Below are 72,089 nucleotides of genomic sequence, written 5' to 3' on the forward strand. Positions count from 1 at the left end.
CCTCTTGGTGGGGGAGGTCATGGGTTTAATGGGCTTGGTTGCTAAGGTTTTTGCAGATAGTACGCAGGTGGTGGATGAGTTTGTGATTAAGTGGACTGACTGACTTTGTTCTGAATGGTATTTAGGCCGGCACGGTAGCACGGTGGTTAGCACTGTTGCTTCACAGCGCCAGGAATCCGGGGTCGATTCCCGGCTTGGGTCACGGTCTGGGTGGAGTCTGCACATTCTCCCCGTGTCTGCGTGGGTTTCCTCCGGGTGCTCCGGTTTCCTCCCACAAGTTCCAAAAGACGTGCTTGTTGGGTGAATTGGACATTCTGAATTCTCCCTCTGTGTACCCGAACAGGCGCCGGAGTGTTGTGACAAGGGGATGTTCACAGTAACCTCACTGCAGTGTTACTGTAAGCCTACTTGCGACAATAATAAAGATTATTATTGTTCTGCGTCAGATTAATTTGGCCCTCTTCTTACATTACAGCTTGAATGCAGCCAAGTGTTTACTTGAAATTTTTCATTAGGTGCTCATTTTTAATCTTGGTGTCAAGACTTTTCGCAGTTTATATTATTTAATAATATTTCTCGAAGTGGAAGATTTTTGCAAATAATCTTTCCATAAAAAGCAATTTCAGATTCAGATACTGTACTTCAATAAATCAAGAGTACATTTATATTGTCAAAAATCAATTGTTCCATCATATAAAATAAAGAGAAAATACAGAGGGATTGAATTTAAGGACCACGCTCCATGCTATGTATCATTATGTATATGTGTTTCCACATAATGTAATTACGGCCCGTGCTGGAATATTGGCAGAATTCTGATGCTCAGGTGTCATGGGCTGCCTTTAAGTTTGTTAAAAATTCTAGTCCAGGCTCTTTCTGCCTCTTTTGAATCTTTCCCCATGTGTATTCCCCCATATCTGATATTGCAGCCCAATATTGATTGATCTGTTGGCTGCTTTCCCTTGGATTGATTCTGACTCACAATGGCAGGAGTTGGGAAACAGATAGAACGGCACGAATGGTTATTAGTAGCAGCTTGGTCAGATGGAATTGAAGAAAATATTCCTAATTAGTTACTGTGAAATAAAGCCAGTCGTCAAAGCAAGAAGAAGTAACAAGATGGGATTTGTCACAGTCAAACCTACCACAGCTCACTTAGTATTCACAGAATCCTGCAGTGTAGAAGAGGCCCTTCGGCCCATTGAGTCTGCACCGACGCAAGAAAAACACCCGACCTGCCTATCTAATCCCACTTGCCAGCACTTAAAAAACAAAGAAAATTACAGCACAGGAACAGGCCCTTCGGCCCTCCCAGCCTGCGCCGATCCAGATCCTTTATCTAAGGATCTTTTCCAAGGATCTACTTCCCTCTGTTCCTCGCCCATTCATATATCTGTCTAGATGCATGTTAAATGATGCTATCGTGCCGGCCTCTACAACCTCCGCTGGCAAAGCGTTCCAGGCACCCACCCACCCTCTGTGTAAAAAACTTTCCTCGCACATCTCCCTTAAACTTTCCCCCTCTCACCTTGAAATCGTGACCCTTTGTAATTGACACCCCCACTCTTGGAAAAAGCTTGTTGCTATCCACCCTGTCCATACCTCTCATAATTTTGTAGACCTCACTCAGGTCCCCCCTCAACCTCCGTCTTTCCAACGAAAACAATCCTCATCTACTCAACCTTTCTTCATAGCTAGCACCCTCCATATCAGGCAACATCCTGGTGAACCTCCTCTGCACTCTCTCTAAAGCATCCCCATCCTTCTGGTAATGTGGCGACCAGAACTGCACGCAGTATTCCAAATGTGGCCTAACCAAAGTCCGATACTGTAACATGACCTGCCGACTCTTGTACTCAATACCCCGTCCGATGAAGGCAAGTATGCTGTATGCCTTCTTGACCACTCTATCGGCCTTGAATGTTAAGACGTGCCAAGTGCTCATCCAGGTACCTTTTAAAGGATGTGAGGCATCCTGCCTCTACCATCCTCCCAGGCAGCGTAGTCCAGGCTGTCACTACCCTCTGGGTGAAAAGGTGTTTCCTCAAATCCCCCCTAAACCTCCCACCCCTCACTTTGAATTTGTGTCCCCTCATAACTGACCCTTCAACTGAGGGGAACAGCCACTCCCTATCCACCCTGTCCATGCCCCTCATAATCCTGTACACCTCGATCAGGTCATCCCTCAGTCTTCCCTGCTCCAGAGAAAACAACCCAAGCCTATTCAACCTCACTTTATAACTTTAGTGTTCCATCCCAGACAACATCCTGATGAATCTCCTCTGCACCCACTCCTGTTCAATCCTTCCGATAATGTGGCGACAGAATTGCACACAGCTGTGGCCTCAGCAAAGTTCTATGCAACTCCATCATGACCTCCCTGTTTTTTTTAATATAAAATTAGAGGATCCAATTCATTTTTTCCAATTAATGGGCATATTAGCGTGGCCAATCCACCTACCCTGCACATCTTTGGGTTGTGAAACCCACGCAAACACGGGGAGAATGTGCAAACTCCACACGGACAGTGACCCAGAACCGGGATCGAACCTGGCACCTCGGCGTCACGGGGCAACGGGCTAACCCACTGCGCCACCGTGCTGCATAATGACCTCCCTGTTTTTGTAATCTATGCCCCAATTGACAAAAGCGAGTGCCCCATAAACCTTTTTCATCACCCTATTAACCTGCCCTTCAGCCATAGAGATCGATGGACAAAGATATTGTTTCCCCCAGTGTCCTTGAGGCCGCTGTTCAAATCGCTGACTTGTGGCACAGGCCTTGGCATTCCTGTTGCACCTTCCCCAATTAATCACTTTTCATATGCATGAGCTAGCAAAATTATTCAGTCATTGGGTTGACCGAATTGTACAATAAAGGTCTGGCATACACAGGGTTAATGTGGGACTGAGTACAGTACCGCCCACACAGTGACGCAAGAAGACACATGACTCAGACCCAGGGGTCAGAGTGGTGAGGAACACAGACGGATAAAGATCGAAGCATGTAGAAAGCTTTGAACCTGCACTCTTTATTATACACGTTCAAATCATTTCACTTGTCAAGAAAGGCTTGCAGTTAAAGCACTGAAGACTCCAAGGACTTCTTTAAGAGACACTGTTCTGTAACCAACAGCATCCCAACACTAATCAAGACCCTTACATCTATATCGCATCTTTTCTTCCCTCTCAGAAGTATCTCAAAACATAGCATGTGAAATGAATTAAGTGCCGTGGCTATTGTGTGAGTCAGTGGCTGTATGTAGCGAAGGCCTCGCCTGTTGTCGTCACGTGCATACTTCTCAGCAGCAATCATCAGATCGCTGGTTACTTTCCCCCCTCTTAGTAGAGATACTGAGGCTAATTTTACATTGCTTCTTGCTACGCAGCCTGAGATATGCTAACTCAACACAGGCCACGGATTCAATTAAAGGTCGTTTGTGTTCCGTGTGGCTCAGTACAATAACACACGATGTATCTGGTCACAAATCCATCAGGGGAACTCAAGCATTCAATTTTTAATCGAATATTGTATCGCTCAACAACTTTGGTACATCCTGTGCTCAGGTATTATGCACTTTTCTCTGGACCAGTAAATTAAGTTATGGATTTATGGAGAAATGAGAATTAAGAATCACAAATATTCCAGCAGTTGAGTTAAATAAGCAATGTAAATTGTAAAAAGTGCTGTCAACCTTTACTTACAAACACATCATAACAAAAGGCACATTGTCTCTTGTTCCTGGTACAAGGAGGCCTGATGGAAAGATATCTGACTCTTTTAGTTTCCGCAGCACTTTTCAACTGAAGACAGAGCTGGATTCTCCGTGCCCCAGTCGCGTGTTTCTCAGCCACGCGCCGTTCGCTGCAAACGGGGTTCTATCTTCCCGCCGATTGTCAATGGGTTTTCCCATTGTAACCACCCCGCGCTGCCGGGAAACCTGCAGCAGGGATGCGCTGCCGGTGGGAAAAGTGAATCACAACGGACAGAGAATTCCGGCAAGTGTTACTTTAAGACTTAAAAAAACAGAGCTACAGAATTGGCAGCCTCTTCAGTAGAAAGACAAGATGCTGGCTGTCGAACTAAATCTGCCTGTTATTAGGAAACAGAGATCGTTTTATCTGAATTATATTTGTTTTTGTGGGTATTAGAAATTAGGTGTAGCTTTAAGTAATCTTTATGCATGATTTAATAGGAAAATTTTGAAGTGTCATTTTGGGCGGGGTGTTTCGATAGCAGCACCAGCGAGGTCATGATAATTATTTAACGGTTTTTGGTACCAGAAATTAGCCCCATAGATTATCACCATTACTAGCTGTCTGAGCGTCTGATTCACCAGACCCGTGCCTTCATAAGACATAGGAGCAAAATTAGGCCATTCGGCCCATCGGGTCTGCTCCGCCACTAACAAGGAGGAACTCCCTCACCACTCACTAAAGTCAACACATGAGCATCGGTGTGCGCAGACCTGCTCCCTGCTTTGGCGATACGACCTCACAATGCTTCTCGCTCTGTAAATGCAAGACAGGACATCCTGTTCCCCCGAGGGGATTGGAGGACCAGCAGCAGGGTCGCCAATACCACCCGGGAGGCAGTGGCAGCGGCTGTCAGTGCGGACCACCATCCAATGCAGGAAGAAGACTAACCACCCCCAACAAGCTGCAAGGGTAAGGTACCACCTCTCTACTGACTTCAGTTTTGCCTGCCCCCCCTCAAAATCCCAAACCCTACCACCTCCATCCAAATCACTAGCTTACACCTCGCACCCTCCCCACATCCAATCTTCGTGCTTGTCCATCAGAATCCCCTGGCACACACCAACACACTCTTCATGTCCAGTTGCGGTGCCCACACATGCCACCTGTTAGAGACATCCCCTCCCCCTGATCCATCAAGCACGCGGCCCATGATAAGCGGGAAAGGGCCAGGACGGGGGCAGAATATCAGAGATCCGAGTTCTCACCCCTATGATGAACAGACCCTGGAGATCACAAGGTTGACCGAGGAGTGAGCAGTCACTGACAGTGAGGGTGGCCTGTGCCACTGCCCCTGTACCCAGGTGACCTGTCTCAAGTGAGTTGTTTAGGTCAGACAAAATGACCCTTCCCTCTCACTGACCACCTGTCCACTCTCTCACAGAATCTCCAACTGAAGGGCTGGCATATTCGGAGTCTTCCCCCCCCCACCTCAGAGGAGATCACTGGCGAGGCGTCACAGCTGTCACCCACACCTCCCACCAGTGCAGGCAATACATCTCGGTGGGAGACATTAGTGGTCTCACAGTCTGGTGAGCACCACACAGTTGCTAATGCACATCAGGTAGAGGCAGGAATATCCAAGGTAGTCAGCAGTCGGAGGTCTGTTAAATCCCAGGCCTCTACTGATTCCCAGTCAGAAGCCGGGCCGTCAGAAAGGGTTTTTCCAGAGCTGATGCAGCTGCTAGGACACGACCGTAAGATTCAGGAGGGGATGTCAGTGACATTCCAATGATTGCATAGTCGATTGGAGGAGTCCCACAGGCTGAGACACAGGAGATGTTGGCAACAATGCGTGGCACCGAGGCCAACACTGCTATGGTGGCAACCACAGTGGAAATCCTGAAGCATCACATCAACTCAGTGGTGCCCACGGCATGGCTCCGTCTGTGATGGCCATGGTTGATGGCCTCGACATCATAACCCAGTCGCTGAGGGATGTCTCCCAGACACAGGTGGACATTGATATGGCTCTGCAGAGCATGGCCCAGTCATTGAGGAGTATTGCTGAGGGCATCAACACCATGGTACAGATAACGAGGAGGCACCAGGCACAGAGTCAGATGTCACAGAGCCCTCTGAAACTCACTCCATCTGCCCCTCCGTCCCACTGAGACCCTAGGGCCCTACGAGCACCATCAGAGAAGAGGAAATGCTGGAGGCCAACCTGGGGCCTGCCATCAAGGTGACAACGGCGGTATTCAGTTCTTTCTAATCACCCTCTCCTGGCACTGACACATCACAAGAGCAGCTGGGAGAACAGGGTGGCATGGTAAGTCGGCCGCTGCCCTCAACTCTAGGTCCTCCAGAGGACGCCCACCAAGCTCACAAGGTGTGAAAAGCAGCAGGCTGCCTCCACCTCTAATGTGCATCCTGGCGACATACCTAGAACTAGCACAAGAGCACGTAAGATCAAGAAGATTGAGGATCACTGCGTGGGCATTGGGGAATGGGAGCATTACAATCTGTAGCTAAGGGGAAAGGAAATGTCCAATGTTCATTATTAAATCATCTTATACCTATTACATTTAAAGCCTCTGTCACATTCATCTTCATAGCAGGCCTCCTGCACCCCCATCCCATATTGCCCTCTGCTCCTCCCACCGCCAGCCCATGGGCACAGTGACCTTTACGGCCACCTCCGCGGAGTGCCAAGTCTGCGAGACAAAGTCTCCTGCACTACATGTTGTCTACCATCTCCTTGAAAGACCAATGATGCCTGTACGCCTTGGGCCATCGCTGCCGTCCCCCTCTGGGTTCCTCCTCAGCCTGATGGACGGCCATGTCTTAAGGGTGTACATAGGGTACAGCCTCCGTCCAGCCTGCGTCGATGCTGCTGCCTTCTTCAGCATCTGGCCACCTGGGCTGCCACCAGCTCTGTGAGAGTATCCTCTGGGGAACCGACACCACCATCCATTTTGGTATCTGTAAGGAATTGGGGAAAGAGATAGACCGACCATCAGTTAGGACTTCCAATCCTGGAGCCCAAATCCCCCAAGCCTCCCCACCCTTACGTGTCCTGCCTTCCCTCAAAGCACCATCCACCGAGCCGGTGGTGCTGGAGTACCTCGCTCTGCACATTCACGCCAACCACAGCTGAAGCCCCTGGACCCCACACCCATGCCGGGAACTTGAGGGAGACCATGCTCAGGTGCCCTTCCCTGATCCACCCACTCACCTTTTGGTCACAAGCATATCCCCAGTGCTGAAGCCGAGCTCTTGTGCGTTTGATTGTTGGCTGCTGCCTGTATGGTGTTGACGCTCCTGGAGTTCAGGCAAAGTGTTCAGGTTTCAAAGTTTGATTGTAATGCGATGCAACAATCATCATCTGGAACATGAAAAATGTACCTATGAGAAGTCACTTGAGAATATTTTGTTTCTTTAGCGGTCAACAGTAACAAAGATTTGAAAATCAACTACGTAACATTCAACATATCACAACCATTAAACAACAGGGAACGTCACCGTTTCATATTGGTACCACGACAAAGCTACCTCAGCTGATTTTCACAGAAACAAACACGGGGGGCGGGATTCTCCATTCCCCGACACCAAATCCGTAATCGGCAATGGGGCGGAGAATTCCGTTTTACGATGGAATCTGGGAGGCGCCTGAGCCTCCTGGTTCCACGGAGGATCCAGAGTTTTTATTTATTGAACCCTATTGAAGAGAATTGATTTCTAAAAAGGTGTAACTTCATTCGAATTTGTCCAAATAAGGGTCGGAGGCTCCACATCAGCCATGAGCTAATTGAACAGCAGGATGGTCTCCAGCAGATGAATGGTCGATCAGAGACCAATGTTCCTGTTTGACTGTATTTATTACAGGGTAGAAACAACTCAAATTAATTTTGCAGCTTCTTTTTTAAAAGTTACATAATTCCACGAACTATCATCCAAAGTTTCTCTTTTAGTAAGGTAGAAAGGTCAATCCTAATTCTCTTCACCTGGAACATCACATTACAAATGTACAGAAATTGTGTATAATGTATTGTTTGTTCAGTGATATTGCATCTGAATGCCATTAATCTGTGCTTAGAATAAAATAACATAGAGAAGAAAACTAATTCTACTGCAACCTGATTTCAGAGTATTTAAATTACACGGTTGACAGGAATAATTACTGCTTCATCCTTGCACGTCCTCTGAATGCTGTCGGGGGCGGAGGGGGGGGAGGTGTTGCCTTGCTTGACAAGCTTTGGGGAAACCAGGTGCTGGCTGTGCACAGAAAAATAAAGCTTAATTACTTTGCCAGATGTGGTCCCCTGCTCCTGTGTCAAGCAAAGCCCTGAAACCAGAGGCATGTTCCCAAGCATGTTCGGGTATCGCACGATAAATGTGCGGGGCCTTTGGTCCACAGCCTCGCTACAGGAGGACTTTAATTTGTTCAAACCGTTGAGGATTAAGCTATCCACTGTCAGGAAGCACTTGTTTATTCAAAGGGCAGTGGAAATCTGGAACTCTCTCCCCCAGAAAATACTGTTGAATCGGGATCAATTGACTATTGAGGCTTGGATCAATAAAAATAGAATTTAGTTGTGGAACAGCTCCAATTATCTCCTCCTGTTCCTATTATTAGCTGTATTTTTGTCCTCCTGAACATGGTTTCGAGGGAGACTAGAGTATTTCTTTCAGACAGTGAGTATACTCTTTAATATGCAGTTCCCAGAGGTAACCAAGGCGTTGGTATCTATACCCTTCAACTGGGGCGAACTCGGTTCAGTACCAGTCTCCACAAATGTGCACCAGACGGACCTACACTTGTAGGGGTCTCCCAGGGGATTAGAGGCCCACAGCTGCATGTCCTCTAGGCAGGGTAGTACGTTGGCACTGCTGGTGCCAGCCATACACACTGGCACCGCCAGCATGGCACCCTGGCACGGCGAGCCCAGTACACTGCAGCGCCATCTGGGGATCAGCCTGGCACTGCGAGGGTGCCAGGCTAGCATTATTTATGCAGCGATGATGAGGCGGGGAATGCTCTGTGCAGGTGTGAGAGGGGTGAAGGGGGTGAGTTGGGGGGGGGGGCTTTGAGGGTCACGACAGGGGCTCGAGAGATCGCCATTTAAAAATGGCATCCGATCTCTTCCCCCTGCACTGAGGAATTTTGGTGGGTGGGGCTCCTCAGTGCAGGAGGCGAGACTAAGTGTGGCCTCGACCGCACATTCCCCGCTGAGGCCTCGTCTCTAACCAGTCACATCAGTTAGCCTCGTCTTTCTCAGTGCTGCGAGTGCTGGGAAGCACACGGCTAAATATGCTCGCTATGTCACATAGTTGCCACTTGGTTGAATCATGCCCATTGTGTTTAGCTTCAGTAAGGTTATGTAGTTAATGGGAGGAGTCGGGGCTGAAGCAGTCAGGTGCTGAGTTTTGGAATTAAGTTTTGATCTGTCTGTGAACAGAAGAGCAGTTTCTTTCAAAGTAGGCTCATTAAAAAGATTTTGCCTGTGAACAGAAAAGCAGTTTCTGAAAAGGCTGGCAGGTTAAAAGGAAGCTTGTTCCTGAAGGATCTATCGTTCACAAAGACATCTCTTTACAGCAAGTACCCCTGGGTTGGCTAACTATATTTAAAAGTGGATTTTGACCTGAGATGCATTTTGCTTCAGTGGAAATAAAATATATCATTTTGGAATTAGTGCTTCACTTCATTGTTAAACAACGACAGTTAAAAGCTATTTTCTTTCTGATGTTAAAGCTAGTTTGCAGACTGTGATATTAATAGAGTTTGTTTTAATACACCATACTCCTGTTTCTTCTTGCAATCACTCCTGGAGCAAAGTACCCTTTCCTCACAGTCCGACAAATTCAATAAAATATTGGCGCTTCTGATCGATATCCGAGCAACAGTTGGGGTCTGTTCCGGGATCATAAGTTAAAATGCAGATTTGCCAAAAAATGATCACGTCCACAATGGGCGGACTTCATATCACGATGTCACGTGGGATCGCGTTAGATCTCACGAGGCGTGGGGAGCTGGGTAGATCCCGGGAGTGGGGTCTCAGTCATTTACCAGCCACATTGCACGCAGTGCGTTTCAGACGCAGCATGGCCGGCAGTTTGCGCCCATTGTCTCTAATTATCTACACCCCAAAGACCTTTATATAAACATTCCATTAGCCCATCTTCAGATAAACGATACATGGTTGGAATGAATGATGATTCATTTTTACGATGATTTAATTGCACCTCTGTTACCAAACTGTCTGTCCTTTTAAGCTGGACTTTAACAAACATTATTGCAGCATTCACATACTGACCCAGCTTTTAACCCATACTGTGCCAACTGCATATAATACAATGGGCTGGATTCTCCGTCGGCACGATCCTTCGTTTCACCGGCAGCACACTCACACACGTGGATTTACCAAGGCGTGGGATTGCCCACAATGGGAAACCCCATTGGCCGGATGCCGGGACGGAGAATCCCACTGCCGGCGAGGTGTGCCACACCCGAAAACGGGTGAGGCGGGATGGATAATCCCACCCAATATATCTGAAATTCCTACATTCATCACAGGCCAAGCCACCCTTTTCAGGGTGCGTATGGAAAAAAAGGAAAGCTTGTAGCTTATTTCATTGTGATAATGACAATGGCAGATTCATCACGATTCACATTCAGAGCAAATTGGACAGGAGACAACAAACACTAAGAGGTATAAATCAGAAAAATTCACATTCAACACAGATTAAAAAATAAAAATAATAAATCTTCTTCGTGTCACAAGTGGACTTCCATTAACACTGTAACAAAGTCACTGAAAATCCCCTAGTCGCCACATTCCGGCACCTGTTCGGGTACACAGAGGGAGAATTCAGAATGTCCAATTCACCGAGTAAGCACGTCTTTCGGGACTTGTGGGACGAAACCGGAGCGCCCGGAGGAAATCCACATAGACACAGGGAGAACGTGCAGACTCCGTATAGACAGTGACTGTTATAACCTGCCTGCTTACCATTGGCTGGGGACTAATGACAATCCCACAATCCTGTGGGAGTATGAGCTTCCCCAATGAGGGGGGCGGAGAAATCATTAGCAGTCTTCCTGTATAAATAAAGCTGGCCAGTTTGGAACTAGCAGGAAGGAGTAAGCAGCAAGTGAGGTTACGGCTGTTATGTATATCAAAACTGGCGACAAGGGCTAAAGTGAATAGCTGCCTACACTGCTGAAGCCACCTCCCTGGATTTTTGGTGGATACAGATTGGAAGTTGTTTTCTATTACACCATGTCTCTGTATGGACGTTTGGATGTTTTTGATGCTGCGCTGGAAAGCTGGAACCAGGAAGCACAACGGATGCGTTACTATTTCCAGGCAAACAATATCACTGAAAACGAGCGCCAGTGGTCATATTGCTCACCGCCTGCGGCCCTCATATGTTTGGGGTGATTAGGAGCCTTACGTACCCAGCTTCGCCGGACACCAAAACGTTTGAGGAACTTGTGAATTTAGTGGGGCAGCATTTTAACCCAGCCCCGTCCACGATAGTCCAACATTACCGGTTTAATACTGCTGAGAGGACCCCAGGAGAATCCCTTGCCGATTTTCTATCCAGGCTACGCAGGATTGCGGAGTACTGTGACTATGGTGAGACCTTGTCAGAAATGTTACGCGACCGTTTGGTTTGCGGTATTAACAATGCGGCCACCCAGAGAAAGCTGTTAGCTCAGCCAACATTGACTTTTCAACAGGCCATTCAAATAGTATTGTCCCGAGAGAGTGCAGAATGAGGAGTGCAGGAGAAACAGGGAATGGAAGTGCATGCCTTGGGGCGCAACCCTTTCCGTCTGAAAATGTTCCCCCGCACTCCTGCTTGGGTGAGACGACGTCCGGATCGACGCCAGTGGTCGTCGGACATTCCTCCCCGAAGGGAGCCTTCTCCAGAACCAATGGATGAGGAGCCATGTCCGTGTCAGACTTGTAGGCGCCGACCCTGTCGCAGACACCAATTCCGACCGAAACTGGGACCAGCCCAGGGGCCATACCTACCATGTGGATGAACCTACGGCAACTACTCCTGAGGACGTGGAGACGGAGGACGACTGCCATGGGCCCAGCCTGTTGGATCGGGACTGGTTGCGCCATTTGCGGTTGCAGTGGCAGCACATCCTCCAAACAGATTCTGGGGGGTTGACTGAGGTGCTAGGACGATACCGAGATGTATTCCAGCCCGGTTTGGGGAAAATAAATCGGGACTGGTTGCGCCATTTGCGGTTGCAGTGGCAGCACATCCTCCAAACAGATTCTGGAGGGTTGACTGAGGTGCTAGGACGATACCGAGATGTATTCCAGCCCGGTTTGGGGAAAATAAAAGGGACCGTAGCCCATATCCAAGTCGAACCAGGAGCCACGCCGCGCTATTTCCGGGCGCGCCCGGTGCCTTATGCCTTGCTCGAGGAGGTAGAAGGGGAGCTCACTCGTTTGGAAACTTTGGGTATTATCAGGCCCGTCCGTTTCGCTGACTGGGCAGCACCAATTGTACCTGTAGTGAAGCCAGATGCCACAGTTCGCTTGTGCTGCGACTATAAACTTACAGTGAATACGGCTTCCCGACTCGACCGATATCCAATGCCTCGCATAGAGGATCTCTACGCAAAGCTTGCAGGTGGACTTTCATTCACAAAATTAGATATGAGTCACGCCTACCTACAGTTGGAGCTGGACCCTGCCTCCCGACCATATGTAACGATTAATACACCGGTACCGGGGCCTGTATGAATATACACGTTTGCCCTTTGGAGTATCCTCTGCCTGCGCTATTTTTCAATGCGTTATGGAGGGCATTTTGAGAGGTTTACCGCATGTCGCTGTCTACTTAGATGACGTTTTGATCACAGGGACGTCGGAGCAGGAACATTTGGAAAATCTGGAGGCTGTCCTTAGACGCTTTTCGGAGGCTGGAGTCCGTTTACATCGCACAAAATGCATCTTTAAGGCGAAGGAAGTAGTCTACCTGGGTTATCGGGTGGACAGTGAAGGTTTGCACCCCGTCGCAGAGAAGGTACGCGCGATTCAACAGGCCCCCGCCCCGACTGACACTTCGCATCTTCGTTCTTTTCTTGGCCTCATAAACTAATACGGGAAATTCCTCCCCAGTCTGGCAACTACACTGGCCCCGTTGCATCTTCTGCTAAAGAAAAATCACACCTGGGTTTGGGGTCAGCCGCAAGAAACCGCTTTCCGGCGGGTAAAACAACAATTGTCGTCGTCTGGGTTACTAACCCACGGTGATCCTGGAAAGCCTTTGCTCGTCACATGTGATGCATCCCCGTATGGTATTGGGGCCGTCCTGTCCCACAAGATGGAGAACGGGGCTGAACGGCCGACAGCTTTCGCCTCCCGCACATTGACTGCAGCGGGAAAAAACGTACGCGCAGATCGAGAAGGAGGGCCCGGCAGTGGTCTTTGCGGTGAAACGTTTCCACCAGTACGTGTATGGCCGCCACTTCACCATCGTGACTGATCATAAGCCTCTGCTGGGACTTTTCAGAGAGGATAAGCCAATACCGCCCATTGCTTCCGCACGGATCCAGCGCTGGGCTTTGTTGCTCGCTGCATACGAGTATTCTCTGGAGCACAACCAGGAACGCAGATAACGAATGCCGACGCACTGAGCCGATTGCCTTTATCGACCGGCCCCATGTCGACCCCCACGACCGGTGAGGTGGCTGCAACCCTAAATTTTATGGATACCTTGTCTGTCACGGCATCACAGATCCGTGAGTGGACCCAGACGGAGCCAGTCCTGTCAAAGGTTCGACACATAGTCCTGTATGGTGGGCAGCATAGACAGCTCTAAGGCGAGTTGCGGGAATTTTTCTCCAAGCTGTCAGAATTCAGCGTGGAAGACGGCATCCTCTTGTGGGGGACGCGTGTGATTGTCCCGGAAAAAGGACAGGAGCTAATACTAAGAGACTTGCACAATGGGCATCCAGGTGTGACCAAAATGAAAATGTTGGCCAGGAGTTATGTTTGGTGGCCAGGCCTCGACGCCAACATTGAGAAGGTGGCCCAAAGCTGCTCCATTTGTCAGGAGCATCAGAAGCTTCCACCGGCCGCGGCCCTACATCACTGGGAATGGCCAGGGCGGCCTTGGGCGCGCTTGCATGTGGATTTCGCCGGCCCTTTTCAAGGATCCATGTTCCTTTTATTAATCGACGCCCAGTCTAAATGGCTAGAGGTGCATAAGATGCTAGGCACAACGTCCTGCGCAACAATTGAGAAGATGCGTTTGTCTTTTAGTACACATGGCCTCCCCGAGGTGCTGGTCACGGATAATGAAATGAAAATCGCTTATTGTCACAAGTAGGCTTCAAATGAAGTTACTGTGAAAAGCCCCAAGTCGCCACATTCCGGCGCCTGTTCGGGGAGGTTGTTACGGGAATTGAACCGTGCTGCTGGCCTGCCTTGGTCTGCTTTCAAAGCCAGCGATTTAGCCCTGTGCTAAACAGCACTCCATTCACCAGTGAGGAGTTTGCGAGGTTCATGAAGAACGGCATACGCCATATCCGCACTGCCCCATACCACCCGGCTTCAAATGGGTTGGCGGAGCGCGCAGTGCAGACATTCAAATGAGGCCTAAAAAAGCAGTCTTCCGGGTCAATGCACACAAGACTGGCTCGCTTTTTATTTTCGTATAGAACCACCCCCATGCAGTGACTGGGGTAGCTCCCGCAGAACTCCTAATGGGCCGGAGACTTCGCACCCGCCTTAGTATGGTTTTCCCAGACATTGGCGCAAAAATATGCCACACACAAGATCGGCAGGGACATGGTTTTTCTCGGCATCGGCCAATTCGGCAGTTTGCACCCGGTGACCCGGTCTTCGTTCGAAATTTTGCTGGGGGTGCCCAGTGGGTCCCTGGCATAATCTTTCGCCAAATGGGCCCTCTATCTTACCAGGTGCAAGCCCAGGGTCGTCTCCAGCGCAAACATGTAGACCACGTTCGGTCCAGAAGGCTATCCCTTCCAAAGATTCCCCGCCCCCAGAGATAATTTCTACAGCCGCAGAGACAATGGCAAGTAGTCCTCACAATCTTCCTCTGGTGCCTCACTCAAAGCCTGCGCAGGTCATTACAGAACCGCGCGGAGATAGAGACGCCAAGATGACAGAGGCAGCAGACTCTGACTCCGAGATGGAGACACATGACGCATCAGAGGGGGAATCCTCGGGCCCATGGGCCGTGGATGTACAACCGTTATGCTGTTCATCACGGAAACGCCGGTCTCCATCTCGTTACACTCCGCCCGATCCAGTGCCTCGTGCAAATGGTGTCCGGCCTGCGGCAAAACGAGTCCGACGCCCTCCTTCGCCATGGTCTTCGGTGGATTCCTTGGACTTCGGGGGGGGGGAGGGATGTTATAACCTGCCTGCTTACCATTGGCTGGGGACTAATGACAATCCCACAATCCTGTGGGATTATGAGCTTCCCCAATGAGGGGGAGGAGAAATCATTAGCAGTCTCCCTGTATAAATAAAGCTGGCCAGTTTAGAACTAGCAGGAAGGAGTAAGCAACAAGTGAGGTTGCTGCTGTTTTGTATATATATATGTTATTGTAAATAAATGTTATTTCTTGTATCCTTGAAACTCGTGCTGGATTCTTCGTGGCCTTCAGAAAAGTGACCCAAGCCAGGAATCGAACCTGGGACCCTGGCAGTCTGAAGCAACAGTGCTAACTACTGTGCTACCATGTGCCCATTAGGCCTTGACTGTACTTTTGGGTGTCTGTTACAATAGGTGAATAGGTGTTAAGAATGTTGGACCCAAGAAAGTCCTATTCACATATCTGCCGGCACCATATCCAATTTACGGTAAAATCTCTGGCGTGCAGCCAGGCATGCACCTGTCTGGAGGTGGGGTGAAAGTCAGTCATCTCTGATGCCGCTGTAAGAGCAAGCTGCTTTCTAACTATCTGCCCATGCTTCCACCTTCACTCTTCACAATAGTCGACACCCCTACCTTCCTTCACTCGACTTGCAGCACATATTATTCCACCTTCTTCCAGACCCACTGACGGTGCACCCCCGCCACGGGTTCCCGACAGAGGAGGGGGAGCATTCAACAGGCCATCTCCTTCAGATATTTATCCAATCTCCTTTTGAAAGTTCATGTTTAATCTGTTTCCACCACCCAGATAGTACATTACAAATCCAAAACATTTGTTGTGTAAAAATGTTTTACTTCCTGAAACATCTGGTCCTTTTGCCAATCACCTCAGTCAGTGTTCTCTGGTTGTTGACAATTCAGTCACTGGAGCCAGTTTCTCTTTCTTCACTCTAAAACTGTGAATAAGCTCTTTGAATAACATGGCCGAGGGGTTTGCTGACCATTTGCAACGTGAATTTCACTGAGAAGCACCCATTTTGAGAAAAGGGTCTGATGAATCATTTGGACTTTTACTTAAATATTTCATTGCAGATTTTGCATATTGGGAGCCGTGGATCAACTGATAGCACTCTCAACCCTGAATCGGAAGGTTTTGGGTTAAATTAAGGCATGCTCCAGGGATCTAAGCATAGAATCTAGGCTGACACCCAACTTCAGTCCTTAAAAATGCTGCACCATTGGTTGCACAATCTTTGAGATAAGGTTTTAAACCAAGGGCTTGGCCCAGATGTACCCGTCTCTGGATCATCAGAGGCTACTGTGCTACCCAGCTACCATGCTACCCATGTGCCACCATAACCATCTCACCCACCTGCCATCTTATCCACTTAGCTCACCCAGTCCCCTGACCCATTCAGTCATTCACCCAATCAGCAGTTCACAAACATCCATCCATCCATTCACTAACATGATGGTGGTCAGGGACACTCCCACAATGCAGCTGGGTCAGGGACTCACCCACAAGTCAGGATAAGGGACACTCCCACAATGCATTGGGGGTAAGGGACACTCTCATAATGCACCAGGGTAAGGGACACCCCCATAATGCACCAGGAACAGGCATACCCCCACAATGCAGCAGGGTCAGGGACACACCAACAATGCTTTGGGGTCTGGGAAAAGCCCCCAATGCAGCGGGGTCAGGGACACTACCACAATGCAGCAGGGTGAAAAAAAATGTTTTAAAAGGGGCAGCACGGTAGCATTGTGGATAGCACAATTGCTTCACAGCTCCAGGGTCCCAGGTTCAATTCCGGCTTGGGTCACTGTCTCTGCGGAGTCTACACATCCTCCCCGTGTGTGCGTGGGTTTTCTCCGGGTGCTTCGGTTTCCTCCCAAAGTCCAAAGATGTGCAGGCTAGTGGATTGGCCATGATAAATTGTCCTTAGTGTCCAAAATTGCCCTTAGTGTTGGGTGGGATTACTGGGTTATGGGGATCGGGTGGAGGTGTTGACCTTGGGTAGGGTGCTCTTTCCAAGAGCCGGTGCAGTCTCGATGGGCCGAATGGCCTCCTGTACTGTAAATTCTATGTAAATTCCATGTAAACATTCAAACTGGACCTTTAAACTTACCTTACTGCAGCTGGAGCTGTAAAACAGAGGCATGTCAAATCCTTCTCCGATGCTGAATTGGCCTTCTTAGCGAGTCGCTGCACTCCACATTTCTGAAGATGCCAAGCTCAGAAGACTAACAAGGAATGCGGAGCAGCGTCGGGCGCAGAAACGTACGAGCAGAGTGGCAATCTGACGATATTGCTACTTTGTAGAAGACCCTGGCCCATATAACTCTCCTCTAGGGTAGATGTAAAAACCTCCTGCGCACCATTTCAAAGAAGAGCTACAGAGTTGACCCTGGTGTATCCCGGTCAATATTTATTTATGAATCAACACCACGAAGAATAGATTATCTGGCCGTTATGAGATTACTGTTTGTGGGCTCTGATGAAGAGTCATCCAGACTCAAAAGGTCAGCAATGTTCTCTTTCCGTAGATGCTGTCAGGCCTGCTGAGATTTTCCAGCATTTTCTGTTTTCCCTGCTGTTGGTGGGAACTTGCTGGGCACAAATTGGCAGCTGCATTTCCGACAATACAACAGTGACCACACATCAAAAGGTACACAATGTCTGTGAGGCTCTTTGGGATGTTCTAAGATTGTGAAAGCTTTGTGCAAATGTAAGTTTTCATTTATAGACCCGCTCTGGCCATGTCGCGACACAGGAGCCTAATTCAATACGCCAGCCAGTTACTTTGGTGTGGGTTAAGTGCGCAAACTACCCACCATATTGGCACAGAGATATCTGTATTACAATGCAAAAGGCTTCTCACGGAATCTCTCAGCCAGCATGTCTGCACCAACATCTGCTGAAGCTTGAAATCCTATGCAGATAGCAATAGTCAATTCACAAACAGTAGTCCCCCATGGCCAGAGTTTACAATGCTAGGAACTAAATCAATAACAACAACTTGCATTTATATTGTGCATTTAATGTCATAAAATATTCCAAGGCATCTCGTAGGGGCATTATCAGACAAGAACGAGATGTTAGGATAGTTGTAAAAATGCACTTTCACATACTTCATTAATGAACACAAAACATATTTCTGAATAAGAATCGTACAGCAGCCTCATGGCCGTTGACATCTCCCAAAATGTCTCTTGGTCTGAGTCCCTCTCTTCATGGGAGTGATCTGACATTGAATCCAATTGGTTACACAGGCTATGTGACCTTTACTCTGCTGTATTGTCCTTAAAGGGACACAATAGGTGACCAAAGAAATCAGTTGCAGCGGTAGGTTTCAAGGCGAGTCTTAAATGAGATGAGAGACAAAGAGTTGGAGAGGTTTAGGGAGAGAATTCCAGAGCTTAGGGACCAGGCATTTAAAAGGGGGTGCTTTTAAATTCATTACTGGAATTTATCAAAAGGAAGATTATAATGACAGAGAGGAGCCTGATGGTAAATGTAAGATAAATTTATTTACAAGCATAACGCAGCATCTCACTCCCAGTGCAAACCTAGCTGGGAGGACTTATCTGACCAGGCGTTAATTTGGGCACGCTTTTTACCTTTGCTCATAGATGGCCCCAGGTGGTCGGTCTCCATCCCCTCCCTGGGGAGCTCATACTCCACAGGTCCTGTGGGGAGATCATTGAAGGCTTCCCCATGGTCCTTTTGGGGGTTGTGACAAAATAAAGCTGAACTGTGTAAAACCAAAGAACGACTTTGCAGATTGACAATCTATTGCGATTATTATTGGGGGGTTTGTTGCGTTGCATGGACACTAATAGGGATCAGCTTTTTTTTAATTGAGCTGTCAGAAATTCTGGTGACTGGGGAATTCCAGTTGGTCGAATGCCGGCTAACGCAAAGTTACAATTAACCGTGAAAAGTCCAGCCATACATGGCCACCCACACATGGCAATGAATGAATGGAGAGGAAATACTGGCACCAGTCACTCACCAGTCACTGAGACTGCTTTGATCACCAGTGAGAGTTCATTGACATTGACCAAGATTAATACGGCAATGCCTGTATTGGGCACTGAGCTCTGTGTACTCCACAGGCTGAATATTCCCAGCTCCTTCAAGGAAGTAACTATCTTATATGGTATTAATGATACACACTCATCTCAGAAGACCTGGCACTATTCCCGTAACAGCCTCCCCGAACAGGCGCCGGAATGTGGCGACTAGGGGCTTTTCACAGTAACTTCATTGAAGCCTACTTGTGACAATAAGCGGTTTTCATTTCATTTCATGACAGTGACTCTGAATTAACCCCTGCTGATTGGTATCAAGTACCCTGTCAGGTTAGGCAACGTGAGCAAAAATGCTGACCTGAAGATTCATGATTGGCTAGTCCAAGCTGCAAAGTATCTGCAATTGAACTTGAATTTGTCCTCGCAGAACTCCACTGTGAATGGAGAGAGAGTCCATCTCCTTTAATCTCAAGTGGGCCATTGGTCTCATTATAACATCAACATTCTCCAGGACCTTCACAGGGCAGATGCTGAGAGGTTGACTCTCCTAACTGGAGAGACGAGGACAAGAGTCACATTATCAGAATAAGCCTTTTTAGCAATGAGGTGGTTGTGACTCTTTGGAATTGATGCTCAATTAAGACAGAAGTCAATAGGTTTTTGGATACCAAGGGAATCAAGCGATGTGAAGATAGTGCAAGAAGATGGAGTTGAGATATGAGATCAGCAATAATCTTATTGGGTGCCGATGCAGGCTCGATGGGTCGAATCACATATTCCGTTTTTTTTTTAATTTTAGAGTACTCAATTATTTTTTTCCAATTAAGGGGCAATTTAGTGTGGCCAATCCACCTAACCTGCACATCTTTTGGGTTGTGGGGGCGAAACCCAGGCAGACACGGGGAGAATGTGAAAACTCCACACGGACAGTGACCCAGGGCCGGGATTCGAACCCGGGTCCTCAGTGCCGTAGCACCAGTGCTAACCACTGTGCCAATGTGCTGCCCGAATGGCATATTCCTGCTGCCCTTTTGCATGCTTTTACTTTCTTATTCTCACTGGAAGTTGTTCTGAGACATTTTAAAAAACTAGTTGTTCCATTCTCTGTGCACAACACTGTGACGACATGGCTACGTGTGGCACACACAGCGCACTGTTTCCTCAGTCCCTATCCTCAGCTATATTCCAATTGATTGCAAAGAAGCCTTATCACACCGAAGGAAGAGGACCCTGCATGATAGGTACTCTATCTTTTTCAAATCAAGCACGAATGTAATAAAATACGACTTAGTTGAGATTCAATCCCTGGACCATTTCTGAAATGTGCTATTTCAACTAGAATAATGAGTATGTGGGCAGGGAGCTAGAATCTTGTACTTTCACAGTGAATGAATATATCTTTTCAAGTATACGCTTCCCTTTTTTTGCTAAGTAGAATTTAGGGGCTCTTGGCCAAGGATGAAATCCTCCCATACTAAGATTTAAATAATATGTGAACGGTTTCCAAAGCCAGCTGAAGCAACCCATCGAAATTAACATAGACATTCCACTTCCCATCAGGAGTTCAGGCTAGTTTCAAAGAATACATTTCGATGCAATGAACCCGGTGCCTGATAGATTCAGAGTTGGAAATGCTGACAGTTCTGGGGAGGAAAAGTTCAGTGTCTATTCTCATGATATCGTTTCTCATGAGCCTTTTTAATTCATGGTCCGTCAAAGCACTGACAGCACAGAAAGAGTCTATTCGGCCCACAAATTCACGCCAGTATTTGTCTCCATAATATGCATCCATCCATTCCTCGTCGCCTATCACATTCAATAGAGGTTTGCTCTCTTCCTCGTGTTTATCTAGCCTTGCCTGAAGTGTATCTATGCTATTCTCTTCAGCTACTCCTTGTTCCACATTTTAATCACGCGGCCTTCAGAAGATTCTTATGAATTCCCTATTGGATTTATGGGTGACTGAATGTCTTGTATTTGTTGCCCTTAGTCCTGTTCTCACCCACAAATTGGGATATCTTCGCCACGTCTAACCAAGGCTTCTATCAGGTCACCACTCAGTCTTATCTTGCTCTAATAGATGCAGACTCTCAGTCTGGTATCATTCAGAAAATATTTTTGCACCCTCTCTCCTGCCTCTCGATCCTTTATATGACATGGCAACCAAAACCTGCCACCATTTTCCAAGTGTGATGAAGCCAATGTTCTATGCTGGCTTGACAGAAAATCTCTTCTTTTTCAACTCAAACCTTCTAGAAATGAACCCTAGTGTTCTTTCTTTACCTCCAGATCTAGCAGTCCCATACCCCGGTTTAGCTGGCAGGTTTCAAAAGGCCCGGTAATTTCATATAATGAACAAAAATGAGGCATGCAAACTCACTGTAGTATTTCAAGTGCCAGCCTGTTTCCTGAGAGCTGGTTGGCTGCCTCTGGTGAGACAGAAGGGGGTTCAGGTGGTGAGTCATCCTGATCACATTTTAACTCCCTCACCACTAGATTTATGAGATTGAAATTTGCCACTAATTTTGAAAGCACTACGTGCTTTCTTTATTCAATTGTGAATGCCAATGCAACAAACACTGTGTGCACTCGCAAGCAAAGTAATTTCAAAAGCTATCCAACAGTAACAACACCACCGTTGTCATATCAGACTGTCTCGGATCTCGAGCCTTTAAATATTTAGGAATTTATGGGGTAATGGGCTATGTAGCAGATGGATTCAGTGTGGGTTGATACATTTTCATTTCAAAATATCACAGCAGTAACTATGTCCTGAATGAAAGTAGGCTTGGTGCTATGTCAGAGCAGAGGGACTTGGGGATACATGTGCACAGGACATTAAAGGCAGGACCTCAAAGTTGATAAGGTTGTAAAGAGAACTAATGGAATTCCAGATTTTATCATGAGCAATAGAATATTAAAATTGGCATAATTATGAGCCTCTATAAAACCCTCATAAGTCCTCAGTGAGAGGACTGTGTACAGTACTGGGCTCCAGACTGCAGGAAAAGATTTACAAAGGATACCAAAAAGAAAATGGAAGAATTGCATTGACATAGCACTTTTCACAGCCTCTGGAAGTGTCAAAGCACTTTAGAGCCACAGAAATACTTGTTTTAGTGTCTGAAACACAGATGCCAATATGCGGACAGCAAACCCGCACAAACGACAATGTGATAAGGACCAGTTAATTTGTTTTTGTGATGTTGGATGAGGTATGAATATTGCCCAGGAGAATTAGGATCGCTCCCCTGCTGGTTTTCAAAATCGTGCCTTGGGATCATTAATATCCAGCTGAACAGTGGGACCTCGGTTTGACATGCGCTTGAAAGATGGCACTTCCAACAGTGCAGCACTCCCTTAGTACTGCACTAGAGTGTCAGCCTTGATTTTTGTGCTCAAGCCATGGAGTGGGACCTCTAGCCATCACTCAGAGGCACCCAACTGAGCATCAGCCGACACTTGGGCCAAGAATTAAACAGAATACTTTTCTGGTTTGAGCCAATGTAAGAACGTTTAAGTTGGGTGTTACAACCCCCACTGAGGTCACGAGGTGTGGACAATCAGGTTCCCTGTGCCCTCTGCTGAGTACGAACTTCCCCGGGAACAAGACGGGGCTTCCCCTTCACGAGCCTGTGCAGTATAAAAACCCTTCGCGGAGTGGAGTAGTCTAGTTTACCTACATTAATAAACCCAGTTTTTTGCATCCTACCTGTTGTTTCCTTGTGGGTCACTGTTCGGAAATCTACATTGGGGCATACTACATTGAAACAATGACAAATATGGTGCAACATGAACGAAGTGCTGAAAATGCTGGACAAAGTAGGTAGAAGCATTCGATTCACATTTTGTGAGGCATCTAAAATGATGGGAAAGGGATGGTCGGTGCTGCAAGGTTAAATCAAAGAGATTTAGAACAGCGAACAAGAAATCTCTTTACACAGAGGGTGATGTAGCTGTGGAATTAATCCAGGCTTGGTGCTTAAGGCAGGAACTATATCATAGTTCAACATAAAAAAATTAATTGGAATGGAGGATGAAGGAAAAGGGGAGATAGGGATATGATGATAAGGTGTAGGAATGTGCTTGTGTGGATGCTAAATGAAAACATGAACTGGAAGGGTCAAATATAAACAACATGAAGCTACATATCGGGCAGGATTCTCCACGATCGGCGCAATGGCCCCACGCCGGCGGCATAAACGGCGCAAACCACTCCGGTGTCGGGCCGACCGGAAGTAGCGGAATTCTCCGCACTTCTGGGGGCTAGGCTGGCGGCGGAGGGGATGGCGGCGTGCTAACCAGCGCCGAAGGGACTGCGCGAGCAGAACCGCCGGCGTGGTTCCACGCATGCGGAGACCAGCCGGCGTATTCTGGCGCATGCGCAGGGGGGTGTGTCTTCTCCGCGCCAGCCATGGCGGAGCCATACAGGGGCCAGCGCGGAAGGAAGAAGTGCCCGCACGGCATAGGCCCGCCCCCGGGGTCGGATCCCTTCGCACCCCCTCGAGGACCACACCAGTCAACATACCTGCCAGGTCCCGCCATTTGGGATCATGTCCAATCCACGCCGGCGGGACAGGCCAAAAACGGGCAGCTGGTCTGCGCATGCGGGGAACCATGCCAGCGGTTCTGCGCATACGCTAACTCGCGCAGTCACTTCGGCGCGGCTGGCACGGCGCCAGCCCCACCGGCGCCGCTCGGCCTATCAGGGCCCGAAGAACTGCCTGGGGGCCCCTGCCAAAGGCCCCCCCCCCCCCGACCGCAATGGCATGAATCCCGTCCCCGACCGAAAACCGTCGGGATTCATCCCGCCCATGATCTTTAACACAGTAAAATGTCCCAAGGCACCTCCACGGGGTAGAAGCAGACAACGTTTGACACCAAGACAAACAAGGAGAAACAGTTGCAAACGTGAACGACAACTCTGTTTTTCTCGGCATTAATACTGCCAAACTTCTGAGTATTTTCAGTGTTTTATATTTTTATTGAGGAAACATTAGGGTGTAACAAAAAACTTGCTCAATGTGGGAGGGTTTAAGAGGGTCTTCAAAGGAAAGGGAAAGATGGAGAAGCTGAAGGAGCCAATTCCAGAGCTTAGAGCTGAGAAGGCTGAAGATACGACCTCTAATGGAGGAGAGGCCAGAGTTGGAGGAATGCAGTGGATTGTCAGACGGCACAGGTACAGAGACTGGGCGAGGCCCTGAAGGGATTTGAACATTAGGGTCACAATTATAAAATGGAGGCACTCAGCAACCAAGAGGACAGGGGCTACAGGAAACTACCAATTCTGCATGTAATTGTTTGGCACCTGGGTGGTACTACCAGGGTGCCCATGTGGCACTGCCAGGCTGGCAGTGCCACGGTGCTCGGGTGGCATCAGCAGTGCCTGGGTGCCAGGGTTCCTCCCTGCCCAAAGGCTGACTACCGGGGTCTCTGATCACCTCCGCCCCCAGTGCTGTTTCTCCCGCTCCACGTTGGAGACCACGCTCCACGTTGGAGATCAGTGCTAAACGGCGCCGGCTTGGGGGTCTCCGAGACAAGGGGATTCGGTCCCGGGCGCTAGGTAGATCTGGTGTCGACATATTTAAGTGAGGCTAATTGCTTACTGGAATATGCAAATCTGGGTGCCGGCAACTGTCTGTGGGATCCAGATTGTAACGTCTCGTGGGATTTAGTGGCTGGACCGAAAGGTTTTGAATGCAGGAAGGACTGGAAAATGCACCCATTGTATTTCGACTCCTACAAATGAATGAAATATTCCCACTCCCTACCAGTTTCTCTTTCCTGTTTACTTATGATTTTAATTAACCATAAATTGCTGTTATGTGAGTGGAATTACTTGCACCTGAGGTATGTAGCTGTCTGTACAGTCGATTCACGTGTATAATCTTGCCACATTTAATAAATGCAAATTAAAAGCTAGATAATGCAGCTACAGTACTTCCATTACTTTATTTTCTACATTTAACAAGACAAATGAGAGCAGCTATATAAAATTAATGAAGTGCTGGATCTAATTAAACATAATAGCTGTTGTATAGGAGTCCAAACTCATAATCAGGAATAATCAATGTCGACCTTTGTCATAAAGAAAGATTTTCATCTCAATAAATGCCCTATTGCATGTCTCAAAAATGTCTCAAAGTGCTTTGCATCCATCAAATTCACCCCCTGATTGTTTTCAATGTGTTTTTGGGACGGTGGGAATCCCAACAGTGAACAAGTGATCTCAGCAAGCCCTTAAAAATTAGATTTAGGAAAATTCACTGCCAATAACTGAACTGGAAGAAGTTACCAGGTTACCCAACTGGTTTATTTGGAATGATTAGCTTTCGGAGCTCAGCTCCTTGATCAGGTGAGTGGAGGGCTAGGTTACACAAACACAGCATCTCAAGACAAAGCCAATGCTGCGAGATAATACTTTGAAACTGAGTCTTTGCAGATAATTAAGTCTTTGAAGGTCCAGACGGTGCAACTGGAGAGAGGGATAATCACAGATTAAAGAGGTAAGAATTGCCTCAAGCAAGAACAGTTGGTAGGATTTTGCAAGCCCAGGCCAGATGGTGGGGTGGTGGATGTAATGAGACATGAATCCAAGGTCCCAGTTGAGGCCGTACTCATGCGTGCAGAACATGGCTATCGGTTTCTGCTCGGCGATTCTGCGTTGCCTTGCATCCTGAAGGCTGCCTTGGAGAATGCTTACCCGAAGATCAGAGGCTGAATGCCCTTGACTGCTGAAGTGTTCCCTGAGTGGAAGTGACCATTCCTGCTTGGGGATTGTCGCGCGATGTCCGTTCATCCGTTGTCGCAGCGTCTGCATGGTCTCGCCAATGCACCACGCCTCAGGACATCCTTTCCTGCAGCGTATGAGGTAGACAATGTTGGCCGAATTGCACGAGTATGTTCCGTGCACCTGGTGGGTGGTGTTCTCACGTGTAATGGTGGTATCCGTGTCGATGATTTGGCATATCTTGCAGAGGTTGCCATGGCAGGGTTGTGTGGTGTCGTGGTCGCTGTTTTCCTGAAGGCGGAGTAATTTTCTGCAAACAATGGTCTGTTTGAGGTTGCGCGATTGTTTGAAGGCAAGTAGTGGGTGTGTGGGGATGGCCTTTGCAAGACGTTTGTCTTCATCGATGACGTGCCGAATGCTCCAAAGAGGATGTGTAGTTTCGCCGCTCCGGGGACGTACTGGATGAAGAGGTTGTCAGTTGTGTCCCGTGTTTGTCTTCCGAGGAGGTCGGTGCAGTTTTCTGCTTTGGCGCGTTAGAACTGTTGATCGATGAGTCGAGCGCCATATCCCGTCTTACGAGGGCATTTTCAGCGTCTGTAGATGTCCGTTATGTTCCTCCTTGTCTGAGCAGATCCTGTGTATGCCGAGGGCTTGTCCATCGGGGATGGCTTCTTTAATGTGTTTTGGGTGGAAGCTGGAGAAGTGGAGCACCGTGAGGTTAAGCAAAGTGCTGAGGTGATCGTCCTTGATGGAGATGTATGCGTCCAAGAATGCAACTGATTCTGGAGAGTAGTCCATGATGAGTCTGATAGTGGGATGAAACTTATTGATGTCATTGTGTAGTTGTTTCCGTGATTCTTCGCCATAGGCCCAAAACACCATGGGCTCTTATCTTACTTATCAGCCTCCTATAAGACACCTTGTCAAAGACCTTCTGGAAATCCAAATAGACCACATCCACTGGATCTCCTTTGTCTGACCTCCTCATTACCTCCTCAAATTCTGACAGATTTGTCAGGCATGACCTCCCCTTGACAAAGCCGTGCTGACTCAGCCCTTTTTTACCATTTACTTCCAAGTACTCTGCAATCTCATTCTTAAATATGGACTCTAGAATATTGCCAATGACCAAAGTCAAGCTAACAGGCCTATATTTTCCTGTCTTCTGCCTTCCTGCCTTCTTAAACAGGGGTGATACATTGGCCATTTTCCAGTCTTATGGGACTGTCCCTGACAACAGTGATTCCTGAAAGATCATCACCAATGCCTCCACAATCTCCTCAGTAATCTCCTTCAGAATTCTGGGGTGTTGTCCATCTGGTCCAGGTTATTTATCCACCTTCTGGGGAACCTTTCAACTTCCCCAGAACCTTCTCCTTAGTGATGGTCATTACACTCACCTCTGCCCCTGGCTCTCTTAAAGTTCTGGTATGCCACTGATGTCTTCCACCGTCAAGACTGGTGGCAAAGTATTTATTCAAACCTCTGCCATTTCTTTATTCTTGTTACTACTTCTCCAGCCTCATTTTTCAGTGGCCCAGTGTCCATTCTTGCCTCACTCTTACCTTTCAAATATAAAAAAATCTCTTATTGCATATGCTGCATGGATTTAGGTACAACACCCTCAGTTCTGCATTGACGGTCCCCCTTTTCATAGTTGTCCCTTTGTCTACGCTGCCTGAAGTTAGATTCCTGCTGCTTTCCATACTCTGTTCTATTACTTGTTCTGGAAACTTTATTGACCACTTCTGAGCCCTCTTATCCCCCTTAACTAGTTTGAACTCCCCATCATTAACCTTCACTTCTTCCTTCTCCTTTAAACTTTGATTTTCTAATTTTCCATACAATTGAACCGTCCCCTTACTATTTAGTTTAAAGTCCTATCTACTGCCCTAGTTATGCGATTTGCCAGGACTCTGGTCCCAGCTTGACTCAGGTGAAGATCATCCCATTGGAACAGCACCCTCCTTCCCCAGTGCGGCTGCCCATGCCCCATGAATTCAAACCCATTTCTCCCACACCAACTTTTGAACCACGCATTTAGCACTTTAATCTTATCGACCCTGTACCAATTAGCTCAGAGCTCAGGTAGTGATCCGGAGATTATTACATTTTTGGTTCTGCTTGAGAAATTGCCCCGAGCTGCTCATATTCCTTCAGTAGAATCTCTGTCTTTGTTCAACCAATGTCGTTTGTACCAACGTGGATCTTGACTACTGGATCTTTACCCTCCCACTCCCAAGTTCCTCTGCATCCCAGATGAGATATCCCGAACCCGAGCACCAGGCAGGAATCACAACCATTGAGACCCCCGTTCCTGGTCACAGAGAGCTGTGTCTATGACCCTAACTACACTATTCCCAATTACAACTACATTTTGTTTCTCTCCCCCACTTGAATGTTTCCTTGTACCAGGGTGCCGTGGTCATTTTGCTGATCCTCCCCACAGTCCCCGCTCTCATCCACACATGGAGCAAGAATCTCAAACCTGTTGGACAAGGGCTGAGGCTCCTCAATGTGTCAACCTACATTTTTGTGGTTAAGACGCTGCAGTAGGATTATGAACTTTCAACCTTCTGATGCAAGCAAGGGCGCTGGCCGCTGAACCAAGGCTCAGTCAGTAAGAGAACAAGAAATGAACCAATGATACTGCTTCTGAAGCGGTGGCCTCTGCTGGAAACGATACATGCATCACGTGAACGGAGGCTGTGATAGCCCCTGCTGTTGAATTGTCTGAAGATGCAAACTCTCGAGGCTCAGGAAGGAGAATTGGATGCGGCTCTGGGGGCTGCCATTGCAAGCAGTACAATCCTCCAGTAGTGCTTTCAGAGGGGAACGTGAGGGGGGTACGGGAGAATTTACATGGAAAAGGTTTGTGCGAGATCATAGGAGAGGTCGCAAGAAAAATGGATGCAGAATTGGAAGCTCTTTGCAAGAATAATTGCAGCAGCAATTTGCTTTTTCTTCTCCAGTCAGAACGAATACTCAGTTTTCTGAATGAAAGCCAAGGTGAATGGTATCTACAAACCTATATCTTACTTTTGCTTTAGAACAAGGTCTTTTGTGATTGCATTGCGTGTCGTTTCAAACAAATGCAGAACAAGGGGGATTGATAGCACTGCTGCTGATGTGATCAAGCAGAGTTCACTGATAAAAACCTTAACTTTCACAATGTGATATTGGTTCACTGAAGATTTACCACTGGATCTGATCTACTTGGGCTATTAATACAACCTGGAAATCAAATAGCTGGAGATGATTTAGCTGAGGGAGCAAAAAAGGAAGCAGAACAAAATAAACAAATGTAATTTCCTTCTTTACTGTATTTTTTGATATGGTTGCTGACTGTAATGTTTAGCAATTGTAATTACATTTTAGACTGACATGTATTATAAAGAGGATAATTTTAAAAATGTCCTTGCTGCCACGTACTCATAGCAGATATTGCATCGGTTCCATTCAACCTAAGTACCAAAAGTAGATATGTGCATTTTATTTACAGAAAGGATCTCTCAGCTAGTTTCCTTCACTCCCTTTATGCTCTGCATTTAATGTTTCAAAAATTACTCTTCCGCAGTACACAAATCCAAAGGAATAGAGGGGAGCGAAGGGTCAGAACTATATTCTCAAGAAAGAACTTCCAAATTGGTTTCCTCAGCTCAAAGTGCAAAAGCACAAATTGCATTAAAAAAAGTATCGCCAGTGAAATTCCTCCCAAAGTAAGGTGAAAAGGGACGGCTGCCTTTTTCTCTCTGTCAATGGGTGTTATTTGCCTGAGCGAATTTGAGCTCATGTCCGAAAGCCCGAAGTGTAAATATCGAGCCGTGCATTGCGTAAAACGTAACTTTTTACAAATCGATGCGTGCTTCAGGAACTGTTTTCTGTGAATCTGTTCATTGTGCAGCATCAGATATCAAAGTTTGGCATGAATAATGGTGAGCGTTGAAACGTCCAGGTGATAAGTTTGAAATCATCCATGAAAGACACTGACGTCGGGGAGATAAAAACGTTTCACAACCATCAGAAACTTACTCCATTGGGGCTGGTTTAGCACGGGCTGGTTTAGCACAGGGCTAAATCGCTGGCTTTGAAAGCCGACCAAGGCAGGCCAACACGTTTCAATTCCCGTACCAGCCTCCCCGAACAGGTGCCGGAATGTGGCGACTAGGGGCTTTTCACAGTAACTTCATTTGAAGTCTACTTGTGACAATAAACAATTTTCTTTGTATTTTAAGTAATACATTGAAGCCTCTGTTATCTGCCATGCCCGATTGTGCTGCAGTGCACATCTTCATCAAAATCGTACCATGGAGCCTTTGCTGTAGGGTCGCTAGCTCCTGCTGTATTCTGAAGATTTTTCAGTCTACATGTGTATATGTTCCACGTACAACTCCCTATTACCTGATGAATATGGCTCAAGACAAGTTGTTGTTAGCAGAAGGGACAACAAATTTGTCTGAGAACTTTGCCTTGTTCCAAAAGATTGCTTTTGTCCCTCGGGACTGCTGTAGCTATTGCAGAAGGGACAGTGCGAGCTCTGCTGAACTGTATGTTGTAAGTGCCAATTGTCTTGAGTATTGGTGTTTTGTCACTTTCCCCTATATTTGTAAATGAAGTAGATTAGTAGTAATTTTAGCCTGTCAGACCAATGGCTCAAATGTGATTTCAGGTGAAATAAAGGTGGACATTGCAACGGAAGGGAAAGACATTTTTCCTGGCTGCTCAACCTGATACCCAGAAAAACCTCATGAGGAGTCATGCAAGGAGTGGCAGCGTTAAAATGAGACAGTTCGGGAGTTGAATCCATTCTGAGGTATGTGTGGAGTGTGCAAATATTGTTTCCACTCCAGTTTACATTTATTGTTAATTGCCTGGTCCCTGTGGATACAATTGGTATTATTTTGAGTATACGGTTGATTGATTTTTTTCCCCCTGGCAATAAGTGTCACGGATCCAAATAACAGTGAAAGTTTTGTGTAACCAGGCTGCTTTGATCACTGCTTACGTCCTTTTATTAGATCTCATGTACTTATTTGGTGATGAATACTAAGCGATCAGACAAGTGTTATGGGTGTGGCATTTTCAGAACTCCAAAATGTATCATGGAGTTCAACCAACCTCTCCCTTTAATGGATTTGTTGCTTTTCCGAGCACGCGGCTTTTCCCTAGGTGTGGGATTACAATTATGGACACGTGGGTTTTTAAACACAAAACACTGTTTATTCCATGAACTCAACTTAACATCTTAAATAAACATTGGATCTCTTAACACCCCTTACTTCAAAGATAACTCAGAAAATATTGCAACAGTAAATACTTCCTTAAAATGTTCCTTCAAACTTCCAAGAGACTTAACACCTTCAAACAGTATCACATCAGGTTAAAGGTTTTACTATTATGAGTTTAAATCACCCAAATGATCCAGAGATGGTCTTTTATGGTAGACATCACAGCTCCCTGCAAAACACAGACACCCCCCCAGCTCTTTTTAAACTGCTCTCAGCAAAACCAAACTGCAAAACTTGCAGCTCTCTGGAAACACACAGACACTGCTATTAAACTGAAACTAAAAACTTGCAAAACACAGACTGCAAAATGGCTGAACTGAGCTGAGCTCCATCCACTCTATGACATCACTGTTTTCTTAAAGGTACATTGCTTAAACATCTTAAAGGCACTCTTGCATGACACAAGGGATATTCATCTGGAATTATTATGCATCACAGTGTTGCTTCATGATAACGTTTTTTTTTTCCAAATACTCTGGTGACCTGATCATTGTTGTGATTTTTTTTCCCACTGAACTCATGGTAAACAGTTGGCTCTTTGAAACAAAAATATAGAGCAAATAAAAATCTTTGGAATTTATATTGGAGACATCAGGAGAAATTGGACTATATGAGGTTTCATCCGCAAGACAAAACACTTTCACCTCTTATTCAGCTCCCCAGTATAGACCCTATTTCTTGCTTTCCCCCTGTGCAATGCAGAACTCAGTTGTTTAAATTTCAAGCTGCACTCCGGGTAATGCAATCTAGTTGCTCTGTTACGGCAGGTCAGAAGTACCTCTCCAAGGACATGAGAGCAGTGATTAAATGTCTTCTCCCCTGGTGATCTAAATTTCCCAACAAATGTTAAATCACTGCGATTCTGTTGCAGATTGAACCAAGGTCCTCTCTGGGTACCAATTGAATGGAGGAGTGATAAGATTTTTTTTGTGTGAGGACACAGATTAAAACGTTGTCAGGATTTGAGGACAAAGGGAAAAAAACACATTGGATGCTCTCGCGTGTAGAACTGTGCGCTTCAAGAGAAGCACAAACAAATCAAGGACCTTGCCTCATCATTTGGGCTGAGGGGTGAGCTCACAGGGTGAACAGCTTTCCCTAGTTTTCAAAGCATAACAGCACTATTGACAATCACTGTATGGAAACAGCCAGCCTGTATGTCTTTGTTGATGTGTGACCAGGCAGGTGATCCGCACTCAATAAGACATCAGAGAACATTTTGGAAAATGTGATGCCATGTCGTCAGTGGGCCCAACTGTGAAAAAAATTGGAGTCAGCTGGGTTTACTCAAAATTAAAGGTAAATTTTCACCATTACAATGTCCTAATATGCTGAACATTGACAATCGGTGGTGGAAGCTCGATGGGTTCCATATCATTTTCACGGAGAAACCTATTGACTATACTTCTTGTTTGTAACCCATGTGCTGAAGGACTCAGTTGTTAAAATTACAAGCTGCACTCCGGTTAATGCAATCTGCTTGCTCTGTCAAGGCAGGTCAGAAGTATCTCTCCAAGGACAGGAGAGTGGTGATTGAATGTCTGCTTAGAAAGAAAGCGTAAGGCACCACAAAGCTTGAAAACAATAAAAAAGAGGTAAAAATCATGAAGTAGTGACATAAGTTTGGATTTTAAAGGCTTTCAGCCCTGAACCTCACTGCTCAAACTCACGAATGGCGAGAATTGTGGAAAACCTTCAAATATCTGAGTATTTACCAGGCTAGTCAGACATCAAGGATCGACCATAGACTCCAACAGCACTTGAAAAAAAATGCTCAGATATGTTGCAAGAAATAATGCATAAAATCACCTGATCGTAGGTTCGTCTGTGACTTCTTCTTTCAACTGCAATGAAGAAGGCTATTTTTGAACATCTTTTACACTTCTTTTTCCAAAATGGACATGGATGTTTATTGGCAAGGAGCTTAGTGACTTCTAAAAATACTGCTCAATCGAAAATATGCAACAATGTGTAGAGTTCTTTGTCCAAATCATGGGGTAAAAGCTCACGTTCAAGTCACATTTTTTGAGTTGCAACAACAGCTCTTTCTCATGTCCCCACTCATCAGTTCTTAAAAATCATCTAAGGGTCTCAAGGCTGGACCTTTACCTTTGTGTTATTGTGTGACAGGTGGCGATGTTCCTGTTCCTGTGAAGAACAGCCAACAGCATTCAACATTGGAGATGGTGACAGATAGCAGTAACGTCACTGGACCAGTCATCCATCGGCTGAGACCCCAAGCTCTGGGGGACATGGATTCAAATCCCACCACGGCAGCTGATGGAATTTCAATTCAACTCCTGAATCTGGAACACAAAGCCAGCCTTAGTGACAGTGATCTCGGAACTCTCATTGATTGTTGTAAAAACCCATTTGGTTCACGAAAGCCCTTTTGGGAAGGAAACTTGCCATCCGAACTGGGTCTGACCAACATGTGACTCCAGGCTCACAGTAATGTGGTTGACTCTGAATTTCCATCTGCAATGATTGAGCAGGCCACTCAGTTCCAAGGGCAAGTATTGATGCATCACCAATGCTGGCCTCACCAGGAACACCTGATGGGTTTAAATGGAAGGCGCCAATGGAATATGGAGGATTACTTCATATCATTTGCCAGGCTATCAATCCTTGTTGATTGACAATGACAAATGCTTGCTGGAGTTCAGTGGTGATTTTATTTTATATTCTTGTGCAAGATTTTAGTTTCAGACACGTGACATCGACAACCTTGATGAAAACATTATGTCCCAGGCCAAGGTTCTGTTAAGACTGAGCAATATCGGCTTGTCAAGTTTTTTCTCAGCTTGCATGTACATACATTTTGATACACCCCCCGCTGCATAGATCAGTCCATCATTCCAGTCATGTGGCACAGTAAAATTAAGAACTTCTTCAAAAATCAGTGCCATTCATGATGCCCCAGAGGCAGCAAAAGCTGACAGTAACTGCACTTTGTAAATGCAAGTCTCCCTTTCTTGTCACGCTTTCATTATGTGAGCTTTAACCATAATCCCAACATTAATTCAGATTTGCTTAATTCAGCTGCTCTGATAATTCATTCCTTATCAGCACGAAATTCCAACTTCGCTGTGTTATTTATGACCCTTATTTCTAATTTTAGACAGCTCAATTTTTTTTAGTCTTATTAGTTTATTAGTCTATTCCTCAAAGAACAGGATCCAGTCCATTCACGTGTGGCACTGGCTATAACTCAGTCATGAATTCATGGGTCCACTCACTTCAGGTAATCACTGACGCTCATTCTATGTATCTGGTACTTTGCAAATTGGTGCTTATTTTAGCCCTTCACCTAAACAACCTCATGTACACAGTTGTGGAATCACTTCCCTTTTCTGTACCTTTTATCGTCTGAATCTTAAAATTATGAAGATGGCCAGAAGGCTTGAAACCTTCAATTAGATGATGAAATCTCCGGTGTCTTAGTTTAATTTAAACACACAATGCAATTTTCACAACAGGCACGCGCTGTACACTTTCTTCTTTCATTATCAGTTCAATGAACATGTAATGAATGTTTATTTATTAGACCGATGGATAGTGTTTAATAGTAAGCCGATCAGGTGTAATCTGCATTATTCTGGACTCAAGCAACAATCCGGCTTTAAGTAGGTTGATTTATACATCGCATTTCAGGCATAATTAGGGTCATGCTGTCCTGAAGGCTTTTCATTTGGCATTCTACCGCCTGTGTATATATCATTTTCATTACATCTTTGCACTGATAGGTATGGTTACACGCCATTAGCTACAAGGGAATCGAAAATATAATTCAGTGGGTTGCATTCACTGCGAATGTACAAGATTAATCTGGAGAATCAATGAATTTATAAGGATGGGATGAGGGAGAAAACCCCCTGACAATATACTAAAAGAAAGAGTGTTCCTCTCATCGCGATTTTACCAGGGCTTCTCATCAGTTTATCTGCAAATAGGTTCATGTCTTAAAATAGCACACAATGGAATAAGAATCTAAGAACATAAGTAATTAGAGCTGGAGTAGGCTATTTGGCATCTCGCGCCTGCTCCGCCTATTCCATATTCTAGTATTACGATCCAGACCAGGCCCCAACAGTGACGAGGATACTGACCGAAACCTCAATATTTTTGTTTATTTGTAACACTGTGGTGAAAGAAAGGTTCACTCCAGGAGTGATTGCATGAACAAATAAGGATTTGGTATTTTTAAAACAAAACTTTATGAATACAATATTAAACTTTTTAACTTCACACCTGAAAAGAACAGCTTACAATTACTCCCTAAATATTACTGCTCAATTTCCCATTAAACAACAAGAAAATAAATATACAGCACCCAATGCATCTTACTGCGGGAGAATTGTGGAATCAGCATCAGGCAGACCTGAATACAACTCTCTCCAAAGCTTTCTTCAAAAACTGCCTCTCTAAAGCTTTTCAAAATGTCTCTCGGCATTCCTTGGCTCCACCCGGCAAGGACCTTTTCTCCCCAAGCTGAAAGCAAATTATCCCTGCAGGCTGCAAAGCACATTAAATCCCCAGGGACCTTTCTAGTCAAACAACAGTCCATTAATCCAGACTGAAAAACATATTCCGTTGTCAATTTCACCCTCTGGCTGCTAAAAGCACCCAGGCCCTGAAAAACAATTATTATTTTTTGAAACTTAACCACTACAGTCAAACACACCCTAATCCCAGGCTTATAACTTAAATACTTAACCCCAATACTCAGAATCCAATATTCCTAAAGTCTTCCAGTCATCACACTATCACTATTACTCTGTCCCTTGATCCCCTTGGTGTCCAAAAATCTACCAATCTCAGTCTTGAATATACTCAGTAACTGAGCCACTACAGCCACGCAGGGTAGAGAATTCCAATGACTCACAACCCTCTGAGTGAAGGAATGTCTCCTCATCTCAGTCCTAATTGGAAAAAAAAACGACCAACCTACTTTGGATAGAAATCAAACCCAGATCAACTGCATGGATGTTCTAGTTGAATTCACCAGGACCCGAACATTTCTCACTGTGTGCCATCACCTCTGTAGACGGGGTGGTTACGTGGACACATGAACTGATGTGTCAGGAGCACAGGTGTTCTTCCCCAGCATGGGCAGACACGCAGCATGTAAGAGTTGCTCAGGCTGTTGAATAAACACATTACCTGTTACTGTCTTGTCACTCTATACAACCCAACAACTGATTTCCGGTGGCGACATGTCGGTGGAGGTCACACGTTGGGTGGTTCCCACTTGAATTCTTGTTTTTTGGCCCTTTTCACTCGGTTTCGAGGGCAACTTTTATATCAGCTGCCTTTAGTAAAATTGTGGGAATTAGAGGATGTCGAAATCCCAATGAAAGAATACGGCACGAAGAGAAACGAGTGCCTATCTGCTTGCAGGTCTGCATTCGCTGCGGAGTTCTGTGGGAGGTAAGATGGCGGGAGCAAGCTCGCCCGGTGGGGCTGCACCTATTACGGTGGACATGCTGGTCGAGGTGATGGTGGTCGAGTTTCAGCGGCAATTTGCCAAACATTTTGAGCGGCATGGGAAGGAGATGATGGGAACGCTCAAACAGATGGTGGTTGATACGCTGGCCCCGATAAAGAAGGCACTTGGAAGATGGGATGGGAGCATGGTGAGGTTTTGAAGGGGGAGGCATTGTCGCAGCTCAGCAACCAGCGCGCCTCGATGGGAAAGAAGGAGGAGGAGAGTAACAAAGGACTAAGAAAAAAAATGGAGGACCCGGAGAACAGGCCACAGTGGCAGAATCTTCGGATTGTGAGACTGCCTGAGGGGCTGGAGGGCCCGGGGCCGACGGAGTACTTGTTGGGGATGTTCGCCAGATTATTTGGGGAGGAGGAGAAGAACACTTCTCTTTTTGAGCTGTATGGGGCCGATGTCAAACGCGAATGATCCACCAAGAGCTGTGATAGTCTGTTTTCACAACCATCAGATGAAGGAGAGGGTCTTGAGCAGAATCGGGAGGTGAGGGGGGAAGGTACTGGTATTCATACATACTAAAATGTCATGGTGGAGCTGGCAAGAAGGCAGGTGGCCTTTAATAGGGCGAAGGCAGCACTTTACATGAATGATGTGCGGTTCGGGGTGGTCGACCTGACGAAGCTGAGAGTTACATATGAGTCCAAGGACCATTTCTTTGAGATGGTGGAGGCGATCATGCGGGCTGAAGGACTGTGACTGAACTGATTTCTTATGTTGTGGATATGAGGGGCTGGCTTGGGGACGGCAGGATAATGGATCGGGTTTTTTTTCCCCTTTGCTTGGTGTTTAGCATGTTTGGTTGTTTAGAAGGTCTGGGGGGCTAAGGCTAAGTGGGAGGAGGACTTGAGGGTGGTGCTGGAGGAGGGTTGTGGTGTGAGGTGAATGTTTCAACCTCGTGTGTCAGGCTAAGGTTAATACGGTTAAATGTGGTGCACAGGGTGCACCTGACGATGTCACAGATGAGCCAGTTGTTTAAGTGGGTAGAGGATACTTGCGAGCGGCGTGGGAGAGGTCTGGCCAACCAGGTACATATGTTCTGGGCCTGCCCAAAGTTGTAAACATTTTGGAGGTCTTTGTACAGCACCATGTCGGTGATTTTGTACTTGGACCTGGAGCCCAGTCCTCAGGGGGCCATATTTGGGATGGAGGACCTGCTGGAGCTGCTAACGGGGTCGGGGGCAGACGTTGCAGCCCTCGCCTCACTGAGGAGCTCTGAGCCTCTCAAAACCCCCCCACTGTGGGGAAAGGTGAAACAGTTGCTACGTTAAACATTGCCCGCAGCAATGCAAAACCCAAAGTCAAGATCAACGGAAGTACAATGTCTTGCCCGAGCAGCTGCTGTGGGACATGGACCCATCTCCTGCACGAGGTCCCAACAGCAAGATTAATCTCATGGCAAACGGCAGAAAATACATCCACGCAGAACGTGTGGCCACTCTCCATTGCACGCAGGGTAACTTCCAGTTTCAATGTGACCGACCAAGTCGTAAAGCTGCTGTTGGGTCTCCAGGACAACATTTCACTGGGGCAAATCCACCTTGGTTTTTATGTTAATGCTTGACGGTTCCTTTCTATTTTTTAGAACCACAGGCGAATCGCCTGGTCCGAGTGGAAAGGATTTGGATTTAACTCCTCAGACTTTCCTTTCCCCGAATGAAGCTGAAGCGACGGTGAAAAGGGAGACCGCAGTCATGTGGTTCAGCAACAGAAACAAAAATCATTGCCTTCACCGAGACCAAGTCTCGGTAAACTGGGAATCTCCATTCTGCCTACCACTGTGCCAGCCCATAAACCAGGGAGTCCCAGCCCTGTCAGTGATGTTTGAGTCCCTGTAAATAAGGATCAGCAGTCAAAGGGATTAAAAGAGAGCTTTGGAAATTCTTAAGGCACCAAAGACTCTTTAAAAATCACATTAAGGAGAAGACTTGGCCTGACATCTTGCGACTGAAACGAGAGCAAGGCAGCAACAAAATGTCAAGTTCAAAGTTGAATCTTTGACCCTTTATGCAGCGAAGAAGTGTTTGGTTTTTGTTTTGCTCTGCAATGTAAGGAATTTATTAATTCTGACCATGAGAAGATGAAGAAATTTTACAGAATGCCGTTCCCTTTCCTGATACACATTCTTGGCAAGTGGCAGGGCCCAGGCACAATTTGTAAGTGCTATTTTATAAAGAGACTCAGTTCCACCAGAAACAATTTATGCGACATAAACATTGAGGTGTAAACTATAATTGGCTCTGACCTTAGCTTGACCTCAGCAACAAAAATTCATGCATGAGAACAACAAATTTTGTGAATGAATGCAACATCACGTGAGCACATATCGGTTTCCAAAGATTTACTCATGAACGCTGGGTCTTTTTTTAAACATCTTCTGAAGAGTTCTTTGTTGTGTTATGTTACTTAAGCTGCTACTTGATGTCGGCTTTGCTGAAGGATGCTCCAGACTCTGAGATAAGTTCAACGTATTTATTGAGTGATTAACAATGCTCCTAAATGAGTTCGACACTCTGCTAATCTGACTCTAGTAACTCAGTCTACTCAGCTAACTGGACAAGCTTGCTCTAGACCCCGTGCTAGGGTGAGATGTTGCTGTTAATCAACCCTGTCTTGCTCTCTAGGTTTCTGCCGGTGGAAGAGGCAGAGCCTGTGTGCCTTGGTCCTTTTTATAGTGGTCATGTGGTGCCCCCTTGTGGTAATGCCACCTCTGGGTGTCCTGATTATCCATTGGTTGTGTCCTGTTCTGATGACCCATTGGTTGTGTGTCTGCACATCATGACATTCTTCATCCACGTAAATGTGCTTGCAAGCCTGTTACCCTTATTTAGAAATAAATGTTGGAAGTGACATTCGAAAAGATGAGGCATTAAAGGAATAAAGAATATAGTGTTGCATCCATGAGCTGAGTGATAAAGTTGACTAGGACACCTGGAGCATTCCCTTGCTGTTCGCTGTTGGGATCTTTCAGTGTCCACCTGAAAAGGCCGGCAGACTTTAGGTTAGCAACTCATCCATGGATTGCAGTACCGCACTGGTGCATTAGCCTGTATGATGTACTCAAATCATGGAGTGCAGCTTTAATCGCAATGACTGTCTTAGAGATTGGAGATCTATCAACTGATTCAAGGTAACAATCATGTTCGTGTGTGTGTGGAATGGGTCTAAAGTGGAAATACAACTGGGCAGGAATACTTGGGAGTGGGAATACTACTGCCACTACATGGAGTTTTGGGTTGTCAATCTTGATGCCTCACACTTCAGTAGTTGTGTTTGTGCTTGGGGACTAGGACTGCTTTAAAAAAAAATCTTTTGTGGATGAGTGGGGAGAGGGGAGCGGAGTCACAGGGGTTGGGGAAATCCCATTGGCAGTCATGGGTGGTGTCAGGGTATTTTCCTGGAGGTCAATGGGTAGGGCAGAGGTCGGTGTGGGTCACAGGGGTTAGTACTATAGTTACCCAGCATTTAGAAGTAGTTTTAATTTTTCTAATTGAAGTTTGTAATTTAATACTGTTAAACAGATGGAACTTCAAAGTTTGTCACTTATCACATACTTTGATGATTGCCATGACAGGACAGTTGACCAAAGGAAATTTGAACGTCCTGGCCAATTGCCATGCAATCCCCACCAGACGACATCCATTGGGGGAATAGGGAGGAGAGGGGTGTGCCAACATATCCTTGGAGCACCGCTCAGTAACGCCACCCCAGAGCTCAGATGTTATGGGCCTTTATCATAAAAAGAAAGTTGTATTTTTTACATTTCTAATAATAATTTAATTCTGAAGAAATGAGATTCTACATTTGTGATATAAAGTTTTCACTGACAGAGAGCTTATTTGGCAACAAGTGTAAACTTGTCAAGCCAGTAAAATTACACTTGAGACAGAACGTACCAATTTTTCTGCTCTGTTTAATTCGCAGCAACTTCTCGCCCTTTCATGAATTTCAATGTCCAGTCTCTCCACAGGCTACTATCGTGGAACAACCTGCATTGGAGGAGGGTAACTGGACAGCAGCTTCTGGGCTTTTTATGTTTAACTGCGTGTGTGCAAACTCCAGGAGTTGCTGTCCAATTTATTCCAGAATAACAGTGAGCGTTCATGTTCTTACCAATTCTTCTAACGTAGGTCTAAGAAGAGCTGATTTTACACCACAAGCTGAAAGTAATTGTTCAAAGGAGAAGAATGGATCCATTTTCTGTTTGCAGTCCTTGGTGTATGTCTTGCACTTTCAATTGACCGCAAATATCTAAGTATGGCTTCAGCTGTACAAAAAAAGCCTCTAGCTGTCATAAATAACAGTCTGTAACATTTCAGGAAGAAAACCCAGTATTCTGCAGCTAGGGAGCCTTTTACACACATTACATAGGCGATTAAATGTCACAGGTTGGTGACACGTGTGAAACACAAACTGCATAAGAAGTGCTTAATTAAGAGTTGAGATTTTGAGAGCGTTAAGCACATTTTCATGGGAGTTGGTTCAGCTTATTAACATGGGAGATCGGCTTCATGGCTGGTGCATGAACCCAACTAGATCTCTGGTAGCAAAATACTTGACATATTAACAAGCCAAGTATAAGCACCATTGAATCATCAATAACCTCTTTGCAAGGTCATTTTTCAACCGTAACAGGGTATTGGTTGATACAACCGAGGGAAAGAAAACATATAGAGCTCAAAGGCTGCAAAATAAGCAAAAGACAGTGTGGGAATTTCAGTTTGGATTTAAAGGGAACGTCTCCCCTGCCTATGTAATCAGATTGGGTAAAGTTCTCTCTTTACAAGGAAGGAATGCAAACAGGTATTGAAAGAAAACCTGATTCCATTAAACCTTGGCAGACTCTCATGTCAGAAAGCTTTGTGCAAAACAAAATTACAAGCGAAGTGAACACTCTCACTTTTTCCACTCAAACTACAAAAAGAAACAAGGAACAGGACATCACTGTGTCTTGTTGAGCTTCAGTTTATGCGGACCATCTCACAGATGCTTTACCTTTCATCAAGATCTCTTTGATATTTCTCTGGAGCATCACTTTTGAGAAATTGACCGTGTATTGCACAGTGCATTTTAAATTCCATTTTTTAGAAAGGTTCAATTCCTTCGCCATGTTGGGGAGAGGGAATTATTACATCACATGAGCAGGGTTATTAAAGGACACATGAAGCTTCTCAATTTTCCCTTATTTTTTTCCAGAGTGTCAGGCTCTGACTGAAACCCAGCTGCACAGCCCAGTTTTTAGTCCAGATCTTGAGCCACTCTGAAAGAGAAATTCAGGGTTACACCATCACTGTGGCGGAGTAAGACGTGATAGAGTTGACGATGCCGGCTCGACAGTGCATTTCACGGGCATATCCCTGTTACCTTCACGCCCCGGAAGGATCCCTTCTGTTGATTCATGTTTTAAAATAGCTGTTGTAAACCTTGCCGACGTTACGGTGACAATATTCAGTGAGAAAGAATCAGGAGGTGTGGTGGATCGGTAAGTATATTAAAATGTACTTAAATGAGGTTCCCACCATTTATGAGGGCAAACCTCACTGCATCAAAGGCCGTGTAAAATCACCCGAGAAAGAGTAGGTGCAGGGGCAGAACTCAGACAGAGCACCTGGTTTTCCGAGGAAGCTCTTCAGAACAAAGAAATAGTCTCTTAAAAAAATTGTGGTTCAAAAGATGAACTGCTCAAAAGTACTCTGAAGTACTTGTGAGTTAATGAAGCCCTGACGAGCTAGAAAATAAGCAACAGATTTCTTTCTTTGAAACTGCGTGGACGTTTCAATCAATTGGCTTTTAAAAGGCAATGGTCCATGAAATTAAATGTAAATGATGGAGTTCAAAGCTTTTACACTTCCAGGCATGCACACAGGCTTGAAAAAGATAATGGGCATGAAATTGACTGTGAAAAAAAGTACTTCCAAGGTTTTTTCCACATTATCAGAAAGATCTCACAGATCTTTCCTTTTATTACGCCTGCAGAGAATTTAAAATCATATAATTAATACAGTGTAGAAGGAGGCCATTTAGCCCATCGAGTCTGCATTGACCCAACCTCGGGTCAGGCCCCACCCTATCCCCGTATCCCATAAACCCCACCTAACCTTTTGGATACTCACTGGCAATTTAACATGTCCAATCCACCTAATCTGCACATCTTTGGACTGTGGGAGGAAACTGGAGCACCCGGAGGAAACCCATGCAGACACGGGGAGAACGTGCAGACTCCACACAGTCACCTGAGGCTGGAATTGAAACCGGGTCCCTGGTGCTGTGATGCAGCAGTGCTAACCACTGTGCTTTAAGGTTGCAGGTTGGAAGACTTACACTTTGTTCTCACACATCTTTGATATTGACATGCTGACAGACAATTTAAAGGGTTCAATGGTAACAGAAAGGAAGACCAGCCAAATGACCCCCGTCCTTGGAAGGACTCCCCCAACCTGAACCCCTTGAGCCCAGCTCAAACCCCCACTAGCTCCACTCCCATGAAGGACCCCCCTCGGCACCCTTGAAGGTGGCCACTCATCCCCTTGCCTCACCTCGGAGTGCAAGCAGCCAGGTTCCCGTATCTCAATTGAGAAACTAATTCACGTCAACGGGACTCGTGCCTGTTGGGGGAAAGGGCGGGAGCATCACAGGAGGCTGTTAAATTGGGCCTCCAACCTGATAATTGCATTCAAATAAATACAGATGAGGACTTTGCATTTTCCTGCTTGGTCTGGGCGGGAATTCCAGTGGGTCCAGCGGGTCAGACCTGGAGACTCGCAACAGGTTTCACGCTTGGCGCTGGAATCTGTTTATTGTCCGACATCCGATTCAACGGGCCATCGCAAATCCCAACGCTAGCTAGCGGACCTGGAGAATCCCCATAAGGAGTGCGCAGAAGGACATAGATAGGCGAAGTAAGTGGACAAAAATTTGACCGATGGAGTTTCATGTGGGAAAATGTGAACTTGTCCACTTTGGCAGGAAGAATAGAAAAGCAGCATATTATTTAAATGGGAAGAGATTGCAGAACTCTGGTATAGTGGGACCTGGATGTCCTGATGCATAGATCGCAAAAACATCATATACAGGTACAGCAATTGATGAGGAAAGCAGGTGCAATGTTGCTGTCTCTTGTCAAGTGTAATGTTGCTGCAGATGTATAGTGAGACCTGAGTGAAACCACATCTGGATTACTGTGTGCAGTTTTCGTCTCCTTACTAAAGAAAGGCTATAACTGCATTAGAATAGAGTGATTCCTGGAATGAAGAGGTTATCTTTTGAGGAAAGGTCAAGCAGGTTGGGCCTATATGCTTTGGAGGCTGCCCGCGGTAAAATTGCTGAACCGGACCCACTGCCAGCAAGTGCAGGGACAGGACCCACTTTTCAGCGTGAGGCCATTGTCCCAGTGATCGTGGTAAAATTCAGGCCATAATATTATTAAAGCAGTTTTTTCAGTGTACATTTCTGTCACTTCTATGTCATTCCTCAAGTAACACACGCAAACCAATAAAATATGCATCAGAAAAAAAGGATTCGCCAAGATCAGAGGCTATTGGATACGGAACTGAACTGACCTCTGCGTGAACACGTCCAGCATGGCACCCTTTGAGAGATACACCCACATTTTGATAAACTATGTTGTGTTTTGTAATTTGTATGCGAAATACACCCTCCAATTTACTGTAAAAAGTGCCACAGGAGATTTGCCAGACTATATAGCTCATATACATCCTCTTTAAGCGTTTAATTATTTTTCTTCTGCACAAATGGAGTTGCTACTTGTTTAAAAATTAATTATGAAACATTTTTATAAATTACTAACATTTCTGTCTCCTACTTCCTCGAAAATGAAGTAGAAAAAATTGGATACATTTTCGATTTGGACCCTGCAATGAAGCTGTAGGTTCTTGAGATATTGTCTATTTATGTTTAAATTAACTGAACACCATTTGTAAATGCATCAGCAGGAGTCACATGTGCTTTATGGATTTTCTCTCCCTCGCAATGAATATCACTCAAACCAGAAATATTAGTGCACTGTTCACTGCAATTAAGTCAAACAAAATTCGGCATCAAAGAGAATTGAACAATAAAGAAAAACATGATGATCATCAGCCAATACTGATGTTCTTTAATTGAATATATAATTGGAATATGAGAGGCTGACATCAATTGGAATATATGGGCTGCGCCGATTGCCAAATGCTATTTACTTATGAACTAACAAAGGTCCGTGTGATCCTGAAGAAGGTGGATTTGTCAGTAATAAGCTTAATTAGGTTGTGGTGAGCAGGATTTCTTTCTTATTTCAGGAACTTCAGTGTTTCCTGCTCTGAACCCTTCATGTTTCCTGGGGGTTCAATTGGGCTACACAGTGCCTATTTTTCTGACACTCCATGCCCTCTTTTAGGTCTCAAAGTGAGCAAGTGGAAAATACACTGGGTAAAGAGAAACTTTGCATCGGTATTCACCAAGAAGAGGGACATGGCGGACGTTGTGTGTGAACGCAAGGGATGAGTATGTGAATACTCTAGCACATGTCAGCATAATGAAGGAAGTTTTAGATATATCTTAAACTGCATTAAGGTAGACAAGTCCCCTGAGCCGGATGGGATATATTCCAGGTAACTGTGGGAGGCAAGAGAGGAAATACAATTTCATAGAATTTACAGTGCAGAAGGAGGCCATTCGGGCCATCGAGTCTGCACTGGACCTTGGAAAGAGCACCCTACCTAAGCCCACACATCCACCCTATCACCACACCTCCACCCTATCCCCGTAATCCCACCTAACCTTGTATTTTGTTTGGGACACGAAGGGCAATTTAGCATAGCTAATCCACCTATTCTGCACATCTTTGGACTGTGGGAGGAAACTGACGCAGACACGGAGAACATGCAGACTCCACGCAGACAGTGACCCAAGCTGGGAATCGAACCTGGGACCCTGGAGCTGCGAACCAGCCTCCAGTCTCTCTCGACGCCGACATGCCTGACTTTGTGTCTTCCGACACTGAAATTGAGATTTCGGAGGTCTCACACGCCGACTCTGTAGTTCAGCCACCTCCTGATGATCATCCGCCATGCCGTTCATGTTGCAGACAGTGTTCACCAGTGAGGTTCATGTCGACTGGTCCAGCGCATCAGCTCCATAATGACCTACCGGAGCCAAAGAGACTCCGGCAGCCTCCACCTGCTTCTCCTCTTCTGCTTCATCGCTCGTTGAGGGGTGTTCTTTGGACTTTGGGAGGGGAGGCATGTAATATCACGCATGGGACCTACGGGGTAGGAATGCTTGTTTTTCCCCTGCTCTTTGTGGAGTATAATCTCCCCCGCTATGGGCGGGGTAGCTCAATTCACCAATGTCTATAAGGTCAGCCAGTAAGGCACAGCAGGAGAGGAACCGGATAGGGATCTACTGGGTAGTGTATGTATCACTTGTGTAAGTAAAATGTTGTTCTTATCTTACTTGGTGTAGACTCCCCATGTCCTGATTAAAATAATGTAGCCACTCTTTTCAGTCTGTGCAACCCAGGCAGAGTGATAATGTGGCTTTCAGATAATAACTTGGCTTCCGCATCTTTTTTAATGTCTCATATATCTTACCCAGTGTTCTCCTAATGTAGACTAATAACACAACAGTGGTCCAACCATAAGAAACAATCTAACTGAGATTGCACCTACTCTGAGGGTGTTCAGAGGTGTCCTGGATTCATCTGGAGAGTCCGCTGCCGGCTGGGTTAAATTTCCTTTCAGGACCATTAACATTACGATGCTATTGTAATATCACAATCTGTGCAGGGCCTGCTATTTCTTGTAACAAGAAAAGGACTAAAATCAGAAATCACAGCAGTTCAGTGAACACAATTTGATTGTGCATCACTTACTGTGGTATATCATCTACCTTTGGATGTGAATTGATCACGACTCTGTGATGACACCTGCCAACAACATTATAAACCCAATAATTTCTGAAAGTGGAATAAACATCCCCCTTTACTCATCGCTACCTGTATATATTACTGCATAAACCACTCAACTGTCCTCAGACTAACATTAAGTATTCCTCTTTTCCTGGGCTGCACCCGTGAGATAATGAAATGGTTTAATTCAATAGAAGTGGAAAAAATCTACGGAGGAGCCAAAATTAGAAATTGTAAATTTAAGGTAGTGATTAATGAATCCAAAGGCGAATTCAGGAAAAATCTTCTTTGCCCAGGGAGTGGTGGGAGTGACTTGGAGACAGTCAGTATTTAGCTTTTCTTGAATTATGTATCTGCATTATTTACAAAGATATTCTGGTTATCGAGGCACACTCTTCTGTGTCTCACACTCCTGAAGCCTCTTCCTCATTTGACCCTTATGTCATGCTTTCATCATCATTAGCATCACTGACAAATTAACATAACCATTAACCCTCGACTCTACATAGGACCCACTGGTGGAATCGGCTACCCCAGAGTGTAGTGGATGCTGGGACAGTGTGTAAATTTAAGGAGAGTGAGACAGATTGTTAATTGGGAATGGGTTGAAGGGTTATGGAGGATGGCAGGATGGTGGTTTTGAGACCATAATGAGATCAGCCATGATCGTATTGAACGTTGGAGCAGGATTGAGAGGCTAAATTGCTCCAGCTCCTAGTTCTGATGTTCTAAGAAAGAACTATTCTGCCCAATTCCACATTCTAGCTCTTGGTCTGCAGCCCTGTGGTAATCAGCACCTCAAGCACAAATCTGGTGATTAATGGGATTTCTTGATTAATACGGAGAGCAGGGATTATGGGGAGAAGGCAGGAGAATGGGAATGAGGAACATATCAGCCATGATCGAATGGCAGAGCAGACTCGATGGGTCAAATGGCCTAATTCTGCTCCTATATCTTATGGTCTGATGAGTGCACGACGTCAACGGGGCCAGGAGCAGCTACGATTTCTGCTTTCAGTCACAAACCTGCATCATGGAAGCTACCAGGGTACCTTGTACATAATTGCAGAATTTGGATTTTGTGGCCCCATACTATCGGCACGCTCATGGAGTGGTAACCCTTCCTATTCACATAGACACCCGGCTTACCCGCTGGCTCTTTGATGTCCACCTGAGTGCAGCCTAAGGCACCTGGATGAGGGGGGGGCGGGGAAGGAGAACCCAGCTTGGGGGAGAACCCAGCTAGAGCTCCAAAGCCTCAGGCTCGCTCAGCCTGGCTTGTTTGGTCCGTCCAGTAATGAATGAATGTGAGGACCTGCTGACCAGATGGTCAGTGATGAATTTGACTCAACTGTGGACAGCTGTTTGGGACATTCCATATAGATCCTCCCAATGACCCCTGGAAAGAATTGAGGGCTACCGTGACCTTCAGAGCCACTGGCATTGGGTGCCGAACCACACTGTTGGAGGCGATCTCGAACCCAGTCTTCTGGCAGAATGATGTCCTGGTGTCCTGAGGGAAGCACTGGACATCCGACGTGTTGAGGGAACTGGATCACTGTGTGCAGGATTGTGGCTTCTTCTATGGTCCCTTCTGCCTTGCTCCCCCACTGATCCTGCAACCCCCTGCTGTACCTCTCCTCCCACAGGTTTTTCCCTGCAACGCTGCCTGTGGACACATGGCCGTCTCTCCCTTCAGCCCTCTCCTTCAGAAGAAACCTGATTTCCCAGAGAGTGGCAGAAAAGTAAAACTCGCTGCCACACAGAGTGGTTGAGGTGAATAGAACATAGAACATAGAACAATACAGCGCAGTACAGGCCCTTCGGCCCACGATGTTGCACCGAAACAAAAGCCATCTAACCTACACTATACCATTATCATCCATATGTTTATCCAATAAACTTTTAAATGCCCTCAATGTTGGCGAGTTCACTACTGTAGCAGGTAGGGCATTCCACGGCCTCACTACTCTTTGCGTAAAGAACCTACCCCTGACCTCTGTCCTATATCTATTACCCCTCAGTTTAAGGCTATGTCCCCTCGTGCTAGCCATTTCCATCCGCGGGAGAAGGCTCTCACTGTCCACCCTATCTAACCCTCTGATCATTTTGTATGCCTCTATTAAGTCTCCTCTTAACCTTCTTCTCTCTAACGAAAACAACCTCAAGTCCATCAGCCTTTCCTCATAAGATTTTCCCTCCATACCAGGCAACATCCTGGTAAATCTCCTCTGCACCCGTTCCAAAGCCTCCACGTCCTTCTTATAATGTGGTGACCAGAACTGTACGCAATACTCCAAATGCGGCCGTACCAGAGTTCTGTACAGCTGCAACATGACCTCCTGACTCCGGAACTCAATCCCTCTACCAATAAAGGCCAACACTCCATAGGCCTTCTTCACCACCCTATCAACCTGGGTGGCAACTTGCAGGGATCTATGTACATGGACACCTAGATCCCTCTGCTCATCCACACTTTCAAGAACTTTTCCATTAGCCAAATATTCCACATTCCTGTTTTTCCTTCCAAAGTGAATCACCTCACACTTCTCTACATTAAACTCCATTTGCCACCTCTCAGCCCAGCACTGCAGCTTATCTATATCCCTCTGTAACCTGCTACTTCCTTCCACACTATCGACAACACCACCGACTTTAGTATCGTCTGCAAATTTACTCACCCACCCTTCTGCGCCTTCCTCTAGGTCATTGATAAAAATGACAAACAGCAACTGCCCCAGAACAGATCCTTGTGGTACTCCACTTGTGACAGAACTCCATTCTGAACATTTCCCATCAACCACCACCCTCTGTCTTTTTTCAGCTAGCCAATTTCTGATCCACATCTCTAAATCACCCTCAATCCCCAACCTCCGTATTTTCTGCAATAGCCTACCGTGGGGAACCTTATCAAACGCTTTGCTGAAATCCATATACACCACATCAACTGCTCTACCCTCATCTACCTGTTCAGTCACCTTCTCAAAGATCTCAATAAGGTTTGTGAGGCATGACCTACCCTTCACAAAGCCATGCTGACTATCCCTGATCATATTATTCCTATCTAGATGATTATAAATCTTGTCTCTTATAATCCCCTCCAAGACTTTACCCACTACAGACGTGAGGCTCACCGGTCTATAGTAATCACCGGTCTATAGTGCAGATGTTTTTCAGGGAGCGTGGGCTGAACACATGAGGGAGAAAGGACGAGATGATCTGGAGATCTGGGGTCAGACTAAAAGAGGTGGGAAGAGGATTATGAAGCACAAACATTGGTGTGGACCAGTTGGATCCCAGTGTGCTCTCACAAATCCTGAATCTGGCGTGGTGGCTGCTGAGAGAGAGCCCCGTATGGACAGTGTCCAGCACCACCATACTTCGCTGACAGGCGTGCCGCTGGCCAGGGGATTTCTGCCAGGGCCGGGGGGAGTAGTGGGGGGCTGGCCAGGAGATGGGCTATGGGGTCAGGGTGGACGGGTACTTAACACCATTACCGTAGCTGGCAAGGTAGCAATGCGGCTGCGCATGCCCATGCCAGCCCGCTGTAACCCTGGTGCCTCCCCGCCCCAGCACCCAGCAGGGTGCCCTCTGGCCCCAGCCGACCCATCACTTGTAAGGGCACGCTCCAACACAACCTGTCCCATCTTTTCGGCCCCGATCAATGCGTGTGTGTGTGAATGTGTGTGTCTTGTTTAAGCGCGTCTGCAGCTTGTCAGCCCTGTGAGTGTCCATCACGGACCGTTTTCAATGGGTTTCAAGGGTGTTCTACACGACGCCAGTGCTAGCTCCTCACCGGTAGCAGAATCGGTGCAGGTGTGGCACCGATTTTTCTGACATGAGAGTCCACGGATTCTCCGTTGGCGTCATCACTTATACTCAGAAACGGAGAATCCGGCTCATTGATTTTCACATGTGCTGGACAATATTTCATTAAATTCAGACTCCTGGTCCAGATGAGGTTAGAAATTCAAACTATCTTATACTGCAACTGATTATCATTATCCCTTTCAGAAAAACATGTTGCAATAACAGAAAGCAATAAAGCTGCTTTAAACCTTGAAGCCTCCTACACTGAGAAAGCACGGACTCTGAACGAGACCTGACTGCCTGCAGGTGACAGGACATTCAACAGCAGCTTTGAAAATATATTAATCATTTCCCTGGAGTCCCTACCAAAGAAAGAAGTAACAATAAAACAATTAGCAAAGGTGACCTTGCCTTTTCTCAATCTTCTGGTGTTGCCCTTATGGTGGAGTAATTTTTGTGGACATAAATAACTTACTCATTAAGGATTAAATGAATGTTTAAAACAAAAAAATTGATGAAACACCTCATCGAATCTCTCAAGAGCTTCCCAAAGCATTCACAGACAGTATGGTGCATGTCGTTCTGTAGGAAAATGGAGTAGCAATTTTGCACAGGGCAAAGTCCACCAGGCAGAAATAGACGAATACTCAGTACATCTGTCCTTGGAGATATTAGCTGAGAGGTAAATGTTAGACAGGAAGTAGGAGGAATTCTCTGAGGATTGTGTGATGAAATTCTAGAGTGTTGTCTGAACTCTGTGGCAGTATTTTCCAAGGGCGGAGGCGGCTTAGTGGGATGTCCCACTCCCGCCAATGTCTCCGGTGTTTTTGCACGGCTTTCTCCTCCCGCAGCCAGGGAACCCGAGGCAGGGGATCGCCTTCAGTAGGACCAAAGGATCCCGCCAGCGGGAAGGGCTGGAAAATCCCATTCCTTATGACTTGGAGGCAAGAGCATTACCTACTGAGCCAAACATGCAAACCCCCAAACACATTGGGGGAGAAATGTGTCTCGAGTTATACTGAAAAGAAGGCGATAGTGAGTCTGCAGCTTATTTCACTGTCGTCCCAATTTTCTCTTTCATTGTGGGAGAGAACGCTGGGTGGAATATGAAATAGGCTACTCCCCATGGTGAATTTCGCTCCCATTTAGCTGGCGCTGCCTTATAAATATTGGTGGAATAAATGTTAAGTGTGTGATGCTGACAGAATTAAAGCAGAAGCATTATGTGCCACCATGCACACATTGGGTAGAATTTTCCACTTTGGACAGGATGGGAAAATATCGTGGGAGTGCAGAAAGTCAGGCACGAAAACAGGTCAATATCCAGACATCAATGGCAGCACGCGTTTCACACTGGGCATGATGTGTGTCTCTGCACTGCTGGGTGAGCACTGTGACGGATCTTCCAGCAGCGTGTCATGATCTTCTGAGATGTCCTCCGTTCTGGAGATGAGGGGCTGGTTCCTGATGTCCCTGGGTGTTTGGCTGTGGTGCCTATGAAAGAGAATAGAAATATTCAATGCATGGCAGCAGACCCGAAAGCATAGCAATGCACTTGCCTGCAGGATCAGCTGGGGAATGACTCTTACTTGGATCTACGCTGCTGATCTCATTGTTGCCACAGGCACTGTCCTGGTTCTCTCCAGCCAGCTCAATAGTACGCTCCTCATGAGGAATGAGGGCCTTAAGCTCAGGCATCCCATCACCAGTCTGGGACTTCTCCATCTTATTGTGGGCAAGCTTGTCCTGCATAAAGACAGATGGCGAAAGTGTGATCAGGACGCAGGCCAAGGCAGAAGATATGCATGTCTGATTTTGTGTGGGTGCCGAGTGGAGCCGTGCAGAGAATGGGTATGCGAGCTGCACAGGCTGGAAGCGCAGATGGAGATGTTAGGTTGCGGTGTGTGAAAGAGTGAATGGTGATATCCCTTGAGCTGTGAGCGTGTGAGATTCCATCAGAGACTCATCCTTCGAATAGCTGATGGGATTGCAAACATATGAGTTCAGAGTGATGAGATGGTTAACTTACCCTGGCCAAGTGGATGAGATCAGTCATCCTCTTCCTACAATGGATGGCTGATCTTGTATGGGCTCACCGCCCTGGCCACCACCTCCCAAGTGCAGTTGAGAGGGTTTTGGCCAGCATGCGAGGCAGAGCGCCTGCTGGGCGATCCTCAACAGCATCGAGAAGGTGACCTAGCAACACGTCGCTGCAGCCTTCTTCTCTCTGGGAGCCATCTCTCTGTTGCAGCAGTCCTGGGCTACAGACATTGAGAAGGCTGTGCATAGCTGCAGTTTAAATATGGTGCCCACTACGATTATTTGCTTAGGTCAGGCGGGGTGGGAAATAACAGGCTGGCCGCAGGCATTACGACATGTTTCCTGTTGAGGCATATTTAATGAGTTGAGAAGCGTACCATTTGGCACGAGAACCTGTCATTGCAGCTGGCAGGAAAATTCAGCTTTTCCCGACCGCCCCTACACTTGGTCTGCGGAGCGGAAAATCCCGCCCATTACTTTTACTTCTCATACTCATGTGATTTTCCAGTATCGATTGTTGAACCCTGGATGTGTTTCCTGACTGTTTAACGAGTAACCCAAAGCAGATTGCTTGGGTCCAATCTAAGGTAGCCTTCAAGTGAACTGTCTCACACATCAGCATTGTCAGAAGTCAGTGATTCAAACGGTTGCCAACGCTATTTATCCGTAGATGCCAAAAGGCTTTGCAGTTGTGTCAGCAGCCCCAGCCATCGGCCTGTCTTCACTCTTCCACCCAGTTCACACACCAAACCTCAAGTTGAGGCCCTCCGTCTGTTTGACACACATTCTAATATCATCAGCCATGAAGAACACAGATTCAAACCATTGCAAGAAGAGGTGATGTCCGTTTCTGCTGCAAACTCAACCTTGCTAGAGTTATGTGCAAGTGCCTCCAGGCAATCATTGATTATTCTTTGCAAAACTGTGCAGTGAAGCCATGCAGGATTTGAATAGATTTTACCAAACCAAACTTCACAGATTAACAGACTCAGCACATTCTTGCTCTGTTTGCTTGTTAGCTATTGAAAACGAGGTAGTCTTTGATCCATAGCAGTTTACATTTCAGAAAGCAGTCGTTTGACCGATTGTATTTGTCTTGGTTCTTTGTTACAGCCCAGAACTAATCACAGTGCACTGTGCTATCTCCCTAAACCATCCCTTCCAAATCCTTACATCAACCTCTGCATCAGATATTTATCAACTTTTCATCTATAATCTCTCCCTCAACCACAGCCATTGATAAAGCATTTTCAAATTCCAAGGGAATTTCTCTTTGCCCTACTCATTGCCACTTAATACAAATTTTAAATCAATGACCAGCCTTCCCTGCCCGCACCTTGCCTCTAACTCCCCAACCATAATGCTTTGTGAGTTTTGAAATCGCCCCTTAGCCTTAGAACCGTAGAATTCCTATAGCACAGAAGGAGGTCATTCGGCCCATTGAGTCAGCACCGACCCTCTGAAAGAGCACTCTCCACCCCCCCCCCCCCCCCCCCCCCGCCTCATCCCCGTAACCCCACCTAATCTGCACATCTTTAGACTGTGGGAGAAAACCGGAGCACCCGGAGTAAACCCACGCAGCCACGGGGAGAAAGTGCAAACTCCACACAGACAGTCAACCAAGGCCAGAATTGAACCCGGGACCCTGGCGCTGTGAGGCAGCAGTGCTAACCACTGTGTCACCATGCTGCCCCTTCTGTGCTGTTGGGGACATAGACCCAGTATTTCAAGTCTTTCCAAATGATTCCAGTTTCTCATCTGCACCACCTTGATTGTCTACATTGTACGTGATTCTGTGTCTTTAATGTTCTTTTATGAATTGCTGCACATCTTTTAATGTGTCCTAAACATATTTTGGCATGTGGGATTCAGGATTTGTTGACTTTACTGCACCTTCACCCAAAATTACTGAAGTCACTCGTCACATGTTAAAGCTGTTCCACCATATTTTCCCTATTATTGTATTAAAAGCCAACCATTATATAAATGATTTAGATATGAATATACAAGGGTTGATCAGTAAGTTGCGGATGATACAAAGATTGGTGGGATGGTAAATAGTTAGGAGCATGCAGATGGGCTGATCAGTGGCAAATGGAATTCAATCCGGATAAGTGTGAGGTGATACGCTTGGGCAGGACAAACAAGGCAAGGGAGTACGTGATAAATGGCAGAATCCTGCGAAGCACGGAGGATCAAAGGGACCTTGGTGTGCATGAACATCGGTCCCTTAAGGAAGCAGAGCAGGTGGATACAGTGGTTGAGAAGGCATCTGGATTTCTTGGCTTTATTAGCTGAGGTATAGAGTTAAGAGCAGGGAGGTTATGCTGGAACTAGAGGTTGCTTAGGCCACAGCTCGAGTATTGTGTGCAGTTCTATAATCCATATTATAGGATGGAATTGAAAGCACCGGAAAGAATGCAGAGGAGATTTCCCAGGATGTTGCCTGTGCTGGAGATTGGACAGACTGGGGGTGTTTTCCTTGGAGCAGAGGAGACTGAGGGGGGACATGCTTGAGATGTATAAAATTAAGAGGGGCATGGATAGAACAGACAGGAATAAACTTTTCCCCTTGCTGGAGGGATCAATGACCAGGGACATAGATTTAAGGTAAGGTTTAGAGGGATGTGAGAGAAAACCTTTTTACGCAAAGGGTGGTGGGAGTTTGGAACTCACTGCCTGAAAGGGTGGTGGAGGCAAAGACCCTCATAATATTTCAGAAGATTAAATGTGTAGTTGTGATCACAAGGCAGACAAGGTTCTGGGCCAAGTGCTGGGAAATGGGATCAGAATAGTTAGGTGGTTGTTTTTGATCGCTGGTGACTCGATGGGCCGAAGGGCCTTTTCTTTGCTGTTTGACTCTAAGTATATATTTATAGTGTTAGTGTCACTGGACTAGTAATCTAGAGGCCCAGGGTAATAATCCGGAGACCCGTGTTTGAATCCCACCACGGCACATGGTGAGATTTGAATTCAATAGAAAGCTTAACGACCATGAAACAATCGTCGATTGTTGTAAAAACCCATCTGGTTCACTCATGTAATTTAGACAAAGAAATCTGCTGCCCTTACCTGATCTGGCCTACATGTGACTCCAGATCCACAGCAATGTGGTTGATTCTGACATGGTCGAGCAAGACACTAACTTCAAGGGCAATTAGGGATGTGTAATAAATGCTGGTGCAGCCAGCGACATCCACATCCCATTAATTAATTGAGAAAAAATACTCCTTCCAACCTCTCTCGATGCTAATTCCTGCAGGAATAATAATCCACAGTTACATTCATCCTACCCTCCTTTCCCCCAAATGACTGTATTTCATGCACAGCAGAGCAGAAAGTACAGCAAACACATACAAAATGGTTAAGTTTACACACAAGTGGTAATTGGGCCTTTCACACAGTAAACCTTGCATAAGCAGTATGGTTCATTGAGGAGCCGGTCCAATACACACAGCAGCTCTAATTCTAATTTATGCTCTCCACTGGCAGATTTTCCACCCTCCGTAGCCCAGAGCCGTGAAGCAGTTCATACCAATCCACCTCTGCTTCATCTCAGATCATCTTGCTCGGCACCATGCGGCAATCAAGCTTGGAGAACTCTGCAACAGTTCTGGTTCAAGATGATGAGAGTTTAATAAAGGAGGCAGACGAGTAACATTAAGAAGGTGTTTATTTACAACACGTACTCCGTACAAAGGGGGCCTGGTCAGACCTGAGCCGGCACTCTCTCTAACGGTCAGTTCCAATATGGCCAACCTTATATACACATGGTAATACCGTAGTTAGTGGCAGAGCTCATACTCCTCGAGCCACAAGGAGAAAACAGTTAAACCAGGCCTATGTGCTCCGGGCACGTTTTTAGAGAGAGGATAGAGAAGCTTTGGACAAGGTACCCGAAGGGCGTGATTTGACAGAAAACAGAGTCCCCTTTTCGGCACATATAGCGGCGTGTTTCTCGATGCTGCAAGTGCCCACGACCCGCTATTAAACGGAACCCTGGTGTTTTTTTTATGTTCCCCGCAGAGGCCTCACTTACCTCATTTTGAGAGATCAGCACGCCATTTTTACTGCACAAAACTACAGAAGGTGAATACCACAACTGAGAGGTCATACCGATCAGGAATTCTTGAAATGGCTGGAGCTCTTTTCCTGAGAACAGAGAAGACAGATGTTTAATATAATGCAAGGACCTGATAGGTTAGATGAAGAGAAGCTTTTCCACTTGTGCAGGGGACCAAAACCAGAGCCATATATGTTCAGTAGTCACGTATAGTTTCATTAATAAGTTCAGGAAAAACATCTGCACCCAGAGACTAATTAGAGTGTGGAACTCACTACCACAAGGAGTAGTTGAGGCAGAGAGCACAGATGCATTCATTTTAGATAATCCAGCTGAGAAAGAAAGGAATAGAAGTTTATGGGTGAGAGGAACTGGGAGGCCGGATGGATCCAGTGGAGCAGAAACGACAGAAGTGATCCTGTTGGGCCGAATGGCCTATTATGTGCTGTTACTTCTATCTAATGATCATGTCTTGGTTTGTGGGCTCGATTTGCCTCTGAGATGTGCAGCAGCTGAGACATACAGAACACAAAAGCTCAGGTCCAATCGTTACCTATAACCCACACCAATAACACTCAACAACAACATGTATGTATAATGCACCTTTAAGGTAAGAAAACATCTCAGGCTGCAGCACAAGAGGATAATAAAACAAGCTTTGACACCAACCACATGGAGAGACATGACGGCAGTCGGAAGACGTAGGTTTAGAGGAGCATCTCACAGAAAGAAAGAGAGATGGAAAGGTTGAGAGAAGGAATTCCAGAGCTTCATGCCTTCGCCAGTGAAGGCGTGCCCACCAATAGTGCAGCGATTAAACTCAGGAATGCTCAAGGGGTCAGAATCAGAGGAGCACAAATACCCTTGGAGAGTTGCTGGCGATCACATTGTCTTCCTCATAATCGATCTTACAGCTTCAAAATTAAATATCCAGCCGTCCAAATCTGAAGATTATAATTTAATTAAATTGAAATATCTCAACTCAAACATTATTTCAACAGGATTTTTTTAAAAAAGCATGTGTGGTGCAAGTCTTTGCTCTTTGCAGGGAACTACTGTGAGAGGAGTCCGTTTTCTCCATTGGCTAAATGGTGGTTCAAGCATGCCAGCTGTGATAGTTCATGGAGACCTGTCCCACTTTCCCCACATTTGGTGAGGAGTGGTGCCGCTTCAGCTAAATAACCAATTTCTTTGCGGACTGCAGCAAAGTACTGTACCTCAGCTCTAGACACATGTTTACAGAGGATATCATCCTGCACATTACTGATGTGACATTCCTCTTGTCTGTCCTCTCAACAAAGGTGGCAACCCATTTGAAATGACACCCCAGTCACCAGTCGTACCTCCTCTTTCCATCTCTGCAGTATCAACTATCTCTCACCACTACTGTCCCCCCATTGTCTCACCAAGCCTCCAATCAAGTCCAAGCTGAATCCGCCCAATGATCTCCTCACCACCCTCCTGAGTTCCACTTCATGTAATGTCCAACTTAGTTTTGTAAAGGCCCCGAAGAATCCAGTACGAGTTTTAAGGATACAAAATAATAAAGTTTATTTACTATAACAATATATACATAGTAGTAGCAGTAACTTCCCTTGCTACCTTCTCCTTCCTCCTGGTTCCTGGACTGGCCAGCTTATTTATAGTAGGAGTTTCTCCGCCCCCCTCATTGGGGAAGTTCATACTCCCATAGGATTGTGGGATAATCATTTGTCCCCAACCAATCGTCAGTAGGCAGGTTATAACACTTATCCAAAGCTAATAACCAACAACCTCGCCCGTTGAGTGTCACATCCCTGTAGTTCACCCTCCCGCTAACCTTTGTTGCCTCTACATTCGGCAGCCGATCAAATTTAAAATCATTCATGTCATCTTTACATCCCACCTGGCCTTGGCTTCTCCCTACAGCTGCTATCTCCTCTGCAGTCTTGAACTTTTATGCCATCAGTTCATCCCAGGGCTCGAGCAGGGATTTTTACGGTATTTCACAATCAACAGCCCACAGGTGCATCCAGGAGGTAACGAATGCCCTATGCCCCGGTATCAGACTTCATCACCGTCAACCTGGACCACACCCACCAAGATACCCAGGCTGCAGGATTCTCTGCCATCACTGAGATGCCCCACTTCCGGTGGCGATCGCGAATGGAGCGGCCGCAGCAAAGACGCTCCTGCACAGCCACAAAATCACGGCTTTTTTGCGGGGGTTTTCCCGGGGAATTTAAAAATTCCTTAGGCCCCGTGAATTTGGCCCTGCCCAGGCGCCAAAGCTCCGTTCCATGGAGCTGGAGAGGGAGAGGAAAAAAGGAGAGACTGGGCCCGGTGAGCTGCACGTGGAGGAGGAGTGGGGATCGCTCAGAAACGGCCTGAAAGTCGGAGCACGGAGAGGATCACAAGGACAAAATAAGAATTTTAAAAATTCAATCTTCCTTGTTCCTCGCCTGCAAATTTTTAAGAAAAAAGAAAAACTTTTTGAAAGGGGAAAAAAAATATTTCAATTAAAAAAAACAAAATCCCTTTTTATATTTTAAAAAATTATTTTTAAAAGGAAGGCACAGACAGAAATATGCCTCCAAATAATAAATTGAGGGGACGGCGAGATGTAAGAAGGAACATCGGTGAAGGAAAAAAGCAGGAGCTGCGGCCGCACAGGCAGATGACCCCACGGGGCGAGGCGGAGGTTCAGGCAAATCAGGAAGCGGAAAAGCTGGTGAGCCGAGCAGCTGAGCAGGAACAGGACGTGGAGACCACCCCCGCACAGGGGGAGGAATGGAGAAGCGTGCTGAAAACGGAAATAAACGCCATAAAGGAGGAGATAAAAACGGAGATAAATGCCATGAGGGAGGCACTCAGGACGGAGCTCCACACAATGATGAAGGAGATGCTGGCGGAGACAACAGAAAAAATGCAGCAAACCATCAACTGGAAAGGAAGGTGGAGGTGCAAGAGAAAACTATTCAGGAGTTGGAGAGGGCCGCCTCGGACCAGAGCGACAGGATGGTAACTCAGGAAACCGAGGTGAAAAGACTGGTAACGACCCTGAGGAGCCTAAGAGGGAAAGTGGAGGACCAGGAAAATAGGTCCAGACAGCAGAATGTTAAAATAGTGGGTCTGCCAGAAGGGATGGAGGGCAGAGATCCAATAGGCTACGTTATCCAAATGCTGGGCAAGCTAGTGGGAAGGGAGAAGTTTCCAAAACCCCCAGAAATCGACAGGGCGCACAGGTTGCTCCGACCCAGGCCCAAAGCCAGGGAGCAGCCCAGAGCGATCATCGTGAAGCTGCACAGGTTCCAAGACAGGGAAAAAATCCGAAAGTGGGCCCGGCAGACGAAAGCGAGCATGTGGGAAGGGAAGACCATAAGGGTCATTGGGGCGGACCTGGCCAAAAGAAGGGCTGAATTCAACAGGGCCAAATCAGCACTCTACAAAAGTAGTGTGAAATTTGGGATGTTATTCCCGACCAAACTCTGGGTAACATTTAAGGGGGAGGAGCTGTTTTTTAACACCCCAGCAGCAGTGCAGGAGTTCGTTAGAGCAAACAAACTGGGGGAGGGACAGCCACAACGGCCATCATGAAAGCGTTGGGGATGGAAAAGAAAGGAAGAATCGGAACGAAGAGCAGCGGGCAGACCGCAAACAGAGACAATAAGATCACGAACTGTACACATGTGCTTGGTGCACTGTGCGGGACTGTCCTGCCTCGTTCCCGGGCTCGTTCCACCTGTCAATGCAATGGGGGGAGCGAAGCAAGCTGAATGAGGGTGAAAAAGGCGGACAGGATGGCGAGACAAGGGCTAGCAAAAGGAAGGTAAAACAGGGCCAGAACAGGGCAAGTGCTGGGAGAGGGGCCACCGTGCTAGCGAGGAGGGCTAACACGGGAGGGCAGGAAGAAAAGAGGGCCGCGGCGTGCTTCTCAGGGGAGAGGGAGCGCCTGGCTCAAAGAGAAGGGGGGGCAGGGCAGAAGGGGGGAAGAATACAGGGGGGGGGACAGAGGAACAGGGACTAAGGGGGGGGGGAGGAGTCGGGGGGAGGGCACAGAACAAAAGAGAAGCAAAGGGAAGGGTGAGGTAGATAAGCAGCACGAACACAGGCCTCGGCAGGCATGGAGCAGGGCGAGGAACCAAGACGGTGCCACAAACAGCCACTCGGGAGGGCTTCAGGACGAAGGGAGACCCTGGAGTGCAGGGGCGCAGCCACATGGCGTACACACAGCTTGCGGCTATGGTGGGTGCCCCCTGGACAAAAGGAAACCCCGGAGCCCTGGGGCCCGACCTCATGGTGAGAGCGGTGACCGTGGCCATTTTGTACAGCCCCCTAACGAAGGGAAACCCCGGAGGGCAGGGGCGCATCCACCAGGTAAGTATGGGTGACCCCGCAGGACCGGGGGGTCAAAACCCCCCCACCAGGATTGTTACCTGGAACATAAGGGGACTCAACGGCCCGGTCAAAAGATCCAGCGTCTTCACCCACCTAACAAGCCTGAAAGCAGACATAATCTACCTACAAGAGACGCACCTTAGGGAGAAGGACCGACGGCTGGTAAGGAAGGGCTGGGTGGGACAGACCTACCACTCATGCTACCGACGAGGGCTAGGGGAGTAGCAATATTAATTAGTAAGAGGACGAGGTTTACGAAAACCAAGACAGTTACGGACCCAGGGGGACGGTACGTCATGGTCAGCGGTGTCCTGGAAGGGGCACCGGTTGTACTGGCAAATGTGTACGCTCCCAACTGGGACGACACAGAATTCATAAAGAAGACCATGGCAGAAATCCCCGACCTTGACACACACCGACTGATCATGGGGGGGGCGACTTCAACTGTGTACATGACCCACTGACCGACCGATCAAACCCCAGAGCAGGAAAAAAACTGGCATGGCTAGGGAACTCGGAGCATTTATAGAGCAGATGGGGGCGGTGGACCCATGGAGGTTCCTGCACCCGGGAGAGAAGGAATTTCCATACTTCTCACAAGTACACAAGGTATACACCCGTATCGACTTCTTTGCAGTGGGGAAATCGGTGTTTCCAGGGGTCACGGGAACGGAGTACGCCGCGATCGTTATCTCTGACCACGCTCCACACTATATGGATGTGAGGTTGGAGACAGGCCGTGCCCAGCGCCCCACATGGAGGCTGGACACGGAACTCCTGGCCGACAAGGCCTTCTGTCAGAAAACATCGCGGGCCATAGGCGACTACGTGTTTAACAACCAAAACGGGGAGGTCTCACCCTCCACGTTCTGGGAGGCACTGAAGGCCGTGATTAGAGGAGAGATCATAGCCTACAAGGCAAACAGAGATAGGGAAGAGAGGGTGGCCAGGCAACAACTGGTGGATTCCATCCTGGAAGTCGACAGAAAATACTCCGAGGCACTGACCGTAGGGCTGCTGGCGGAGAGGAAAAAGCTGCAAATGGACTTTAATCTGCTATCCACTAGGAAAGAAGTGTACCAACTCCGTCAGACACAGGGTCCTTCTACGAACACGGAGACAAGGCTGGCCGCCTATTGGCTCACCAGCTGAGAAAGCAGGCAGCCACAAGGGAAATAGCTCAGGTAAAGGATAGCAGAGGCAGACTGGTAACAGAACCAAAGGAGGTCAATTGGGCATTTGAGACCTTCTACCCAGGACTGTACACCTCCGAGTCCGCCAACGGGGACGCGGGGATGAAACTGTTCCTAGACGGACTGGAACTACCAGTTGTGGGGGAAGACAGATGGGCGGAGCTGGAAGCACCAATAGACCTGGGAGAAATCATGGAGAGCATCAGCTCCATGCAGGCGGGGAAGGCACCGGGACCCGATGGGTTCCCGGCAGACTTCTACAAAATATTTGCACCAGTCCTGGCCCCACACCTAAGGGGCATATTCGCGGACTCACTGGCAAGGGGCACCCTGCCCCAATGCTAGCTCAGGCCACAATTTCACTGATACCCAAAAAAGATAAAGACCTGATGGAATGCGGATCATACAGACCCATTTCACTGCTGAACGTGGATGTGAAAATACTCGCAAAGGCCCTGGCCAAAAGGCTGGAGGGCTGTGTACCAGAGGTGGTCGCAGAGGACCAAACCGGGTTTGTCAAGGGTAGGCAGCTCACAGCGAACATCAGGCGGCTGCTGAACGTAATAATGACCCCCTCTGGGGAGAGAACACCAGAGGTGATGTCTAAATACTTCCAGCTGCAGAGAGGAACAAGACAGGGCTGCCCCCTGTCCCCACTCTTGTTCGCGCTAGCCATCGAACCCCTGGCGATAGCCCTGCGGGACGTGAAAAGCTGATAGGGAATCCGGAGAGGAGACAGAGAGCACAGAGTCTCACTCTATGCAGATGACCTGCTCCTCTATGTCTCGAAGCCACTGGAAGGACTGAAGGCAATACTGCAAATGCTGAAAGAGTTTGGAACTTTCTCGGGCTACAAACTTAACCTGGGCGAAAGAGAGGCATTCCCAGTGAACCCAAACGGGGGAGGGAGAGAGCTGGAGGGGCTCCCATTCAAAACAGCCCAGAACAGATTCCGCTACCTCGGGATCCAGATAGCCAGAGACTGGACACAGATCCACAAGTGGAACCTGACCAGCCTGGTGGAGGAAGTAAGAAGAGACCTTCAAAGGTGGGGCTCACTCTCACTCTCCCTAGCGGGGAGAGTGCAGATGATCAAGATGAACGTACTGCCAAGGTTCCTCTTCCTGTTTAGATCCATTCCGATCTTCATCCCCAAGGCCTTTTTCCAAAACGTAGACAGTCTAATCATGGCGTTTGTGTTGGGAGGTAAGAACCCGAGAATCCCAAAACAGACACTGCAAAGAAGGAAAATCAAAGGGGGCTTGGGCTTACCAAACCTACAATACTACCACTGAGCAGCAATGGCAGAAAGAGTGAGGGGATGGGTACAAGAACCTGACACAGATTGGGTACAAATGGAGGAGGCATCCTGTAAAGGAATGACTCTCCTGGCCCTGGCTACAGCAGCACTCCCATCCCCCTCAACAAGATACACAACAAGCCCAGTGGTAGCGGCCACGCTGAGAACATGGACCCAGCTCAGACAACACTTCAGGATAACTAAAATGTCCCCCATGGCCCCCATCTGCGGCAATCACAGATTCCCCCCAGCCATGCTAGATACCACCTTCAAAAGATGGAGGCGGGCCGGGGGCACATTGACGGTCGGGGACTTCTATGTAGGGCACAGACTGGCGACACTAGACGAACTGACGAGGAAGTGGAGGCTAGCAAAAGGACAGGAAATGAGACACCTCCAAATAAAACACTTCCTCCGCAAAGAGACAGTGGGGTACCCTGGGGCCCCAGAAAACACACTACTAGAGGACCTGATAGGCACAAGCAACGAGAAGGGGGGGCTATGTGGGAAAATATACGGACAGCTACTGGACAGAGCCCGGACTCCACTGGACGAGATCAGACAAAAATGGGAGGACGAACTGGGGACAGAGGTAGGATGGGGACTCTGGAGCGAAGCACTAAGCAGGCTGAACTCCACCTCCTCCTGTGCAAGGCTAAGCCTAATGCAGCTCAAAGTGGTACACAGAGCACACCTGACCAGAACCCGAATGAGCAGGTTCTTCCTCCGCGGAGGTGGAGGACAAATGTGAGCGGTGCCAGAGGGGCCCGGCCAACCACACCCATATGTTTTGGGCTTGCCCCAAGCTTGCTGGGTTATGGACAGCCATCTCCGAGGCAATGTCCAAGATTGTGGGGGTGAGGGTGAAGCCAGGCCCAATACTGGCAATCTTCGGGGTATCGGAGCAGTCAGAGTTACACATGGGGAAGGGGGCCAACGCCCTTGCTTTCGCTTCCCTAATCGCACGCCGGAGAATCCTGCTCGGCTGGCGATCGGCAGCACCACCCACAGCTGCAGACTGGCTCGCTGACCTTTCGGAATTTCTCCACCTGGAGAAGATTAAGTATGCAATCTGAGGGTCAGAGGAAGGCTGCCTGGATACTGGGGGGCAGCTTGGCGGTCTGTTCCAAAACCTGTTCGAGGCCAACAATGAGGAGTAACCTAATAAGATTTTTTTTAAAAAAACCTCTGTATAATAAAGGAAATTAGCGCAGGCGAGAAAAATGTGATGTGTATATATACAACTGTTTATAAATATGAGAAATGCCAATAAAATGATTTTTTTTTAAAAAGTGCTACTACTTTTCATTCAAGGTCCTTGAGTTGATTTATCAGCATGTAATGCAATGATGCAGGATTGAATATTGCATTTCACTTTACATATAAGTTCAACCCCTGCAATGCCTTTGTAGAACATTAACATGTAAAAAATCAAATATATATCCTGTATCTACTGTTTTAACAGTGCCATTAACTCATTTGAAACAGGTTTTGATACAAGCAAGTTTTCTCCTATGGACATTGTCCCACAAAAAAACTGCATTTGGACTTTCCAAGCAAAAGTTTGGAGAAAGCATTCACCAGACTGCATTCAGGGCATCAGAGAGTGCCCTTTATTAACAGGAAGGGGCTCCACTACCTGAATGTTCAAATTGTGTGTGACCACAGCCTCCATATCATGCACGCCTGTGCCTGCTACACGTAAGAGCGTGCATGGCAGTCACATCCTGGGACACTCCGAGATCCCTGGCGTCTTCGAGGACCACCCCAGGATGACAGGTTGGCCCTTGGGGGACAGGGGATACCCGTTGAGATCTTGGCTGATGATGCTGGTGCGGAAGCCTGAGACCGAGGCAGAGACCTGTTATAATGAGGACCATGCTGCCACATGTGCTGCCATTGAGCGGTACATTGGACTGCTGAAAATGCAGTCCCGATGCCTGGACCATTCTGGTGGTATCCTGGAGAACACACCCAGAGGGTTTCCCACTTTGTGGTGGTCTGCTGTGCCCTCCACAGCAGGGCGACATGCTGAAGGAGGAGGAAGAGGAGGAGGAGGAGGAGGTGGACTAGGAGGGGCTGGAGAACGTGCCTGGGCAAGGCTAGAGGAGGGGCCGGAGGTTGGAGGACAGGTGATGGCAAGGGTCAGATATGCATAGAGGACCAGGGAGGCCTCATACACACCAGATTCTCATAAGACGAGGCTATGTCGCTCAACAGCCCGTCCCCTTGCAGCTTCCCACCCTCCCCCAATTTCTCCTTACACCAATCTCCCCCTCACCCCCATTTCCCTCCTTTGCCTCAATCTCCCCAATCCCTGCCCCCCATTTTATCTCCTCCCTCAATACCTCTCTCCACCTTCCCCCCCCCCTCCCCATTCCCGTAACCCCATCACACCGCCCCCTCCACGACCACCGTATTCCACCCTCCAAGGGTCTGTGAAACGGCACTCCCGTGTGATGGTCCTTTGTGGGCACTGTCAGCAGGTCACTACATAATAGCTCTAACTTGCTGCGCGGAAAGCTCTGATGCTCCTATTGCTCGTTTTAGCCTTAGTTTACTTAGAGAACAGAGACCCAGAACCATGCTTTCCGCTGCCATTGTCAAGGGGCTGTGACAGATACACTCCCCCACACACAGACCTGGAGATTCACTCCAGTGTTCAGTCAGTGTAGCTCCTGTCCAATTGGGCACCTGAATGGGATCCTGCTGTGCGCCAGGTATCTTTCTGATACCGCCACGCGGTTCAAGTCCAAGTAATGATTAATAATGCAACACACCGCTTAGTAAGAGTTAAATCAACGCTCATTTATTATATACAGCAATTAATACTTATACAATAATTCTACTTCTAAACTACTACCTACCACTAAAAGGCCAATACTTAACTTTGGAAATGGCCCACCAGGTCAGGGAAACGAATGGTCTTTCGAATGGGTTCTGAGCCTGCGGGATTCAAAAGCTGGTACAGGTCGATAGTCAGGAGTGTCTATCTGGTAGCGATCGTTGGAGTAAAACTTACGGTCTTCTTGCAGCAAGGGTCTCGAAGGGTGCGGAGCGGGGAAGAAAGGTTGAGTTGAACTTGGCCCCTATTCTTATAGTCCCCAGGGGCTTCCCGCCTCTCGGGGCGGGCCTTGTACCTGGTTCCAAGTGATTGGACTTGGTCCCAATCACTTGGTTCGATATGCTCCAATACTGGAGCGATCCCTTGATCGGGGGGTGGTCGTTTACCTTTCTTTGTGTCAGCTCCTGCTAGAGCCGAAAGGTCTGGGTCGGCTTTGAGTTGCTAATTTGTAGCAATTGTTCCCGGAGATGGCTGATTACTATGCAGATGGCTGGTTTGTTGTGATGTTGATGGCTGCAGGTATCGGTCTGGACTGACTTCCCCAGAGGCGAATACACTGTTTTACCTGCAGCTGTCTGTTTGAGTGCTGTTGGCTGATTTTCCCATCAGCCTCTTCCGTTCGCCATTTTAAATCGGGGTTTGGCCATTTTAATCGGGAGTCAGCCATTTTACATTGCTACACTCCTCAGTTTCTTCAAAAGTCTGACTCCTATCTTTCTGCTGGCTGCTCCTCAATCCTCTTGACCGTTCATGGTCTACTGCTACATCTAGGTATGTCACCAGGACACACCTCAAGTTGGAGGCAGCCTGCTGCTCCCTGCGCCCTCTGGCTGTTGGTTTCCTTGGTGGATGTCCTCTGAAGGACCTGGAGCCAGAGGGTCCCGGTCGACTTACTGTGTCACTGGCATCGCTGTTCTGCCCACTGCCCTTGAGATGCACCGGTGTTAGGAAGGGACGATTCCACCACGGTGTCGACACCCTCAGTGATAGTCCTCAGTGACTGGGTCATGCTTGCTGTGCCTCGGCAATTTCCACCTGCATCTAGGACACGTCCCTCAGTGACTGGAACATGATGTCAAGGCTCTCAGCTATGGACGTTACATACCGAGCCATGCCTTGGGCACCACCACTCAAGATGTGAATATTGTGCTCCAGGTTTTTCCACTGCAGTCCAACCCTAGCAGTGTTGGCCTCGGTGCCACACATTGTCAGCACCATCTCCTGCACCCAACGCCTTTGGGACTCCTCCAATTGGCTATGCAGTAGGGGAATGTACCTGATGTCCCCTCCTGAATGTCACAGCTCTGGCCTATCATCTGCATCAGCTCTGGGAGAACCTTATCCAGAGGCTCGGCATCTGACTGGGACCCAGCAGAGTCCTAGGATCCAGCTGACCATCGACTGCTGACTCCCTTGGATGTTCCTGCCATACCTGATGTGCACCAGCAACTGAGTGATGCTCAGCAGATTGCGCCCTAGAGGCCTGTCTATTAATGTTGCCCACCAAGGTGTGTGTCTCTGCGCTGATGGAAGGTGGGGGTGATAGCTGTGACGCCTCAATGATGGTCTCCTCGGAGTTCTCCTCCAAGATGACATGTAGTCAGTGAGAGGGAAGGATCATTTTGTCTGACATGACAGGTCATCTGGATGAAGGGGCAGTGGATCCTTACCTCTGTGGTGCAGACCAAACCTTGCTGTTGGTTACTGCTTTATCCTCGGTCAACCCTGTGATCTCCAGAGCCTGTTCCTCATAGAAGGTGAGGATTCAGACCCAGGAGAGAAGTGGTAACGTACCCTTGCAGCTCGATGGAGGTCGTTGATCGTCTTCCGACATTGGACGGTGGTCCTCGTGGTTGCACTGCCACCACTGACAGCCGCTGCCCAGTGCTCCCAGGCGGAATTGCTGACCCTGCTGTTGGTCTCTCGACCCCTTGTGAATGTCCTGCCTTGCACCACAGCATCGGGAAGCCTGGCCAGGTCGGCATCCCTAGTGCGAGGAGCAGGTCTGCGCGCTACCATGTTTGTGAGTTGACTGGGAGTGAGTGGCGAGGGAGCATTTAAAAGAAGCTCCTCCTTGCTTGCGGCATGATGCTGAGGCGTGTGTCTGTGAATCAGACGACCAGATAGACAGAAATGGTGAGGATTTTGTGGCAGCTCATGTTTGGCACTTAATGCCGTTGAATACGGGCCGCGATCACGCCAATGCGGCCATCGAGGAACCACCCCGCCAAAAACGCCCAAAATGACACTTAAAAATGCATCCACTGTTTCTATTTTGGGATGTTGTAATACATCAAAAGCTTCACTGTTACAAAAACAGTACAATTCAACTCATCCGTTATTCCTGAAAACTGCAGTAATCGGTGCAAAATTATTGACCTGTGGCCGAGTAGGGCTTTGCAGCTTAATATATTGAAGTCACGTTGATTTCTCAGAGCCTGTGTGAATCACTGATCCAGCAATTTAGCACAGTCGAATTATTACCTGAAACTTCACATATTCTGCACATCAGTCTATTCAGGGCTGTATCCTATGATACATTCCGGAAGAAAAATTGGAACATGCTGACACACGAAAAAGAACAAGAAAAATTGAATTCCCGCCTCACACAGAAAGCAATAAGTAAACGAGCTCCATTTGTTAAAGATTTTGTGATACATCTCCAACGCAGTTTGCGACCACAAATCCTGTCACAAACGTGATATCTTTTATGCAGCTGACTATTACAGAGCCATATTTTTCTTCCACAACCTTTCCAGATAGCATCAGCGCTTTCACTCGATGAGCAATGGAGAGGCAGGGTGAAGTTGGCTAACTACTAATCATCTACATAAATGATGTCAAGTTAAAAATGGTATTCATTTGTTTGGAGAGAGGATGCTGAAGGGTTATTGAACCTGCTGCCTCCTGCATCTCACTGACAGTGTGCTTTTTTGGGAAAGAAGATCAGTTTTTTGGCAACAAATCCGAATACAGCAGCCACTTGGTCACCTACAAGCAATAAAGTACAGTGGAGAGTGAGGTTTTGGGTGGTTTATGTACAGATTAATAGATGGACAGGAGTGAGCTACAGGCTAGAATCGATTGGAGGGCTTTGGATGATTTGTATGTGGAATTGTAGATATGTGAGAATGATTTACGGGCTGTAATCAAATCGGGGGTACAGATTGTTCAGAAAGATGATCTCTCTGAGACTTACCGCCTATCTCTCTGACTGGGTCTTGTTTACTTTCTTCGCTGCTCTCACATGGTTTGACCATCTGCTGGCTTTTCAGTGCTGGGGTAATAATTGGCGATGTCATCACTCCGGTGATATTGATAACTGCTTGTCAGTTGGAGTGGCAAATGAAATAGCTACTCTATGTAACACAGGGGCTGGTTTAGCACACTGGGCTAAATCGCTGGCTTTTAAAGCACACCAAGGCAGGCCAGCAGCACGGTTCAATTCCTGTACCAGCCTCCCCGAACAGGCGCCGGAATGGGGTGACTAGGGGCTTTTCACAGTAACTTCATTTGAAGCCTACTTGTGACAATAAGCGATTTTCTTTTCATTTCATTTCATTTTTTCAGGAAAGGGCGAGGGTGAATTGATGATGGTATTTAGGAAAATTAGCAGACTTGATTGAATTTTGGTGCTTCTTTAAACAGATGGGTGCACTCCAGGAGGATTTGGTAGCTTGGAAGTTTGTGCAAGATGCACATTTACAGAGCACGTTTCATAACCTGCGGATGTTCCAGAGTGACTTCTCATCAATTAAGTGCTCTCAAAAGGTTTCCACTGCCGTAATGACACATTTTTGTTGCACCCAGATTTCAAACTTGAAATTGGCGAATGGTGAGGAGACAATGGATGGAATTTTGCCATTTTTTTGGCAAAGTGTCAACTCTGGTGGCATTTCTGGTGTCAACTCAACTGCCATTTGGTGGTGCAGGCTCTAATTGAGTCCACCCCCGCCAGCAACTTAGAAGGGGTGCCCTGCTGTAATAAAATCGGACTCTCCATGAACACGAAGCTCCCCATGGACATGGAACCCTCCCCCTCGTGCACGGCCCAGCATTTCAGAGGTCCCTCCGCCCACCCTCAACCAACACCTCTCCCCGGAAAGCCCCCCATCCCCCCTCCACTCCGCCACTGCTGCCTGGCACTGGGATGTACTCAGCTGTGAACCACTGGCAGGTTCTGTTCTCCTGGTGCACATCGTGGGGGATCTGTCTTCATTCGCGTTGGCATTGCCTCACACTGTGTGAATGGACAGTCCAACACGGGACAATCAGGCATAAAAGCCTGATGTGCATAAGCAAAGTCAGATATTGACTTTAAAAGTCAGGATCTCAGTTCCGTCATTGGCGGGGGGGAGTGGGGACAATCCAGCGGGGAAATACCGCGGGCATAAAAGCGACTTTGGGTCCGCCGCTTGATTCTCCATCATTTTCAGCGTCGGAAATTTCCCCGCACCGCCCCAATAACCGGGTAGTTGATGGTGAATTATGTCTTACTTTAATTGCACCTCAATATATAGGGCTGGATTCTCCATTGTGAATCTGCCCCGCTATCGCCACCAGTGAGGATGGAGAATTTAGCCATGCCGTCTGCTGGCAGCAGAATCCTCTACTCAATGGGAATTCCCATTGAAGCCACCACATGCCCCTGGGAAACCAGTGGGCGGTGGGTACACTGCCGGTGAGGACAGAGAACCCTGCCAGCAAGCAAACGGCCAGAGAATTCTGGCCATAAAATCTTTTAATGCCAGGACGAAGGTTGCACACCAGACTTCCTGCCAGTCAGCTCTGAGTTCTTACCTTTAGCCACATGCTGATCTTGATTTTGGACGCAGGCTTCTGAAATGCCTATTGAGAAGTTATCAATTTCTCTGGCTGTTTCTCACTTCGCATCGTGGAGTCTCAGTAAAGGAGGCTGTTTTGATACTTGGAGCACTGCAGATAAAAGGAGCTGGAAAGGACCCAAGAAACAGTCACTGTGCAATCGACCACACAGTGATATTTCCGTGAGGCTATGATATTTTCATGATGGGAATAATGCCATTGCAGTATGTATTTACAGGCTGATTGGAAAATGAAAGTGAACAGATTTTCATTCCCAGATTGGGTGCGTTGAGTTGGGAGGGGTGGGTGGCGCCTGGATTAGAGGCCGGACCAGCTCCCGATCTTGTAGGTAATACAGAGGCTGCCTGCTGCGTAGGTAGCCTGAAGGCCAGCCTCTGTGCAGGCCTTCCACCCAAGAATTAAATAAAAAAATACAACAAAATACAGTCCTCCAGCCCTCACCGCCCCCACACACCTTGCATGTCCATGCATGCTGACCCCCACACACCCTGCAGCCTCTCATATACCTGATGCCAACACATGCCGGTCTACCCAACCCCCATGTAACCTCATCCCCCCCCATACCCCCACATCCCCATGACATTTATAGTCCACATGCCAACCTAGTGCCAACCCATGCCCAACACCCTTTGCTCTTACTCTCTCAATGACAAATCACCTAGTACCCCTTGACAATTCCTTGACAAATTTGACAGCTCAACAATTCTTTGACAATATTTAAATTCCTTTTTTCCAATTCTTTTTTCTTTCCCCGTTTCAGGTGCAATTTAGCGTGGCCAATCCACCTACCCTGCACATCTTTGGGTTGTGGGGGTGAGAACCACGCAAACATTGGGAGAATGTGCAAACTCCTCACAGACAGTAATCCGGGGTTGGGTTCGAACCCAGGACTTGGTTGCCCTGAGGCAGCAGTGCTAACCATTGTGCCACCGTGCCGCCCTCGACAACATTTAAATTCCAATGGGTTCATGAACTTTTTATGCAACATCCTGTTTACTATTAACAACCCCAGAGGGTGCCTTATCTGTCCAAAAGGTATTCCAGGACCAAGTCCAAAGGGGTAGTTTATCTCTCTG

The sequence above is a fragment of the Scyliorhinus torazame genome, chromosome 20 (assembly GCF_047496885.1).
Source record: "Scyliorhinus torazame isolate Kashiwa2021f chromosome 20, sScyTor2.1, whole genome shotgun sequence".
In the NCBI taxonomy this organism is placed as follows: Eukaryota; Metazoa; Chordata; class Chondrichthyes; order Carcharhiniformes; family Scyliorhinidae; genus Scyliorhinus; species Scyliorhinus torazame.